The sequence below is a fragment of the Sceloporus occidentalis genome, unplaced genomic scaffold (genome assembly GCF_023333645.1).
Source record: "Sceloporus occidentalis isolate IW3139 unplaced genomic scaffold, rSceOcc1.0.p SCAF_17, whole genome shotgun sequence".
In the NCBI taxonomy this organism is placed as follows: domain Eukaryota; kingdom Metazoa; phylum Chordata; class Lepidosauria; order Squamata; family Phrynosomatidae; genus Sceloporus; species Sceloporus occidentalis.
This window is the reverse complement of record NW_028316997.1, coordinates 14,447,993-14,520,081: the sequence shown is the minus strand read 5'-3', so window position 1 is coordinate 14,520,081 and position 72,089 is coordinate 14,447,993. Positions and strand designations below refer to the sequence as shown.

General features: G+C 38.4%; 1 protein-coding gene across 1 annotated transcript; it reads left to right on the top strand.

The window, feature by feature from the left end:
• The first annotated feature begins 14,817 nt into the window (after positions 1–14,817).
• Positions 14,818–64,995, top strand: LOC149302871 (kinesin-like protein KIF21A). Its single transcript, XM_089482081.1, has 37 exons — positions 14,818–14,990; positions 25,463–25,685; positions 26,815–26,997; positions 29,416–29,565; positions 30,727–30,861; positions 33,281–33,448; positions 33,701–33,816; positions 34,102–34,297; positions 34,608–34,797; positions 35,448–35,511; positions 37,966–38,169; positions 40,440–40,478; positions 42,444–42,525; positions 42,709–42,820; positions 43,238–43,426; positions 43,670–43,869; positions 44,441–44,548; positions 45,380–45,448; positions 45,592–45,800; positions 47,186–47,327; positions 47,641–47,835; positions 48,666–48,767; positions 49,027–49,192; positions 51,268–51,288; positions 53,056–53,116; positions 53,616–53,670; positions 53,820–54,037; positions 55,571–55,684; positions 56,224–56,352; positions 59,374–59,412; positions 61,536–61,672; positions 62,058–62,238; positions 62,830–62,994; positions 63,294–63,411; positions 63,600–63,770; positions 64,338–64,537; positions 64,902–64,995. Exons 1-37 carry the CDS (start codon positions 14,818–14,820, stop codon positions 64,993–64,995), a joined length of 5,118 nt encoding a protein of 1,705 aa, XP_089338207.1.
• The last annotated feature ends 7,094 nt before the right edge of the window (positions 64,996–72,089 follow it).

Here is a 72,089-nt window from a genome sequence, read left to right as displayed (position 1 = left end):
AGCACTTTTAATGATAGATGACGCCTTCCATCAGGTCAGCTTAGAAACTGATGACATTAGTCCCTCTTCTTAAGGGGGGGATCTGTGATAAAACCCCAACTGCATTTAGCACTGAAAACAAGCTAAGACTTGAGTTATTGTTTTTATTTATGTTCCTGCTTTAAGTTAGGGGGTTATTTCCCGGTTCTGATGACCCCTCAAGACATCTTATGCAAAATGTCCCGTTTTTCATGATCCCACAGGGCATATGAATAATATTGTCAGTCTAAGCAGTACTACGTAACACATATGCGAGGACGTAGCCTTCACTATTGGAACCTCTTTTGTGATCAGGTCCTGACTGGCCATCTGGCACACCAGAACGTGCTGGGCTGCTGGCTGCGTAGCCAGCGGCAGATCAGGTGCTCCGGTGTATGGCCGGCTCTGTGTGGATGTAAACAACATGCAGCTATGCACATCCAGCAGCGCACTTTCCTCATTTGGTGGTCACTGGCCTTAAAGTGCCAGGACTGCTTGATCATTCCTACTGCGGTGATCCTGTTATAGTATTATCTGCTTTCATATAGGTTGTATATCTGTCACTAAAATATAATGTGTATGAAGTATAGCTGTTACAGCTTGCCTGCCATTGTGAGTCCAAACTGCTTGCACAGCTAGAAAATTCCTTAAAACGACAATGCTGCTACAGTTTTACTCCCGGTGCCTAATGTTTTGTTCTACTTCCTATTCTTCCTTATGGGAATGTGTAGGCTGGCCTGTACGTCTTTGTCTTATTTCTAGATTGTAAGCTTGTTTGAGGAGGGCCCTCCTTACCTGTTGTTTCTGTAAGTCAAATGATGTTACGCACTACTTCTTATGTCCTACTGACCCATGTACAGTTCTGTGGAATATGCTGGTGATATATAAAACAATAAATAATCCTAAACCGTAAGGTTTCATCCAAGGTGAATTTAGGGTTTATTTCTTATTTAAATGTTGGCTTGGTGGTACACAAGGCTATGAGAAAACTATTGCTTTGTAATATTCCGGTCTCTAATTTTCTGCATTATGTATTTTGGGATGTAGCCTTCAAGTATCAGAATAGTTTGCGGTTCAGCCCAGTATATTTCCAAATAAACATCAGCCGTCCATTTAGGTTTTCTGATGTTTTAATGATACCGATGTTTTTTTTTTTCTAGGTGTGATCATTCGTTTATCTTTAGGTAAATGTGTTTTTCAATCAGAATGAATTGGGAATTATTGGGGATTATGGCAGTGCATTTATAGGAATGCTTTCTGTCAAACTGTCATGTGACACAAATTGAAGAACTGAAACTAATTTGGTCCTAGAGGTGTCCTTTCACAATTCGACTGATGCATTCATTTTAATTTGCATGCAGTAAAACTTCAGAAGTCCATGCAAAATTGAATTCAGTATGAATTTTACCCGAGAAGCTTCTTTTAATTGTATTGTAAAGGTACCAGAGAACCTATGGCATAAATTAACTAGACTAAGAAGCCAATTCAGTATTTCACATGTAGCGCGCTGAAATGTGTAATGATCACCATGAACGGTGTATGAACACGTCTCTGAGAAAATGCATTTCCTGATTTCTTTATACGCGAGTCATTTCCACTGACAGATCATATCTTGCTGTTTAAGGGGCCTGAAGATGCAAAGCCAAGATATCTTGGTAATATGAAAGGAAAATATATTTGTGAGCATCAACGTTAGGTATGGCTGTTTAGATGTTGTGCATGGAACACAACCGAAGATGGGCAAATTGGGAGCCAAACAGAAAGTTTTAGGAGCCAGAGATGAGACAAATCCATAAAGGTCACTGTAAAATAACTTAAAAGGTTGGCTGTCAGTGGTAGAATGAAATGAGACATGGTATAAATAGCTGAGGATAGCTGAGGATTCTCTGGAGTTTATACCTTTTTTGTGTGTGTGCAGATTTTTTTTGTTTTAACCAATTACATGACCTGCCTCATTAAATCGCTGAACATCATAGACCTGTGATGTTCGTACAGCACTGATGATCTTGGCAGGTGCACTACAATAGCATTGAAGGTACCTGTTGACCACTTCTGATACGATGGTAATCATTACTTCTGTGCGCGTACTATTGGTCCTAGACAAGACATGCGCTTCAATTATTCAAATGCTCTCTGAAAGAAAGCATGGTGTTCTTGCAGCCACTCATGGAAAATTGCAGTCACTGCACAGGTCTTTGAAAAATTTATGAGCATCTTCATAAGGCTATGACAAGGGTTTTTTCCTGATCGCACCTGTCTGCTTTATCTATGTATGTTTTTGGTTTACTTGAGATAGGATTTTTAATTCTGTGTATACAATTGTTAGCTAAATGTCTAGCAAATATAAAATTATGTGTTTTTTCTCTTCCCTAGCATTAGCAATTTACTTTGCTGAATCTGTGCACCCACCACCATCCAACTGGGGTCACACATATCTTGGATAAAATATAAATTTATTAATGTTTTTATAGCTTTTCTTTCTTAAAAACTTACTAGATAAGCTTTCACTAAAGCTAAAAACTTGTTAACATTTGACCTATATAAATAAATAATCATAATTGTAGCTTCGGCTACCCGGACGTTGCAGGAAACACCCCAATTTAAAAGGGAAATGGGCCGGTCAAGACCTCGCTCACACGCCCGGAGGATGGAGAAGAGGTGCTGTACCTGGAGTTCTCCGGGTCAAGCCCGGAGAGTTCCCAGGTATGGATATAATGCTATAGCAAACATTCTCAGCACATGTATAGCTTATACACACTCCTTCTTGTAGTTATCTCTGTAGGTTTCGTTTTTGCCTTCAACTATGGGACTGTATATGCAAATCTCATACTCCAGTGGTAATGTCATATACTTAAAGAAATAACTGCCATTCCTTTTGTGCTGTAGTGTATATTAGAAACATTATGCCGTGAACAAATCTTTGACATACCAGACTTTTTCATTATAAATGTGACAACAAAGTATAGCTCCTACAGTAATCCTGGACCCTGAGGTTTTTATTTCCATTAATTTTCAGGGTGTTGGCTATACTTTGTTTATATGCTTGTCCAGATTATTTAACAACCCCGTTAAGTAAATTTTATAGCAAATTTTAAATTTTAGCAGTTTTACTATGTCCAAATTGCTGATCTTGGTTTCAGAGGATAATTAACTTAAAATGTACTCTTGTTTCAACCCGAAATGATTTGTGCCTTCCAACTCTTATTTAGAAGAAATCATACCGTACAGAAGGTGGTACTATTATAATAACGATGCAATGCAGTACATCATATGGGTATTCTAGATAGGACAGGAGTGTGCTTCTAGGGCCACATCTGTCCTGTGGACTACCGGTTAGACCAGGGGTTCTCAAACTGCGGCCCTCCAGCTGCTGCAGGACTACATCTCCCATAATGCTCCTTCAGCTAAGGGGCTGGCTGAGGAGTATGGGAGATGTAGTCCTGCAGCAGCTGGAGGGCCGCAGTTTGAGAACCCCTGGGTTAGACAGCAGTAGTCATTATAATAAAATGTTTGTCTTCGGCACCCAGATGGGAATAAATAAATCAGCGCTTTTCACGCTGACTTTGCATACAGTACGTGGGTTTTAGGAACGCCCCATGTCCTCCTCCTTTTTTCTTTTTTTGCACAGTGTATTATTTTTTTGGGGCTTTCTGTGTGATGTTTGTGAAGGGGCCAGTCTATCTCAATAGAGGTTTTCTGCAATGGTGCGGCTTTAACCATTGTGCTTTTAAATGAGCCTAACTAATGGACTTCAGGGGGCTGTACTATTTTGTTTGTCATCTGATGTTCTGTTCCCTTTGTAATTTGAATACAACTTTTGCTAGTTGCTTAAAGTGGTCCTTCATGTTGGAGACCAGTGTCACCATCCAACTGTCACTTTTGTCATTTGTAAAACATGCTTTTACAGTCTAAAGCAGGTAGTTGAAAATAACCAAACGTGAAGTATAAAAAGTGATATTTATATATCTTGCAATTTGTGGCTTGTGCTGTTTTTAACCATGCTCTGTGGAACCACATCATATAACACACCCACTCTCTGAGCTATACATGTCTCTGTGTCAGATGTACTCTTTGGTTTTGTTGTGATGCTTGGCAACATATTAAAATGAAACCTAGAACTGGATTAGAACTCATTGATTGATTTTATTTTTATTTATTTTTTATCAATATGCATTCACTTGCCTGCTTTTAACACCCTTGCACCATACAACATGCTGTAGCAGGTTATGTTCATTCTCCATGCAAAGAGATCATAGAGCCTTGAAAAAATAAACCAAGGCGTGCGCTAGTATTTCATGCCACTCAATTGCTGTGAAACTCTTCGGTTCATGTAGTCATGTGTCTGCATGTTTGTGTAGTAGGAGGGTCGTCTGTGTTGTGTGAACTTGTCAAACACCTGTTTTACTTAAAATTTTCGAGACTATGTACCCAGACATCTGTAAACTATGTTTTGCCCTTCAATGCACTGGACTATAGCAGTGATTCTCAACATTTTCTGGTTCACTAACACTAAAATCAGATATCAACCTGTCAATCAGGTGCTGCCCGAAGGAAAGCAAGGGAGAGTTGATCTATTGGGGTTTTTTTTAGATATGGGGGGGGTATTTTTTCCCCCAAAACGGGGTCCTATTTTATAGTGAGGCATGCTCAACCTCATTGATCAAACACGCTGGCTTGAAGCAGGAAAGTTGCTTTGAAAAAACCCTCAACAAGCTAGTCCTGGGGCTGACTGGAGGTCTGTATCCCCTAAAAGGGTGGAAGAGATATTGTGGCCCGTAAGACCTTAAACTTAATATTATGTCATCTGCTGCCAATCGCTGCTAAGATTGCTGCTGAATGCCTGGTCTTTGCACAACTGCCCATTTTTTTTTAACCCTAAAGTGTTAATTTTTATTTATTTTTATGTGTGGGGAGGGGGAAATGTTCGATGAACATGTTAGTGCAGATCCATAGAGTTAAGGTAAAAATTCCTAAAAAAACTAATAAAAAAATAAATATATAAATGTATTTATTTTTTTAAAGTGGCTGTACACGATCCAATTTTAACCCTCTCGTGTCCAGAAAACATGACATACCCCTTTGAGGTGGTCTATCACATGCATGTAGACCTGTTTGGCTGAACACATCTCCAGTATATACGATGGCTGGAGCGTCATTTTGACATGGTGGACAACTCTGTGTGTTTTGGATACCACCAACTCGTGTTCTCTCAATGACTGTCCTCTGCAGCAAAGAATAGAGTGGACAGCAGGCAGAAGTGTGCATCGCCATGTTTGAAGACCCAAAGAGATTATCCTGCAGGAATAGCTTGAATCGTCCTGTGCAATGGATTTTTTTTTCCTCACAGATTGAATTATACAGGGCCACTTAAAAACGACATTTAAAAAGATATGCCGGGATAGCCGTTCACAATGCATAAGTGTGCCTTGATCAACGAGTTGAAACTCTCCTACAAACATAAATGCAAACTCCTGTTTTAGTAAACTGTTATATATATATATATATATATATATATATATATATGTGTGAAAATGGTTTTAAAAATATTTTTGGGGAGTGCTCTGTACTTTAGGTAAGTCATTTTTGTGCAAACCTGTTATAGCAAATTATCGCCTCTCATGGTTGTATACCCATTTAGAACGTGGTTTGTATCGGCCACATTTCTCAGTGGTTTCACAGGCTATTTTTCTTTGTGTCTCAGGTTGTAGCAAGTTTCCTCTCTTGCCCAAGCATTGAGATTACAAGCCTGTTTACTGTTTTAAGCATTTCCTCACCGGGGCAACTGTAACACTGCTGAGTTTTACAATATTTTTGTTCAAACACATATTTTGTTTCCTTTGATTACTTTCTGGTTTTGCATCATCTTGATTCCAAGAATTTAACCAATCATCCTATTAAGTTAATTTCTGCTAAATACAAATTTCCTATATGAAAGAACATTCTGTAATACTCATGGATATGCATGTAAAATCTCCAAATTGGTATCCAATATATTAAAAAAAACAAAAAAAAAACATTCCTTCATCTAACCTACTGAAGAACATATTTCGGATAAAGGTTGTCTTTCATCACCATGTAATTTTGTAACAGCTAACTAAATAGAAACATTGAAGTGTGTGTTTATAGTAAAAAAAAATAAAAATATATATATTACACACACACACACCATATTTAACTGTATAATATAATGCTAAATAATTCCCCCCTTTTTAAGTTTTTCTTATGGAGTGCTCAGGTATATTTAGCATTCTGTTATCTATATGGACGAAATTATCGGGACACCAACAGGGACTTATGACATTGCATTCTAAATACATAGACATTAATATGTAGTTGGTTCCCCCTTTACAGCTATAACAGCTTCCACTCTTCTGGCAAGGCATTCCACAAAATTTTGGAGTGTTTCTGTGGCAATTTTTGCCTATTCTTCTAGTAGAGCGTTTGTGACGTCAGACACTGATGTTGGATCAGAAAGGCTTTTGATGGGGTTGAGGTCAGGACTCTGTGCAGGCCAGTCAAGTTCTTCCACGCTAAACTCATCCTACCATGTCTTTATTGTTTTGTGGACTGGGTATAGTCATGCTGAAATAGAAAGGGGCCTTTTAAAACAATACCAAGTAGTCTATTCCCTTGAGGCCCAAAACATCAGTACAAAGGCATACCCATACACACACGTGGAATACCCGCTCAAACGCTTGCTCTTAGACATACTTGCCCTAACACACACACACACACAATCTCTCCTCTTTTCCTTTATCTTGTTTCTATCTCCCTCTCCTTTTCTGTCTTCTTGATTTCGATGGTAGGAGTGAGAGGTCTCTTCATACAGACATATGTTTTATTGGCCCCTTACTGTGCTTGTTGATTTAGTGTGTCAATTGCTGGAACACAGTGCAAGGGAGCACTGAAGCAGAGGTCTGTTAGGTCCTTCGTTTTGGGCAGATTAGAGGGAGATCAATGATCTCTTCAACCCCTGAATAAGGAAGCCTTAGGAGTTTGCAGGATTAAGAGTTTGCAGGTGAGTTGTGGTTTCAGCTCCCTGACTTCACTATTCATTATGAGGGTCCCACCCTGCTGTAGGGATTGCTTGGCAGGTCCTGTACAAAGCATGGTTAATTCAGTGAGATATCTTCAAAGCCTCCTGCTATGTTGCATTGTGTATTATAAAGGGAAAGCCCAGCTCTTCTTGCAGCATGTTGGCCCTTAATCATGAACGGTGAATTGAGGGAATTGAAATCACAACTCTCCCCTTGGTAAATAAACCCCAATGTCTTATTATTATCATCCATCAACTCTGAATGCATACTTCAATTGAATAACAATGTTATTACATAAGCTGAGACTATAGCGCTTAGTAACATAGATATTTGAGATATATATAGCAAACATTGTTGTGCTGGTCCCTTAGGAGTGGTAAAGTTGGGGAGAAAAGACTGACACATTGATAACTGGTAAGGTAAGATTTAAGGTAGTAGGAGAAGGGAGAGTGAAAATCCTGCTACGTTAAATCGGGGTCATTAATGGGCAAAACCTGTTATGACATTTCTCAATAATGGCACATTATGCACAGCTTTAATTTGTATGGCCCGCCTTGCTGTGACAATATCTGCAACCAAAGAAAGTTTGTTCTTTGGCAAAAAGTCACCGGACAGTATACCTCTGATCCAATGCACCTTTTCCATACCTTCTTATGATGTACATTATATGCCTGGAGCTTCGCTTTGCTGTCAAATATGATAACTGACATAGGTGTCTTACAGCTCTGACCTAACAGAACAATTCTCTGCGTGCATAAAAATGAAATACATTGCCAAACAAGATTAGGCATGACCAAAAAATGTGCCACATTTGTAAAATTTAAAACTAGAAGTAGAAATTTTCATATGAAAAAATATTGCAAATATTATTATGCCTTAAAATAGATGTAGGACCTTTGTACAATTGTATTTATTCTTTAATCCTACTCTAAATGCTTTATAAATAAAAATCACTTGGCTAAAGTAGAAACTGCAGTTGTAGAGCTGGAGCTGCCTGCCACGTCCATAGATTGTACAGTTCTCACGATCGATTGGCTGCTTGAAGCACCCCATCAGTGGAAGGAAAGCACTCCAATTGAAATAAATTTGATCCATATCAGCACATGCACACAAGGTTCTTAATAGAGCCTGCTCGCAATGTTGTCGAGTCGGTGCTGGAGCTCACTGGCAAGTTTATCATGTGCTAGGACAGGGGTCCTCAAACTTTTTAAACAGGGGGCCAGTTCACGGTCCCTCAGACTGTTGGAGTTGACATTTGTTGTGTTTTACATTTATAGGTTGCATGTGTTTATTATATTGCTGTCATTCAGTTTTTTGTTATTTTTTTTTTTTATGCAATCTATACCAGTCTCTTTTGAATATGAAGTGCTTTGTCATGCTATTGGCTTTTTTAGCATATGTGTATAAAGGCAATTTATAGTAAAGCAAAATAATTGGCTTTTTAAAAAAATTTATCTCAGGATATTTCCCTAGGTCAGCGTCTGCACCATTCTCTCTTTCCAAAGGCCATACCAAGTCCCATTAGATGCAGATTTACCTCCTGAAATTTACTTTTCTCATATTTGAGCCTAAAATACCTCTAGCTGTACAAGCTTCCCTGGTGATTTACACTGCTTTAGAGTATTAAAAGCTGTGACTTTCTACAGAGGACTGCATGTACCGGATTGGCCACGTTATATCAGCACTTGCTTTGCAGGAATCTGCTGTACCATATAATTAAAATTGTTTTCTGGAACACTGGAAATGGTTGGTTAAGCGTTGACAATCCTGATATTAATCCAAAATGGTTTCATTGTTGCAATAATACATCATGTACCTCCCCAGCTGTTTGTGAATTGTGACTTCCATCTCCAGCACGTCTGTGTATTGACAGTGGCTGCATTTACCTACTAGTTTCATAAGGTAGAAGAATGTGTTCCAGGATTTATGGACACGTGGCTTATGTGGTGTTGAAAGCTTTTCAGTCATGATTCGTTTCCTGAGCCATGCCCATACATATGCTATGCTGTGTGTTAAATGCCCAATCTGTCCATAGGTATATTATATATATTTTTTAAAAGTAATATTTTGCTTCAGGTTATTGCCAAAGAAGCTGTATATGGTTGTTTAAAAGTTTGTTTGTATGTGATTAATACTTTAGAGGAAAGAGCAAGACTGCACATCTAATAAGGATTAAAGTGATATGTATTGCAATAAATGGCACATCAAAGCTGAGCAGCTTCTTAATTATACAAATAGAGAAATCACTGCTTTTTTGTACATTTTTTTTATAGCTGAGGTTTCTGCCATTAAAACCTCTTCCTATTAAGCAATAATAGATATATAAAATGACATAAACAAAAACATGAATATGTAAGTGCATATAAAACATCAAGAAATGTATCTAAAATGTAATGTTCTGTGTTTTTTTTTTTAATGCGAGGGATTTTCGAAAAGCTTCCGCGCTTTGTTTTTTTAAATAATCATTCCTCGTATTTTAAACATAACTTCACTGTGCTCTTTTTAATTAAGTATGAACACTTATGTGTCTTTCCTCTTGTACTTATTTTCTAAGCTTCTTAGTTCCTCAGCTTTTTCACCGTCTCTTATTTTCGTTCAAAAAGCTTTTTGTAGTTCCTCTGCAATATCATAGTATACATTTTGCCACGTATGTTTTTGTTGCTATGAAACATTGGCTTTTAATGACTCCTTGCACGCAGGGCTTTATTCACAAAAGTGGGAGTTTGCAGGATATCTGAATGAGTTATTTTTCTCACGTAGTCTTCTCTGTATTTCTGGTATTGATGTTCTGCAGCTATGAGGCGAGCTTATTTGGGCTGTTGTGAAAGATCGAGCTAGACAGCCCTAGCTGGAAAAAGTACATTTTTGGTTTAATGAAAACGCACTTCTTAAGGAGTAGCTTTAATCATATTTTTGTACTGACAGGTGCAATTTAAAGATGAGTGTACATATGATTTTTGTCACTTTGTTGGGTGAGTTTACCTATACATAGCCCTAGCTGCTTTGTTGGCTAATATATATAGATAAAAGTTTATTCCAATGTGAATAATCTGTCTCTTTCTGCAATCAACAATTGGAAATTATTCTAGCCTTGGTGCACGAATAATTATAATTTTAATAAAGACAGGAGGCGAGTATTTTGCATATCTTCCTTTACTCTCACAGTAGCAGCAAAGAAAGAGTTAACAACTTAAATGGAGACAACCAATAGAAAAACATTACATAGGAGGTATATAAACCCCTAAGCCATCCTCCTCTTCCTCTTTCGACGCTGTGAACCGGACTGAAGAAAAGTCCTCCAAACATCTGGTAACACATAAACCGTCAGGAACACCGAACTGAACCGGAAACCGGAACCAGAAGCCTCCGGGAACAGGTGGCATCACACCGAATGTAGCCAACAGAGCTCAAACACGGGTAGCCGAATCTTTAACACACCTTGGCGACTTCACGCTGAAATAAAGAGAAAAAACATAACAGGACCAGATACCTCCAAAAACACGGTAGAATGTCACAAATACCGCATAGAAAGGACGCATCCGCAGAAAAGCGACAAATGAGCATACAAACATTAGAAAATCCTCACAAAAGAAACCCAATCAACTTACCCAAAAAATTATAATTATTCGTGCACCAAGGCTAGAATAATTTCCAATTTTAAGGCAAGACAGAAGGCTTCCTATTTTGCATTTTTAACGCCAGAAATTAATGCCACTACCGCGGAAGACACCAGGTGAAAGTAGAACTCCCTGAAAGTGGAGGCCCGGGACCAATCCGCCGCCTTGAGAATATCATCCAAGGCTGCCCCAGACCGAAGGGCGCACTAAGCAGCAGCCCCCCGAACTGAATGTGCCCCGAAACTAGTATCCACTCCCGCCAGAGAGAGGAGCCAGCGAACCCAACGGGCTAACGTAGGAGAAGAGACGGCCTTAAACGGCTTAACATTAAGAAATGAGAAGCTGAGGGCGGACTTACCATCGCAGATCGAGACAAGTACGACCGAACACATCTGGCCACACAGATTTTTGGGTCGTCAAAGAAATAAGGATAGGAGATAGACGAGGAAAAGGTCTTAGTCCTCCTGTGGATCTGGAACACCAGACCTTCCGGGGAGAAAGAAACGGCGTGTGCATCGAGAGCCTTAACGTCTGAAACCCTACGAAAGGAAAGAAGACACAATAGGAAGTTAAGTTTCGCCGACAATTGACGCAGGGAAAGGGACTCATTATCCGGCCAGGACCGTAGAAAATCCAGCACCATAGCCACATCCCACAGAGAACTATAGCGAGGCGCCGGAGGACGAGAGAAACGAATGCCGCGGAGAAGGCGGCAGACCAGAGGCGCTTTACCAACTGGCTTGCCCGAGACCCCCGTGTGACTGCAAGAAATGGCAGAACGGAAAACATTAATTGTACGGTAAGACTTTCCCGAAGAAAACAAATCCGCCAGGAAATTAAGCACGAATTCTAGAGGGGCTGAATAGGGATCCACTTGCCGTCCCAAACACCAATCAGCCCACACTCGCCAAGCTGCCCGGTACGAATTTCGGGTACCTGGAGCCCAAGATTCGCGCAGCAGGTTTTGAGTCGCCTCCGATAGGCCTGAGCCTGATCGGGGTCCCCCGAGATCGACCACGCTACCAGGAGAAGCCGTTCCTCCTGGATGAGAGGGTGAAGCTGACCCTCTGGACCCAACAGCAGGGAAGGAAAAGACGGAAGAGCCAGAGGGTCCTGGACAGACAACTGCAGCAGGGCTGGGAACCACGGCTGCGCATGCCAGAAGGGAGTCACCAGAACCAGAGAGCCCCCGCCGCGACATAAGTGATGGATGACCCTCGAAATGAGGGGGAAACGCGTACGCACCCGAGGTCAGCCACGTCTGCATGAAGGCGTCCGTCGCCAGAGCCTCCGGGTCTGGAAGCCAGCTGTAGAAGTCTTCCGTCTGGCGATTCATCCTGGATGCAAAAAAATCCAGGTGAAAAGGGCCTCTCCGACGTTGGAGATCCTGAAAAACCTGCCCGTGAAGCCTCCAGTCGCTTGCATCCCGCCAGTGTCTGAAAAACCAGTCCGCTAGGAGATTCTCGACGCCCCGGGAGGTATTCCGCCTGCAGGGTGATATTGCGAGCCAGGCAAAATTCGAAGATGTCCTTCGTCACGTCCGTGAGGCGTTTGGATCGAGTGCCCCCCAAGCGGTTGATATAGCGGACTGCAGAAAAGTTGTCCATCCGCAGAAGGAGGCAGCAATCTGAACGGTCTTTGGCCAGGCTCCTGATCGCGAAAGAACCCGCAATCAGCTCCAGACAGTTGATATGGAGCGAGCGTTCCTCCAGAGACCAGCGACCCCCGGTCGCCTCTGAGTCGGAGGCCGCGCCCCAACCTAGGAGACTGGCATCGGATTCGAGGACGAAGTCCGGCTGGGAGCCGAAGATCGCCCGCCCGTTCCAAGCCTCCATGTGGCGCAGCCACCATTGGAGCTCCTGGCGCACCTCCTGCGTCAACTGGATCACCTGGTCGTAAGAAGGAGTCCTCCTCAAGTGGTGAGCCTTGAGGCGCTGAAGAGCCCGATAGTGGAGGGGAGCGGGAAAGATCGCCTGAATGGAAGACGAGAGGAGACCTACCACCCGAGCTAGGAGACGGAGGGAGCAAAATTCCAGACGAAGGAGAGCCCGAATTTCCTTCCGAATGGAGACTATCTTGGTCCTTGGAAGGCGAAGCATGGCCGCCTGAGAATCGATCTCGAAGCCCCGAAAAAGGATGTGTTGGCTCAGGACGAGTTCGGATTTTAGGGAATTGACAAGAAACCCGAGATCGTGAAGAGTTCGAACCACGAAATTCGTCTGAGCGATCAGAGTCTCTCGGCAACCTGAAAACAACAGGATGTCGTCCAGGTATATTATACACCTGACGCCCCTGGAGCGGAAGAAAGCCATGACCGGCTTGAGGAACTTCGTAAAGCACCAAGGGGCTGAACTTAGGCCGAATGGAAGGGCCCTGAACTGCCAGACCTGTCTGCCCTAGCGAAATTGAAGAAACCGCCTGTGATCCGGGTGTATCGGGACGGAGAGATAGGCGTCTGTAAGGTCCAACCTGGTGAACCAATCCCCTTCCAACATAAGGTCTCTGAGGAGATGGATGCCTTCCATCTTGAAGTGGCGATAGACTACGAAGGCATTGAGGGACTGGAGATTGCTTACGGGACGAAAGTCTCCGGTGCGTTTGCGCACCAGGAAAATAGAGCTGAGGAAACCAATGGGACTGGGAGCCCGCTGAATGGGCCTGAAAGGGTCTGAAGAAATCTACACCCAGTTGTGGAAAAAATGGGATATGCGACCCCCAACCCGAAGAGGGAAAGAAGGATAGGAAACAGGTGGACTTACCAAAACTGGAACGTCCTCTGGGGAATCCCTGAGCTCCTCTGCCTCTGTATCCTCCACGTGGGTTGACGGACCTCTGGTGGTAAGGCGGTCTATACGAAGACTGTGTCTGAGGGAAGTTTCTGGGACCTTGGGATGATGTACGGCTGGCGGCCCGGCCCCGCGGTCGTCCAGCCCTCCCAGCTCCTTCACAAATGCGTCCCCAAAAAGCAAACCGTTAGCGGCCGCTCCTAAATCTTTGGTGCCCAGTTCGGCCAGGCGGGGATCCATGCGGAGCAAAGCCACCTTGCGTCGCTCCGTAGCAATGGAAACGTTTGCGTTTCCCAGAAGGCAAACTACACGCAGGGCCCAGTCACGGACAGTTTTAGGGTCCAGAGGGGTGTTTTGCAAGAACGCCTTGTCTGCCAGGGATAGTATCTGGGTGACTGGCCCTACTAGATCCAGGAGTTTATCCTGTGTAGATTTAAGGCCTTGCTCTAACCCTCTACGTGGATCTTTCTTATGCACCGATAAAAGAGCGACCACATTGGGGTCAAACTCTGGAGTAAGAGCCACTTTGTCAGGGATGCACGGCCTGGGACATTCGGCCCTAAGTTTGTTACGGACCTCCTTGGGAAGAGGTTTTCTAAGCCATTTGTGGAGATATAGGGCGATATGCTCAGGGGGAGCCCACTTGGTGGCCCTAGGGTGGCGCATGGTGGTGGGGTCAAACATAGAAGACCCAGTAGGGTCGAGGACCGGTAGGTCAGTAGACGTGGAAGCTGAGTGGGATTGTTGGGGATCGGCAAGGTGGGGCTCATCCACCAAATACTCACGGACGAACCCGGAGTCAAAGTCTCTGAACGAGGCCAGATTAGCAGATATGTCAGATCCGTTAGAGGAATCTGCCCGCCATTCATCCACTATGGAAAGTGGGTCATTCGTAGGGGTGCCGGTTTTTGGGCGTTTTGCGGGTGCCTTGCCCTTGCCAGCAGAGATACTGCTGCCCTTCCAGGGGCGCTTAGTGCCGGAAGCCTCTCCTTCTGATTTATCAGATTCTGATTCCGATGGAATATTAGTAGGGCCGGCAGGGACAGCGGATTGCCCTTGGGTTGGCATGTTAGCTGACATTTTAGAAAAGAAGGACTCCACTGAAGTAGAGAACTTTGCTTCCAATCAGACATATTGACTGTAGAAAGAGGGCAGTGTAAAGGGCAGGCATATGGCAGTAATAAGGCACTCTTCTATACATATATATTTGTATATCAGCCTGGGATGTGTATAGCCGATTAAGTCCCCAAATATGAGAAAGAAAATACCAAGCAGGGGCTCAGCCTGCTAATCATATAGTAACCGGGTTGAAATAAATCCTAAAACCGGGAAAAAAAACAAGAAATATAAGCTCACCCGATGCGGAGGGCAAGCCACACTGAAAGTCCGGTCGTGGTGACACTACACCGCGTTGATAGCCGGAGAAACAACAAATGCACACAAAAAAATGGCGACCGGACCCGCAGGAAACGTCGCGAGACCCGGCCGCTATACACGAAACGGCTGAAAAGCCAAGCCGCACTATATGAGCAGTAACATGGCCGCCGCACGCGTGTGCCGGGAGAAGCAAGATGGCGGCAAAATCTCGTAACGCGAGATCTCGCCGCTACACCAACCTGGCGGCAAAACCGCACCGAGAAACAGTGCGAGCCCGCGAATTCGCGGGCGAGCAGAGGAAAAAATCAGAAGAAGGGAACCGGAGCAGACACCGGGGATAGAAAACAAACCGGAAAGGTAAGAAGCTAGAGAACAGAAAGGGGAAAAAAGGCGGGAAGGCCGGAAAAACGGTAGGAAAGGTACCGAAGGATAGGATATCAGACAGGGAAAAAGAGGGGGGGAGAACCGGGGCGACCCGGAGAGCCGAGAGGGAGGAAGAAAAAACCTCCCCAAAACAGATCGGGGAGTCCGGGGAACCTAAAGGGACCAGCCAACGGAACACCGCAAAATATACAATATATCCGCAATAAACATAAACACGGTGAAATAATAATAATATATATATATCTATAAATGAAATATAGCAATAATTAAATGATAATTGAGTATTTATTTTTTTTTATGATAATGAAAGGAAGAGGACTGACCTGCAGCTACGGTGAGCAGCAAAGAAAGAGGAAGAGGAGGATGGCTTAGGGGTTTATATACCTCCTATGCAATGTTTTTCTATTGGTTGTCTCCATTTAAGTTGTTAACTCTTTCTTTGCTGCTACTGTGAGAGTAAAGGAAGATATGCAAAATAGGAAGCCTCCTGTCTTGCCTTAAAATTGGAGTTGTGGCCTCATGGACTTGCCCAAACAGCTGTCTGATGAGAAACTGGAACAGGCTACTGTGTGTGTGGTCAATATGTAAAGCTTGGACGAAACAAGTGAGAATCCTAGAGATACGATAGAAGCAGTTAAATGCATAAAACGAAATACATTTCAAGTACAGGAGATCTATTTCAAAGAAGGAGACATTTTTGAACAAGAGGTCAGAGGCTTAGTTGTCATGTAAGGAAGTTTTATTTTACCAAGATGATTTTAGATGAGTGGTAGATCCTCCCATCAGAAGTGATTGATGCCGATTCAGTAATGGAGTTTAAAATGAATGACACACAGCTATCCTGAATCTAAGATGTAACCAAGGACTGATTAAAGTATGAGCCTACATTGAGATAGATGGGCCAAATGCTTCTTAACTGAGTCAAATTTTCTGGCTAGATGGCTAGAACTCAAATTTGTCAAGCACACAACATTTCTATCTGGGTTCAGGATATGTTTTTCTTATGTGAGTATTGTTGCTATTATTGTGGGGTGGAAGTTTCTAGGACTAACAGCAGCTCAGCTACTAAGTGACAGACCATGCACACTCGGTGGCTGCTGAAATACATATTGTGTCTGAAAACCTGATAAATGGATCTGGGTTCGCCAGGTACTTAATGTAAACTTTGATGGAGGAGGGATATATTGGTCTGGGACTGGTTTTCAGGTTTTGGGATAGGCCCCCTAGTTCCAGCGAAGGGTAATGTTAACGCTACAGCATATAATGACATTTTAGACGTATGCTTCCATGCTTGCACAAAGCAAGGTCCAAAAGACATGGTTTGATGAGTTTGGTCTGGAGGAGCACCAGTGCCTGACCTCACGAATGCAGTTTTGTTTGAATGGACACAAATTCCCACATGCACCTTCCAAAATCTTCTTTCCAGAAGGGTGGAGGCTGTTATAGCCTCAAATGGGGGGGGGGGTCTAACCTCATTTTGCTTTTTACAGTTGTGGGTTGATATATTTTATATGCAGTAATACCTGAAGAATGTGCGTGATTAATCATCCCCCACCTCCCTAAAGCTGTTATCAAAATTGTTGCCTTGCTTGAGGTTTTACCCATAATTACAGAGCACTGAATGACAAACCAGATAATCTTGTTCTGTGAAACAGACACTTAAACATTTTAGGAAATAGTTTGTATAACAATCATTTGAAGTTTTCTTGTAATTCCTGTCAGTTTTATTGAAGTAAATAATGCTTGTAGTTGGGGTGTAAATAGGCAGTAGATGCATATTGACAGGTAGTACTTAGAACATGGGCTCGCGTGACGCGACATTATCAGTGCTCTGGATCAGAAGACACAGAGAACAAAACGTAATGACTTTACCCAAGGTTACTGTGCTCTGTGCTTTATACAGAACTATTGGCGTGGAAATCTCCTGCTATGAGGACAAATGCTACACCATGACTACTACGAAACTGATCGCTGTAAGAGCATGTGGCCCAAGCAGTAGGGGCAGTCATGCTTTATGGTGGTAGAATTTGAGATAAAAGCCTACTTTCTGAGTGCCATGTAATCCTTATGCTTTGCCATCTTGGTTGTCTGTAAACATCCGTGCTTTAAAATCTTGCTGCACTGATAGACATATTCTTTACATCATTGTATAAGAATACAGTTTGCAACACAGTCCTCAAGGAACACTTCAGCATTTAGGGATAATATCCCATTGAGTTCCACCAGGGATAGCCATAAAGCCCTGACCATCTGCAGAATCTAGCCATGCGTTTTCAAGGGTTCAAAATGGTAATTTAAATGGAACACTCGGCTATCCTATGCATTAAAGTGGATGTGATGGCTGGAGTGTCCCTTAAAAACCTGAAATACATTTTTATTAAAAGTAGAAATAATATCCGTACACTGTACAACATTTGTGTATGGTTTTATAACAGTGTAAAGCACATACTACTTTTAATGTATCCTGTTCCAACATCATCTGACACTTTTGGTTCTATAACTAAATCGTTGCCATTCCTAAATGATTAAACATTATTTTTTATTTTTCCACACAACTTGTAACTTTTTTAGGCTTAATCTTAATATTTTCTGAGTGCAATTTGTAGCATTTAGGTGTTCTGTGGCACGTGTTTGTATGTGGTGCCTTTAAGCTGTAAGTTGTGAAAAATGCATATTTCTGCTTGAACTTGGGGCGTGTTCTTACAACTAGTGATCAATCAAGTATATATTTTCAACTGTCTAGAAAAAACACATGGACGAATGCTGAGCAGATGAGACCTTTTTTGTCTCATCTGTATAAAGGATATTACCGTATTTGCTCGATTATAAGACGACCCTGATTATAAGACGACCCCCCAAAATCTGAATATTAACTTAGGAAAAAAAGAAAAAGCCTGAATATAAGACGACCCTAAAGGAAAAAAGTTTTACCAGTAAATGTTAATTCATGTAAACTATTTTTTTAAATAAAAGCTATGATTGAGAAAAATATTTTTTTGTTTTTATTTCCTTGTATTTTCCAACCTGTCCCCCCGTTACGCACATCTGCCCCCAGGCTTGCCACACCAATATGGCACTGTGGCCCATGATATGCCTTTTAACCCTCTATATGCCACTGTGCCTCCAGAAATGCCTTATACCCCTATATCCCATTCTGGCATTTAGGGGGTTAAAATGCATATTATGGGGCAGAGTGGCATATAGGGAGGTAGAAGGCATTCCAGGAGGCAGAGTGGCATTAAGGGAGTTAAAAGGCATTGTATAGAGCACTCTGCCTCCAGAAATGCCTTATACCCCTATATGTCATTCTGGCATATAGGGGGTTAAAAGGCATATTATGGGGCAGAGTGGCATATAGGGAGGTATAAGGCATTTCAGGAGGCAGAGTGCTCTATTAAATGCCCCCTTAACGCCACTCTGCCTCCTGAAATGCCTTATACCTCCCTATATACCACTCTGCCCCATAATATGCCTTTTAACCCCCTAAGTGCCAGAGTGGCATATAGGGGTATAAGGTTTTCCAGAAATGCCCTATGCCCCCATTTAACACACACACACACACACACACACACACACACACACACACACACACTTATCGGTGCTTCCAATTTCCTGCTGTATTGCCAGGGCAGCGGGTTGATGTCTCCTTCCGCTGCAGCCGGAAGGAGGTGGAGTTGGCAGCGGGGGTTTGTCTGCGTCCGTCGCGCATACCTTCCCCGGCTGTCAGAGATCAGAGTTCCCCGCACCGGTGCGGGGAACTCTGATCTCTGACAGTCGGGGAAGGTATCCGCGACGGACGCAGACAACCCCCGCTGCTAGCTACACCTCCTTCCGCCTGCAGCGGCCGTTGTCTACGCGGATTGCGTAGACGTCAACCCGCTGCCCCCGGCAATACAGCAGGAAGCACCGGTAAGTGTGTGTGTGTGGGGGGGAGACGGGAGGATCCAGGTCCCCTGCAGCGGTGCGGGGGATCTGGATCTTAGTCTCATAATCAGACCTCTATTTGAGGTCTCATTAGAAGACGACCCCGATTAGAAGACGAGGGGTATTTTTCAGAGCATTTGCTCAGAAAAAAACCTCGTCTTATAATTGAGCAAATACGGTATTTTGAAATAATGATATATAGAATCATGTATTTACCTATATATGGAGGCAAATATTCCACTGCACATCACAAAGCAATATTATATATATATATATATATATATATATATATATATATATATATATATATATATATATATATATATATATATATATATATGCGATAAAACATTTGTGAAGGATATCCCAGATAAAATAAAATGCCCCTATGCAGATTCACACAAACAAATGATGACATATGACTGTGTATTCATAAATGTGTTGTAATCTCTAGAAAGCAGGTACACTTTCTCTGTTTTCAATTATATAATTTTATGGAGAGCCTCCTTTATACAGCTCTGTTAGCACTATGTAAGTAAACGATAATAGAGGCATTGTAATAATCTGTAAATGAGTTCATTTTGATTTGACATTAAGAAATGTTCCTGAAGAGTTTAGCAGTATAATACTCTGCTGTTTATGAATGGTCCCCGTAGTAAGTACATCACAGCTAGTTTGGACACAGTGTGGGTGATCCCATTCCTTCATATGGTTATGTATTTAGAAGTTTAACTGGATCAGTTTTCACATGTGAAGTAACCATTAAGTGGTTAGCCTTAAATATACCCTTGGAAATCTTCACCCTCTTCAGTCTGCAGATACTTTATCCAAACTGTAGATACTTTATACATACTGTAGATATTTATACATCAAACTGATCACGGTTTAATTACTGAGCTAATTGGTTGAATCACGTGTAGAAGGTATAAAAAATGTTATTCAAAAGAGGGGGATTAAGAATTGCTAAACTCTGTACTTGTAGTCAATTTAAAAGTACTACTAGGGCTGTGTGTTTCAATGATATATTGGACTGGTAATTATTGAGTCCATATCTCATATGTTTCATTTTTTTTGCATGTATTTGCCATAAGCGTTTTGCCTAGGCAAATAAAACAAGCCGCTCCCTGAGCTTTTGTTTGTGCTACGACCTCCACAATCCTAAAATAGTATTTGAATGTGATCAGATTAGTCGAGGACCATAAGACCTGCAACACTGAACTGTGTTTCTGACTTCTCCTGCCTTAACACAGATCTACTGTTATGCTTTCTAGTTCTGCTTTGATGTAGATGGAAGAAAATGCTGGCTGAGAGAGAGGCGACGCATACATGTACCTTGCCAGACGTCAAAAATTAGAGGCAAAATATTTTTCAAATGTGTTTTTTTTGCAAAACAAACCATGGTTTCTTGTAAATATTATGAATTATTGGCATTTGCACAAGCATAATCTGTTATCACGTACTTTGAATTTACTGGGATTTCAAAATTTTCTTCTTTAGTGGACAATACACATATGATATCATTTAAAGTCAAATCTTGTTCTATTTAAAAGTGAAGAAAAAAAATCAGTGGATGCGTAAACATGAAAGACCTAGTCGTATTTGATGGAACGTTTTAGTCATGCGTTCTATAAACAGCCAAGTAGAAATTGAATCTGCTCATAAAAGTTCCTTTCACAGCATTGACAATGTAAGCTAATGTAGCCTCATCTTAGTGCCAGGTGACAGACAGCTGTTTGATTTAATTTTTTAGCCAACAACATCTTCGTGGCTGGAAAATATCAGAGACGTCCCAGTTAGGGAGGTGGGTATTAGTAATCTTGAGGGGAAAAGATTACTTGTGTAGCTACTGGTTTTGTGTGTCTGTCCGCACATACAGGTCTAACATTCTACTTATCCGCGCCTGACAATTCATATTTAAGAATTTATTATTGACTTAACTTTTATATATAGGGCATCCCTGGCAAGGATGTGCTAAAAAAAAGTTGACTCTTAATGAATATGACATTTGAGTGGTCCCTTTTTATTTTTTTATTTTATTTTCCTCCTTTCAAGGGGTTTAGGGAATTCTGCACATTTGCTCTTCTCCTAGGCTTGCTGGGGATGTGTTTTGAATACAGGCTGATCTCCAGCTGCTTGTGCCCACGTGGCATGCACATCCCAAGAGTTTTTGGATGTATATCCTTTTTAAATTGTACCCTAATAGAGGGGGTTGGTACTGTAGCTCTGGTGCAAAGTACTTTAATATGTAGCTGTTACGGACTACAGTTCACTCAAAGCAAGACTGGTTATGAAGTCTACTCCTATCAACTTCATCACCAGTCTGGCTAAGGGTGAATTGTAGTACGTAACAACTCATCTTCCCATTTAGTTTTTTCTTAAATTAAAAATGATTTATAATTAATGTGTATTTTTGTTTTGCACTTTGTGAAGTTTCTTACTTAAATGGACACTACAGACATTGTGTGCACTTTAATGCGTATGTGATGCCCCATTAAACTTTTTCTAGGGTTCCCTCTTGAAATGCACTGGGTGTGTGGGGTGGTTATTTAGAATCCCTCATATGCTTTTGCCCGGCGTCCAGGAGATGAGTTGGGCCAAACAAATCTGCATGCACATGATATGCTTACATTCAGTGCTGACTCGGCAGATATAAATAATTCTTTAGTAAACTCTCCCTTTTTATGTAAGTAAATCACTTTCTTAAGAGTCAAAAATCAGTAAAACCAACTTTTTTCAGAGCATGTAGTATTTTTATTTGTTTTATAGAGCACTATCCTATTCCATAGCAATGTACAATGGGGGAATGCTTATGTGCGGATTTATAGATGAATCTTTATGAAATTCTGTTCTTGCCATTTAATCGGCCCCCCTGTAAATGTCCCAGATCAGTGTTCTTTTTCTTTTCTTCCAGTGACACCATGTAGAAGGTTCATGAGGTCAGAGAAGAGATTACAGTGAACAGCTCAGTCTCTGTTGGGGAACAGAACTTCTTGTGTCCTCTCAGTTCCCTTTATACAAATACAGAACCGACTTCTCCATCTAAAATTAGCCACCATGTGGCTGTGTCCAATAATCACAATTTACATATGTGTTTTTATTGTAAAACAAACCTCCTCATTCCTTCAAAGTCATGCATGAAAAATTGAGCTTCATGCAAGCCTTGTTTTTTTTATGCTAAATATTGGTGTGAAATTTAAGGTGGCCCCGTAAAACCCTGTGTAAAATCTCACACGGTTTAAGCTAAAGAGCTGAAAATCGCTTTATATAAGCCTTGCTGAATAGCGAGAGAATAAAAGCTTCAATTCATAGTGATATTTTTTTAGACTCCGTAGAGAAGGTTCCCTGCTGCTGCTGTGTTTTGCATACGGTTCCAGATACCCCCTGGTATTCACGACTTGCAATAGCTGTCATGTCTAGGGGTAATAATATGGCCACAGGCCAAGGGAACTACGTGTAACGCAATGCAAAACAAAGTTCCCATTCATGTGGCATGAAAAACAATAATAGAAGGTAACAAATGTCTTTGTAGTATATTTGTTTTTAGTTTTGCTTCTAAATTGTTGTCCTATCTCTCCATTAAGTATGTATAAGAGCACACGGGGTTCTGCGGTGGACTATAATCTTATTTAATTGATAAATGCGATTTGTCATCTTCTCTTTTTCCCGTGTGAACTTACAGTGCGTCATTCTACAGTCCAGTGGAAAATTCAATTTTTGTTAGGTGTGTGCCGTCATCAGGCTGAGAAATATGTGACTTCTGTCTCTCTATATATTATATGTGGGCTAAAAGGGGTCCTGGGGTGCAGTTTGAAAGTAGTCATATCACCATGACAACCCTTGAAATGACCAAATCGCCAAATGATGTTCCATGGGTTAATATGGTGATAACACTGTTTTTTAAAGATCAGAATTGCTTTTTGTTCATAGTCCCTCATGTTCAGAGCAAGTATGCAGTACTTTTTACATCCCCAAGGTTTGTCACAATGTGGAATCTTATGAGCAGCTTTCGGTGAAGGTGTGCCTCTGATCGGTGAATACGGACAGATGTGCCAAGAAACTGAAATGTAAAATACAGAATAAAGAAATAAATTCACTGTGCAAAACAACTGCCTCGCAAACAGCATCTTCGTTTAATGCATCCTTTATTAGTTTAAACTCCAGTGACTCATTCTTACTGGCTTCCTGTTATCCGAATCATTCAGCCAGCAGATGCATCAGTTTACGACATTGTGATAATGGACTTATGTTGGCAGCGAAGAGCAAGGCTTCTGTTTTTGAGGTTTTAGGTTCCACCCGATATGAACTGGTGTTTTTCCCAAATCAGGTTGTTGGTGCGTAATATTAAATAATGTATATGTTTTAAATAATTTAAACATCTGTCTCTGCAGTTTTATGAATCACTGTACAAGTCAGAGCAATTGGCAGACATTAATTAAAGGGACACGCCAGCTTTCTTGCCAGGTATTGGATGCTTCACGCAGCCAAAACCAACATAAGATATTTACACACTACTTTTAATACGCATTGCTCATTAGTGGAGTCTGGAGTGTAACTTTGTTCTACTTTAGGGCCATAACCTCTATTAAGGCAGAGTAGGCAAGTTCAAGAGATTTACAGGAGGCAAAAGGCGATAGCGCTAAATAGTGACGCTGGCCATTTTTGTCTGACTCCAAAGAGCTTTTATTTACTTCATTTTGGTTAAATTTGGTCAGCATGACATTTACTCATAGCCCTCATGTGAGATCTAAATCAAGGTGTGACAGGAGCCTCTTAGTAATAATTGATGTCCCACGTCCAGACTTCTGTAATCATACACTAGTCTTTTAGAAAGCCTACAATTTTGTAGCAAATAGCTGGAGCCTGGTTAGTAATTTGTCATGTTTGAGACCTGGAGACGGTGTGAAGTAAGATTTACTACACACTTCCTCATTAATGTTGAGGATAATTACATATTTGTGATATGATGGAGGTTTTCTTGTCTTTCGTGTATTGTAAGTCTTCTCACGTGTTAGTGATTTGGATTACAGATACATTGCATGTGTATTTTTATCCCTTTGTGACTAGTAATTCCGTTAAAATGTTTATCAAATATTGAAAGTTCGGAACAGTTACTTTATCACCTTGGTAGATAACTTGTGGTGACTTTGTTGCATAATCATATTGAAGAGAATGCCCTTTCAGTGATTGATTTTATCTTGCTTAATTTGTGCAAGCTCAGCCAGATTTAGAACAAGACAAATATATTATTTTTATATATATAATATAATTTAAAAAAAAAAATCTTAAACTGATTTTTGTTGGTTTTAAGATGCAAATAGAACTCATTTTGCCAAAATGTAAAGTTTTATCCCTCTAGTATCTTTGTATTGATAGCTTAAGGTGGACAGAAAATAAAATTCAACAGAATTGCCTATTACTATACTTAATCCTTCCCCACAACCAGACTACATGTGATTTTTCTGACCGTGCCATACACCCCATGCTTATAACATGAGTATTGTTGCAGTCAAAGGGTAATTCAATTATCTGTGGAGAATATGCTTAAAAGGTAGAACTGTTGCATGCAAGGGAACAATATTATGGTTCATCATGTTTCTCGTTCAGATCGAGAGGAAGCAGAGAAACTTTTTTTGCATGTATATTTGTCACTAAGGCAGGAAGGACTTGGCCAGTATGATGGTTTCAGACAAAAAATACGGTAGAATTTCTGACCTTAAGTGGGCAGTTGAGAAATACCAGTGTCTGTTCTTTAGATATATTTTTTCAGCGTATGCTTAAAAAAGAGGAACTGAAGATGGCTGCAGTATAAGCAGCCAATATCTCCATAGTAGATGAGATCTGGAGATGTCAGTGGGTTCCAGAATTCAGGCAAATGTAGAATGCATTGAATATGCAACTAAGTACAAATCTAGATTGTTATATTTATCTAATTACCTTTGCCCTCTAAATGATAAAGTATGGGTGTCAGGTGTGTTTAGAGTGCAAGTGTGTATGTTTCTGTGTTTGTGCTAGTGCGTATATTGGTTACCACGAGGGGACAAGGCTTTGGGGTGCACTTTACCTACACCCCTCTCATCCCTCCGTTAAGGGAGAGTATAAAGAAAGGACTATAATTCCCACTTGGTTCACGGTTTTTGTATGTAGATCCTCAAAAGCAGACCGTCTAAATGTATCATCTTACTTATTGTTTACATATTTGAGTACATATAAAACATAACAACTTTTATCACTGTCCTATGGACAATTCTATATATGTGCCTAGAGTGAGTGGACATATTTTCTTACTAATGTTTATAATTTTCACTTTTGTCTTATGCAGAATTCGACCACAGTTGGCCAAAGAAAAAATTGAAGGCTGTCATATTTGCACGTCTGTTACACCTGGAGAGCCTCAAGTACTGCTTGGGAAAGATAAAGCATTTACCTTCGACTATGTCTTTGACCTTGATTCAAGGCAGGATGAAATCTACACTCAGTGCACAGAAAAACTTATTGAAGGCTGCTTTGAAGGATACAATGCAACAATTTTTGCATATGGCCAAGTAAGTTGTTTTGTGGATCCATACCATTTTTAGATTAGCATGCATTTTATCCTGTGGCTATCTTTGACCTTGATTGAAGGCAGTGGGCGATCTTCTGTAAATACTGTGAAAGACATAATGATAGTGGCTTTGAGGGACTGATTTACTATGCAAGCATTTAGAAGAATTGACACTGTGTACCTGCTCTTATCTTCACCCTCCCAGTTTTCTCAGTCCACCATAACTACTTGTAATGTGAGTGTTTTCCTCTTATACTGAAGCAACCTGTGTAGGGTTGGAGTGAGCAGAATACAGAGTAATTGAGGACAAAATGAACTGGTATGTTGGATGAAAACTAAAGTAGCCTAACCGTATATCTCCTTAGGGCCTGGTAAAAGTTTTGTTGATACAGATTTAAAATATGAATGTGGTCTATTTCCTTTTCAGTAGTAATTGGAGCTGCCTCATCCAAAAGATCTGTCAAATTATACTCTTGGCTATGGTTTATATAGCCACCAAATGGTCCAGTGATAATAGCGGTACATTGAACATTGACCAAATGGGTAAAATAGATAAGAATGAGCCCAGAAAAAATCCAATTTTAGTGTTCCATGTCCTTGCCACTTTACACTCCCCAGTGGTTGTGTGCAGAACTGCACATTTTTTTTTCTCTTTATAAAGAGAACCCAAAGTTGACTTTTGTATTATCTCTGGCAACAAAGAAATTATCTGTCTAGTTCCTCTCTGTGTGAACGGTATTTTTATTCTGAACTAATTAGTGTGGAGTGTGTTGGTTTTTTTTGCTTTTTTTTTTCTCCTTTCTTTCAAGAGATCGTTATATTTCGGTTCTGCTTTTTAACTATTTGAAGTCCAGAGCGAACGTAATGCTCACTTTTGCAGAACTTAAACCTATGATGTTTTTACATTTTCTGTTTTATTACTGTCAACCCAGTGAGGTTTACATTCTGTTTGCTGTGTTATCGGTTAAACTTTGCAATTTTTGATCAAAAAGTGCAATATTCAAAATATAAAACTCCAAGATCTTATACAAAATTTTGGCAGTTCAGCTATTTCCAGGAAGCATGCAGTTCGCTTTTAATCAATATCTGCATCACTGTGTCTTTTTTTTATTTTTCTTTTCTTTTCATAGACGGGTTCTGGAAAAACCTACACCATGGGAACAGGATTTGACGTGAACCTATGTGAAGCAGAACAAGGCATCATCACCCGCGCTGTTAAGCATCTTTTCAAACTGATTGAGGAAAAAAAACAAGCTGCTCTGGAAGAAGGGCTTCCACCACCAGATTTTAAAGTTAATTCTCAATTTTTGGAGGTTTGTTTCATTTATTTAGCTCATTCAAAATGATTAATACTTGCTTGAGCAATTGAGTCCTCACTCATTTAACACATCACAGTATTCTTTCTCATCAGCATATAAAAGTGTTAATGTGTAGAGTAAATTTTATAAAACGGCAGCGAAATGTTGACAAAAGTTTTCCAAGTTCTAGGTGTCCTAGGTTTTAATGCATTCTTGCTGGTACGCAGTATACCTTTTTATACTGTGATTTTTCAGAAGACATCTCACAAGACTGCTATATAGAAAGTAGCATAATATTTGTGATTTCTATAAATTGTGAGATGACTCTTATTGCCTTTTAATATATTATTCTACGAACAATGACATTGATCATGACAAAAAAATCTACTTCAGGTTTTTGCTTTTTACACTCAAGACAGACCGACTTACCTTAAAAAGAACAGCTTCCACCCTAAACATACAAAAAACTCTATCATATACAGCCAGGCCATAAGATACAACCGCATCTGTTCTGATACAGCAGATCGCGACAAACAGCTCCAGAAACTAAGGGGAGACTTTATGAACCAGGGCTACAATGCCAGGATAATTGACAACCAGATACAGAAGGCCACCAACATTCCCAGAAAAAAATTACTAAAGTACAAAGAACATCATACTGGAACCCGTGTGCCCCTGGTTGTCACTTACCACCCCCAGGTAGAAGCTCTACGCAAAATATCTAAAGAACTTCAAGCAACACTACACACGGATGACAGACTCAGGGAAATTTTTCCACAGCCTCCCCTACTCTCCTTCAGACAGCCCCCCAATCTTAAACAACTATTAACCAGGAGTGCCCTGAACAAGTCCACAAAAAATGGCACTTCCCCCTGCCCACAAGGAAGGTGTAAAACATGCGCACACATCCACACTGTGGACATGGTGCCTATACCAAATTCTAATACACTCCATAAGATCAATGGTGCCTTCTCCTGCAAATCTTCTAATGTGGTTTACCTTATTATGTGTGCAAAGTGTCCAACAGCTCTCTACGTGGGTGAAACAGGCCAGCCATTGCATAAAAGGTTTAATTCACACAGATTTAACATCAACAACAAGAGAGCAGAGACACCAGTGGGAGAACATTTTTGCCAAAATGGACATAGCATCAGTGACATCAGACTGGCTGTATTAATGGGACTGTTCAAAACTCAGAGGGAGAGAAAAATATGGGAGGTTAAATTAATACTTAAATTTAACTCTTTAAATACTGGCCTCAACCGGGATAGGGAATTTGTATCCCATTATCACTTTGTAGATAACAAACCAGACATGCACACAACCTGACCCCATTAGAGTTGTGAATACCTCCTGACACCTCCTTTTATGACTCCAATCCACCTCTGATTTTAACACTATTGACTGATCAAAGAACCTTGTCCTGGACATTTTTATGTTATCTGCTTCCCAATTGTAACCATACTGTTTGACTGATACTTAAAGAGAGGTTTTTCACATTATTGTATAACATGCCTGATGAAGGGACCTGAGAGGTCTTGAAAGCTTGCAATCTATATTTACTCAGTTAGCCAATAAAGGTATCATTCAAACTCCACTTGTCTCCTGTAATTCTACGGCTAACACGGTACCAACTCTCATCTTTTACACTCAAGATAGCTTAGATAATGTTGATAAAATACATCTGAATGCACTAGATGTTTCATATAATTTAGTATTTTTTACTTTTATAGGTTTATTTTAAGAGTTAAACAAAAATACTACCTATGCTGATTTCTAGTAAGTCCAGGCCTGAGTTACCATTCATTTCTCCATGCATACCTCCCTCCCCAAAAGATAATTTGAAATGCAATGGAATGACATTTAACAACTCCAAACATACATTCAAGGCGGTCATATAGCATTAATTACATTGCAGGCATATTGATATGTATCCATATACTTTAGCTTCCTATTGCATCCGTAAAGTATGTTTTAGTCAACTTTTGCACCTACATAACAATAAGGGAACATGTCAACCTGTATAAAAAAAAAAATGTCTGTCTATGTACACTGTACAAAAAACTTTCCTGTTGAAGAACTACTGTAAAGGGAACAGCCTAATTCTTTTTATAAGGAGCCGTAGGTAAATAAATGGCACTGCACAGTGATCGTATGAATCACTGATAACGAAAACGAACGGCAAAATCTCTGAAATTTCGTTAAGATTCGTTAATTCTTTTGCCGCTATTACAGCCTGTTTTGGCACGCTTTAAGGTAAAGTGGGAAGGGATTATGGAGTACATATCAATGACTGATAGGTAGAGGTAGCCAAACAAACATGGGTTTTTTTTCATTGATGGTTATGGCTGTTAATGGGTGTTAATTTGTAGCCTAAAAACAAAATTAAAATTGTCTGAATAATTTCTAAAACATTTGTACATTTATTTTTAGCTTTACAATGAAGAAGTACTTGATTTGTTTGATTCAACCCGTGATATTGATGCTAGGAACAAAAAGTCAAACATCAAAATACACGAGGATTCGAATGGAGGAATTTACACAGTTGGAGTCACAACACGTAGTGTGAGCTCAGAAGCCGAGGTAAGTGCACACATTTTTCCTGTGTTGTCACACTTCTTCCAAGGTAAACTTATGGATGGTTTTTTTTCTTGACTAACATAGTAGAGAGTTTTAGAATATGTTGGTGTTTTATAAATAAGTAAATACTATATGCCGTTTTATAGAAAGTAATTTATGTTCAAAATAGTAAAACAATGCAATCAGTATGGCAGCCAACATAATGTTCTTGTAATAGCTCAAGTTTGACCTTCCTGGATTTTTGAAGTGCATGATATTAGGTATTTATGATTCACGTATTTAGAACATTAGAAGAGTTGATGTGTTTTACATGTACCCCCCCCCCCGGTGCTTTTACTCTTTAAATCGGTAACACTTGTGCATCAACCTTGGGCACCTGTTACACACATATCTGTTCCGCTAAAGATTTTAAAATATACGTATTAGCTTCATTTTTAAACGCAGAATGTTAAGGGATTTTGATACATCAGTTACCCATAAAAATCTAGCTTAAGTAAGCTGTAGCTTTATAAAGTTGTGCATTTGTTTTGACTTCACAATTCAACTAATTTAAATATTGTATTTAAAAACTAAGCATTACTTTAGGAGCCTTCATGAACAAGATATCTTAGCAGGTTTTCACTTGTTATAACTCTCCAGTGAAATCTATGTAATGATTCCTCTGTGAATTAGGCCAAATCCTGATTTACTAAATGTGTTTCATGTTTATGGAAGGCTACTGTAAAGGTCTCATGAACCCTTAAGGAATGTAGTTAAGCTGGCTTTTGACTAAGTAGTTTGCCAAGTTCACACTAAAGTTTATTATGAATTGTGTATCATAAACATGAAAAGGTTTGACAAAAAATGTCTTGTTTCTATTTGATATTTGTGAGAATAATGCATAAAAGTGCTGCTGTAACATACAAGCACGTGTATAACAGCCTTCTAGATGTATAAAAATCTCTGGAAGAAGAGGACTGATACAGTATTTAAGCAACTTTCCAAATTAAAGTCTGCACCCCTTCTTCCTGTTTTGGCTTTATCTATGCGCAAAAGTCAATGTGATGATAGTCTTAGACATATGTGAAAAGTTTATGGAGGAATAGTAAGAAATGTGCTACTAATGAGCATTGCATGTCAGTAATTTACAGATTTAATTTGTTTCTCGCATGTTCTTTTTTTCAGATGATCCAGTGCTTAAAGCTTGGTGCCTTATCCAGAACTACTGCCAGCACCCAAATGAATGTTCAGAGTTCTCGTTCACACGCCATTTTCACCATCCACTTATGTCAAAGTCGTGTTTGTTCCAAACTTAATAACGTATGTTTTTATTTTTAAATTTTCTTTTTAAACCTAGTTTAATAATACTGACTAATGGCAACCAGGCCCAGACTGCCCGTTGGGCCGGGCGGCCCAAGGCCGGATTGACGTAGGGGCTGATGGAGCTGCAGCTCCAGGCCCCTACCTTAATATATGCCCAGTCAGGACCGGACTGACTGGGCCTATAAGGGGCACCTGCCCCTTAAGCCCGCAGCAACTGCGACCGGGTCCGCCACTCTAGGGAGCCGGGCAGCCCCAACCAGTTCCGGGCCTTAGGGGTGCGCGGCCGCACAGGGCTTAAATTAAAACATCCGTTTTTTTTTTTTGTTTGTTTTTTTTACTTTATTTAACATCCTTCATGTTAAATAAAGTTTGTTTAACTTCATTTAACATGGAGGATGTTAAATAAAGTAAAAAACAAACAAACAACAAAAAACCCCATGTTTTAATTTTAAGCCCTGTTCAGCCGCGCACCCCTAAGGCCGGCCCTGGTGGGGGCTGTCTGGCCTCCTACAGTGGCGGACCCGGTCGCAGTTGCTGCTTACTCCGGCAACAAGGTAAGTAGGGTAAGGGAGGGGGGTGCAGTGAGAAGGGGCAGAAGGGGGGTAGATAGTGAGAGGGGGTACATAGTGATAAGGGGGAACATAGTTAGAAGGGGCAGATAAGAAGGGGATGGGGAGAGGGGGTAGTGTGAATGCGTACAAGAATGAATGAATAAATGTGTGGATGAATTGCTTGAATGATTTGTGAGACTGCATTAATGAATGTGTTATTGATTTGTGTGAATGAGTGAGTAAGTGTTTGTGTCTATCATGAATGTTTAAGTGATTTGGGGAAATGCAAAGATGGTACATGAAGGGTGGGCTTTAACAATAAATAAATAAATAAAAATGGGCTGCTCAGTCTTAAATGCCCGGGCCTATATTTTTGTCCCAGTCTGGGCCTGATGGCAACCATAGGTGTTTTAATTAAAGTAGTGCTCACCGTGGCTAGATAAATAACCAGGGTCCTCGTACTGCTGAGATTCCCACGAAACAAAAAATACTTGCATAATAAGCCAGCTTACTGTCACTTTTCCTATATATTTTCCAGTTGAGTACACTAAATTAACTCATGTAATGGTATTTAAAACACACAATTGGTGTTAAATATAAAAACAGTGTGTGCACCATGACAGCAGCTATGTTAATGATGCTTAGAGGATGTTAGCAGTAAGTCATAATATCATTTTACCACGTTTTCTGGCTGGTACACAGGAGATCAGGCTGTCAGCAGGAGTCAGAGTTTCTGGCTGTGTGCTGACAGATTAAATGTAACCTGCTGACACAGCCAGAAACAAGTTCAAAGTTTATAGAGCCGAACCTGCTGATCACTACGTAGTCAGCTGCATTCAGGGTCAAAGTAAAAAATTAAATAAAAAAATGAAAGTCTTTAATGAAAGTAATTAATGACATTAAAAATAAACAGACCCCGGAACTGTCTGGTTACAAAAAGTACAACAATAATAACAAAAAGTAAAAGGTGTAGTAATAGAGGCACACAAATATCATACCTACTACCATTAGAAATATAAACTAAAAACAGCCTTCCTTGTCCCTGAAAAAAAGAATAGTGGTGGAGTATGTAAGAAGGTCTGTTGCTCACTTATAAAAACAAAAAAAACATTTGAGGTATTATTCAACTTGGAAGTAGTTGATGGGCATAAATCAGTGCAACTTGTGGAAGAAATCCAATGTTAAAAATGATATCAAACGAGGCCCTACCTTTACTTGGAAGATTAATGTATAGATTGTGAGGGTGCTTTAAACATAAGAGTGGCAATTGTGATTGCGCATAGTAAAAATAGCAAAAAAGCATCTGTAAGTAGGGTGAGAATACCCCTGGTCATGTAGAGGTTGTGTTTCTGACCATCTTTGTTGGCAACTGATAAATTGAGTCCATCATTATATTGATAGGGCAGATGAGAAGGATAGATAACACCGGTATGTGCGTCTGCAGGAAAACCTCCCCGCGGTGCTACCCTGTTGTTGGGACCCATGTGCTTGATAGGGCTAATAGTTTGCTCCCTTCCTTGGATGGGAAACAGTGTACACCAGGGCAGTAAGTTAATTCATATGTAAGGTCAGCCACATTGTGCCTTAGCTTTTAATCTAAATATCTCCTAAATAATTATACTTACAACAAACAAGGGCATAATATGAAGTTAGATTATTGAGCATCACTAAAAGCTGTAACAGTGGCTTTTCTACATAATCATGAAATATGTAATGTCTGACACTGCACTGTTACTGGTTTTTATGGCTAACCGATGTGAGATTGACATTAGTATGAACCACAGCTTTTACTACAGCCTGTACAGAGCAGCATATAAACACTTGCTACCATTGAATCCTTACAAAGCCTGCCATGTTTATTTCAGGAGAATGACTTGGATAATAGGATCACATCTGAATCTAATCAAATGAATGAGTTTGAAACCCTTACTGCCAAGTTTCATTTTGTTGACTTGGCTGGGTCAGAACGGTTGAAGCGAACTGGAGCTACTGGAGATCGAGCCAGGGAAGGCATTTCCATTAACTGTGGACTGGTAAGATTAACTTTTTTTACAGCAAACCATATCTAGCTTCCTATTATTGTAATTTTAAAATATCGTAAATAGTTTAAGACTGATACTTTTTGTTTGTTTTTTTGTTTGAGGCTCAGGTTTTATTTCTTTACATTCAACATGCAATACACATGCATAGTGAATAGATATACATTACGATGAAATAGAAAATGAAAATTTCAGAGCTCCATTGCACATGTTGAAATGCTTCATGTTATATATTTATTTTTTTAGCTGGCCCTTGGAAATGTAATTAGTGCTTTAGGAGATAAAAGCAAGAAGGCCACTCATGTGCCTTATAGGGACTCTAAGTTAACACGACTGCTTCAGGACTCTCTGGGAGGTAACAGGTATGAACATTATCTTTCTTCACTTAAATTTTTTATGTAAGTTTGGTATTGGTTTGTCAGTGGAAAATGTCTGGAAAGCTTAGCTAAGTTATTGAACAGATATGACTGTGTTGATGACATTTACCTTTTGCCACGTGTTCTTTTAAAACCTTTAATGATGGAATTGGATTTTGCAGCTTTTGCCATTAAACTTAGACTGGCACTATACTGAAGTTAATCTTTAAGGAAATCTGTATTTTATTAATAATGTAAATTTTATTAATTTGTGTTTTTTTTTAACCTTAGCCAAACGATTATGATTGCTTGTATAAGCCCTTCAGACAGAGATTTCATGGAAACACTGAACACGCTTAAGTATGCCAATCGAGCACGTAACATCAAAAACAAAGTTATGGTTAACCAAGATCGAACTAGTCAGCAGATAAATGCATTGAGGAATGAAATAGCCCGTCTGCAGATGGAGCTGACAGAGTACAAGACAGTAAGTAAAAGAAGTGTATGTTCAGTGGCTATCACATAGTAGAATAGGCAAGAAGCAAAATTATGCTGCTTCTCTTCCTTACCACTTCAGCGCTAATTAACAAATTGTAATGATCTCACTTGATATCCATGCTTAAGTCAGGCACAAACCTGTTAACATTCTTTTTTTGCATCTATGAAATTTCCATATTGGTATTTTGTTTCAAGGTTTTAGTTTTTATAATTACGCAAAATTACTAGGGAACTGGTTCGCCATGTAAATAAACATGTATAAAAATGTATTATTTTTTTTATAAATCTGCAAATTGTAGGGTAAAAGAATTATTGATGAAGAAGGTGTTGAGAGCATCAATGATATGGTCCACGAGAATGCAATGCTGCAAACTGAAAACAGCAATCTGCGGGTGAGAATTAAGGCCATGCAGGAAACCATTGATGCTTTAAGAATGAGGCTCACCCAGCTTATGAGTGATCAAGCCAACCAGGTCCTTGCTAGAGCAGGTAAGATTCTTTCAGGTTTATTACGTTTTCGGGTGTTCTACAACTAGGCACGCGGTATTTTAATGGTAATGTGTTTGGTCTAGATCTTCCTGGTTTTTCATTTAGCTTATGATACAATAAGCTAAATAAATACTATCATACTATCATAATAAAACTGTAAATGTATAAAGAGTTGTTTCATTTTGTTCATTTATTATTTTTCATTTCCTTTCTCGTTTCTTTATTCATTTTTCGAAGATGGGGGAAAAAAAAACCCAAGCATAACTGTATGGTCTTATCTTTACAATGAGTTACAATGCAATTTGAATTTAATGAACATTCTTTGTATACATGTATGCGATTCTTTGGCCATGTTAACCCAGCATACTCTGTAATTAGAATGCGACACCACCCTTACTGTTATCTGGTATAATTTCTTTATCTTCATTTTGGTACATCCAATCCATGTGGAACTCGAATGCTTAACTGATGTATATGCTTTGCTTGAATAAACAGTTTTGGGGGGAAAAAAGTAAACATGAATTGTGCAAAGATTGCATATAGATAGTTTTAATATGGATTTTATAACTGTTATATAATAATGTAGGTGCCAACAATACTTTCATAATTCCTAAAGAAACAAAAATGTAAAGTCTTGATTTTTCCAACAGGAGACGGAAATGAAGAAATAAGCAACATGATTCACAATTATATCAAAGAGATTGAGGACCTACGGTATAGTATTTTTAAGAGATGTAGTTTTGTGTTTTTTCTTTTAATTAATGAAACATCCAGTCAACATTGTTAAAAACTGTCTATCCCCTACTGGACAAAAAGATGCATGTAATACTCTGAGCTCCTACTCAAAATGTTGTCCTCAGAAGCTGAGGGGATGCTTTGTCATTCCCCTAAAAGAGAATCACGTTTGTTTATCACGTGTACACAAGTCAAATACAATTTATTTAAAAAACAAACAAAAAAAAAAAACAACAAGTCTCTTTACAGCATTGTCATGGAATGTGAGAGGGAGGTCGCTAAGTTATCTTTTTTCTAATAGCACATTTTTTCTGATTATGCCTCTAAGGCACCCGCCGGGTGTTTTTGCCTCAGGACATCCATGTGTTCCGAAAGATGCTTTCGGAACACAAGGATGCCTCTGTGAAGTCCCTGCGGCACGCGTTTACTTTAAAAACGCGGGGACCGCCGGGAGCAGGCGCACGCAGCGACGTCACTGACGTCCCATGCGTGCACCCATGGCAACCGAGCGCCGCAATATGCCGGCATATTGCGGCGCTCAGCAGTGAAACAGCCGGCACCAGCAAGCGGCTTTTAAACACTGATGCGGAGGAGAGAGAGGGGCGCCTAGCAACCGCTCGGTGCCCCTCGTTCTCCCCCGCATCAAAAAAAAGAAGACAGCCTTTAAAAGCCGCTCGCTGGTGCCCGCTGCTTCACTGCTGGGCGCCGAAATATGACGTCATATTACGGCGCTCAGCAGTGAAGCAGCGGGCACCAGCGAGCGGTGCAGGAAGAAAGAAGCATCGTGCTCCCGTCGCTGGACTTCAAGGTGAGGGGGGGAGAGGGTATATAATGGCTAGGGGGGAGAGGATATATAATGGGTAAGGGGGGAGAGGATATATAGTGGGTAAGGGGGGAGAGGATATATAGTGGGTAGGGGGGAGAGGGTATATAGTGGGTGGGGGGATATATAGTGGGTAGGGGGGGGAGGGTATATTTGTTGATTTAACTTTACTTGTTCTTCATTTTAAATATTGTATTTATTCCCGTTTTGTTTCTTCACTTCAAAATAAGATACCGTATTGGCTCGAATATAGGCCGCACTTTTTCCCCCCACTTTAACTCTTTAAAGTGGGGGTGCGGCCTATATTCGGGGTCTAGCGGGGCAGCGGGGTTAGGATACAGATCCCCCGCAGCGGTGAAGGGGACCTGCATCCTACTCCCCGGTACGCTTAGACAGCCTCCCCTGCCAGCACTTTCCACGGGGGGGAGTGCCGGCACGGGAGGTTGTCTAAGCGCATCGTGCAGATGGTCACCGGCTGTGGAGGTTGTTTACCCGCATCGCCGCAGCCGGTGACCGTCCGCACGATGCGTTTTACCTCTGCCCCCAAGATTTACCAGAGGAGACTCCAGGGTGTCTTGCGGGGCCGGCGGGGGACATCTACGCAATACGCGTATACAACTTCCGGTGCTGGCACATCAGCTGAGTGCCGGCACCGGAAGTTGTGTATGCGTATTGCGTAGATGTCCCCCGCCGGCCCCGCAAGACACCCGGGAGTCTCCTCTGGTAAGTCGGGGGGGGGGGCAGAGTGGCACCATATCTCGGGGAGGGGGGGGAGGACAGTGGCAGCATATCTCGAGGGGGGAGGACGACAGTGGCAGCATATCTTGGGGGGGAGGATAGTGGCAGCATATCTCGGGGGGGGAGAGACAGAGTGGCAGCATATCTCGGGGGGGGGGAGGAGGAGGAGGACGACAGTGGCAGCATATCTCGGGGGGGGGAGGAGGAGGAGGACAGTGGCAGCATATCTCGGGGGGGAGGAGGACAGTGGCAGCATATCTCGGGGGGGAGGAGGACAGTGGCAGCACATCTCGGGGGGCTTTTAAAAAAGCACCAAACTTTTAGGGTGCGGCCTATATACGGGGGCGGCCTATATCCGAGCCAATACGGTATATGCAGTGTGCATAGGTATTTGTTCATAGTTTATTTTATTTTTTTCTATAGTCCGGCTTCTCTTAAGTCACCTGTAGGTTAAAATAGCCCCAATATGAGTCATTTGGTAATTAAATTGTTTGGCAAGGACCCACAGTTTTACCCTTTCAGACAGTCTCTGCCCTCTTGTGTATCAAAGAAACATTTATACTTGAAAGCCATGCTGTTTGCCAAACAGGTCTGTGTATTTTAGAATGTCCAGTAGATACACGTTTGCCCAAGTTTTATGTAAGCTAGAAAGGTAAGAATGGGAGTTAACGACTACTGCAGGACCTGTTGCAAGGTCATTTAATTAGCATATAGTGACATGTTTCCCGTTGCCTTCGTTATTGAAAATAGATATGTGCAAATTGCAGAAACTCAGAGTTAATGTAACTGGGCAGAGGATGGCACCATCTAGTGGTGCTAGCCATACAAACATACTAAAAAGCTTAATTTCTCCCCTTCAAACCTCTTACTAGAGCAAAGTTATTAGAAAGCGAAGCAGTGAATGAAAACCTTCGGAGAAACTTGTCAAGAGCTTCGACAAGATCTTCCTACTTTTCTGCTCATTCTCCTTTCCCTGCATCTTTACTTCCTGCGGAAAAAGAGACCACTGAAATCATAGACATGGCAAAAAAAGACTTGGAAAAATTGAAAAAGATTGAGAAAAAGAAGAAGAAAAGGTAAGCGTTTTTACCCATTCTCATATCACATGTCATTTGTCATCAGTTTTAACTTGCCTGGTTTGTCAGTCTGCCGCTTGAATGTTATGTCGTTTTTTTGGCATTTTTCTTCACACTTTTTTTTTTTTTAATGTTTTTAATATCTCCATCTGTAACTCCCTCAGAAGGGGAAAAGTGGGTAAAGACACAAGTCTCCCCCCCGCCCCTGTGCACAGCATATAAGTTAGTGGACACTCGGACCATGAACAAGGCTGTTCATGTGAGGTTTCTCCTATTTTTAAACATGTTCTATCCAGTTTAAGAAAAATATCCTTAGGACCTTGATTTTATGGTCCGTAAACTATTTTTGTGTTGATTATGTTGTATATTTTGGATCACTGGCCTGCTGGAAGATCAAACCACGGCCAATTTCAAGCTTTCTGTCTGAGGCAGCCAGAATTTAATATCTGTTGATATTTGGGAGTCTATGATGCCATGAATCCTAACAAAATGTCCAGGTCCTTTTGCAGAAAACAGGCGCAAAACATTAAAGAGCCACCGCCATATTTAACCATGGGCATGAGGCACTTTTCCATATGCCTACCTCTGTGTGCACAGATACATCTCTGGGGTTTATTGCCAAGAAGCTCTTTTTTAACGTTCCAGTAGTGTCTGGCACACGGAAGGCGATTGAGTTTGTTTTGAGATGATAGTAGAAGCTTTTGAAAGCTTGAAACCCTACAAAACAACTTGTATTGTACAATTATCCAGCTGTGATCCTTGGAGATTTTTTGGCCACTTTGAACCATCCTCTTCACGGTGTGTTGAGATAATATTGACACGTCCTGTTCCAGGTTAATTCATAACTCCTGCAGTTCACTAGAACTTCTAAGTTATTGCCTTGTGGAAATCGGCATTTTCGATGCTTTTGCTATTTTCTTATAGCCACTTCCCATTTTGTAAAGCTCAAGATCTCTTTGCCACACATGACAGCTATATTCCTTGGTCTTACCCATTGTGATGAATGGTTAAGAAAATTTGCCCTATGTGTTACCTTATATTTATAACCCTGTGAGACAGAAAGTCATAGTTGAACAATTTCTTGTTCGTAGTCACCCATGTATACTAAAAATGTCAATGGGAAAATACTTAACATATTTTACTCATATGAATTCATAGGGGTGCCTATAATTCTGGTACACATATTTAGCAATTTTACTTTTTTTGGGATAAACCTATGTTTTGTTTGCAATTGCTTGATATCCATGAGAGCAGGATATTTTGTGTATTGTTTGAAGAAAAAGATCAAAGCCGCCTTTGCTCATATTTACCAAGCGTGCCAGTATTAGTGGAGGCCACTGCATACAGAGCCATTAAATAGAACTTTTAAATAGAATTTTTAAAATAGAACTTCTAAAGCCTTATAACCTAGAATTCATTTCATACAATCGTTTCGGATGTATTTTGTGATTGTTTTAATGTCTGTAACCTTTCCTTATGTGTTGTGTTACACGTATTAGACAATCTCAGAATCTCTTTAACAAAATGCTGGTTCACTGTAAAGTAAATACACAATGTATATTAGCTCACACATATTCAGGCATCCGTAGCCCTTGTCAAATGACCCATTAATGGTGGAACCACATAAAAACTAAATCATTTAGGTGAAGTCCACTTCAAATCTTCATAAATGCTCTCAACCTGTAGTTTTCACTTGGTTATAGTTAAAAACATATATCGGGGCTACCCAGCTTTTCAATGTGGAGGGTAGGACGTCTTTCGTGAACCCTTTCCAGTTACTGGAAAATAATTGCTGTGATAGAACCAACTGGCTTTTCAGACGGACCTGGAACCATACATACAGAGGGCTGCATCAGTGTTGAATTGGTGACTTAAGTCCTCTGACATCAGGTTAAACGTATGCAAATACACAAAGGACTCTTTTACACCCTACACCTGTATACATTCACAGTGCCATACATTGCCATAGTCTTTATCTATGTTATGATTGTTATGAATTACTTATAACATTAGTGTTTTTTTCTTTTTGTAGCTGCATGTATGCTAACATGTAGCCCACCCTAATTTGAACCAGCATAGCCCTAATATTTGGTTACACGAGTAGCATTAAATAAAATGCATTTTTCATTGCTTACATAGTTGTATATGTGAATAGATTTGTATGTTTAAGGTGCAAGTTCATGCATGATTTTTACCTTATGACTTTCATTGTTTGTCTGGTCTGTTCTTCATTGGCTTGGGCTGCCTATTCTGTACTTCTGCTTTTGAAGGCTACTGCAGCTCCAGGAAAGCAATCAAGAAGAAAGAAGGTTGGGACACTTCTCGAGTTCTTTTCATTTTTTTCAATGGCCATTTTATTTACAATAAAATTAGTTTTCAATGTTTTAAATTCCGCATTATAAGATTCCAGCATTTTTATGCATTAACTTTTTAATCCTGGTGTATAACTAATTTAGCTGTTTATTTTCCCTGTAATAGAGGGAGCTATTTACACTATTAATTAACCTAATAGTTCTGTGTTGTAAATGATTGTTTTAACCATTATTTGCAGATGTGGAAAAAGGCATGAGTTTCCTTATGCCTAATCTTTAAAATTGTTCAGGGCTTGGGTGGTAAAAAAAAAATATATATATAATTGATGTTTCTTGCATACGTAACAAAAAATATATAAGTAAAAACAATTAGCAATGTTTTGGATGGACATTAAGAAAAAAAAATGCTGGATTCACTAAACCAGTCTTGAATTGTTTGCATTACATAGGCAAGTCAACAGCAGCGACTGTCTAATTTGGGTTGACAATGCAGAACTCTTGTCCTAGTACCCTGAAATCGCCATGGTCTTTCCAAAGCAAACATTTATATGAAATGGACCGTGAAATAGGTTCAAAGTAGCTGTTCTCTTGCTTCAACTGTTTTTCACTTTAACTCCTTTTCTCTGCTTTACTATGTGTGCTTCTTTTATTAATGTTTTTTCTAGTCATGCCTTTTGAAGTCACACATTTTGTTTGCTGTCTGATAGCAATGATTTTGATCTAAACAACTTTTATACCTCTATTATAGCTACTCTATTTGGACAAAAGTATTGGGACAGCTGACCATTACACCAACAGGGACATTGCATTCTAAATACATAGACATTAATATGAAGTTGCAGCTATAATGGCTTCTACTCTTCTGGGAAGGCTTTCCACAAGATTTCGAGTGTTTCTGGGGGATTTTTTGCCCATTCATCCAGTAGAGCATTTGAGGTGTCCCAATACTTTTGTCCATATAGTGTACATGAGATTCACCCCAATATGGCTACATTTAACAATACATTAATTTACTTGTCATTTAATACGATACCACATTTATTAGCAAAATCGTATTTAGTCATGTGTTGTATTTTTTTTTATTTTTTTTACAACCAGATAAACATTGCTTGCTTTATTTTTGCACACCTTAACTTCAGGGATATGTTAGACATGCATAGACTACGTCACTATGGAATGCAAGGGGCTATACCTACTTTAATAATTAGCTTGATGTGTTTTTCTCCTATGTTGTAAATGACAAATCTTTATGCAGTCCGAAGGGTCTATTGATCATTTACAAACTATGGTCGGAGTCTTGCTGAAAAATGTCAGCTAGAGATCTCTCGGTTACTCTGATTTCTGTGAAATAAATTGTTGAGTAACTCTGGGACAAGTGAGTTTGTGCAGATGTATGGCAAATATGTGGAGCTTTTTGATTGATTGATTGTGAATGTTGGTTCTAGTCAGTGGTCTGTATTTTGTGAAGGGAAGGCACAAACCATAAGCAGGATCTGCCTACATGCCATGGTTCTCTGTGCTATAAGCCAATGTTTCCAACTGTAATATTTATGTATCTTACTTTTCTCATTTGCATATTATTCCTCATATAAGTTATGTTTTTCCTTCCCTTAAGTGGAAGGTTAACTAATTATATATATGCTACTTTTGCCACCATTGGCAAAATATCTCTAAAGCAATTACGCTGAAGATAAACAAATAGCACAAGCTAGAGGCAGTTTTGAGAAGACTGTGTAACCTCCTGTCATGTAATATGCATACCCAGATTGTCATGCACTGCAATGCCCTGGAGTCCAAAGAAAATAAAAAAATTAGGGGGTGGAATGCATCTTTACAAGATAATTTTAATTAAATCCAAGAAGGTGGCAGCTATCATTGTAAACAAAATCTCAAATGTTTGATCCGACTTAAAAAGATGTTAAATCGTTGAAAAATGTAAATCTAATTGACTTTTGTTTTCAGTGTTGTCAGGGATGAGAACACGGAGAATGAGAAGTCAGAAGAAAAGGGGATTACTGAAGGAGAAATCCATGAATTGGAAGTTGTGAGTGTTTTTTGTTTTTTCTGTGTTTTTTGTTTTTTTCTTTTCTTGTACACCTTCTTGTTCATGTTGTGTATGTTACAGCCATAATTGAATACTTTATATAATGCGGATTATTACCTACTAGCTGAGATACATTAATGTTCTCTTTTTTATTATTATTATTATTTTTTTTATTTTTTTTAGGAAGAAATCCATGAAGGGAGCGATCATGAAGAAGAAGAGGAGGAAGACGAGGAGGAGGATGAAGATGCTGGCGATAGTTCAGATGAATCAGATTCTGAATTGGAAGAGAAAGGTTGTTAAAGAAACATTCCTAGAAAATTGTTTAATCAATGAACAGTGTATTTGTAACAATGTTAATAATTAAATCCAGATCGAGCAAAAGTTAGATTACTAGCTGAACTGGTTTATGAACATGAGAGATGTACTTTGGGAGCTAGAGACCACTCCTGGACCATTTGAATGGTTTTGTCAAAAAAATAAACTATAATGGGAGAATCGTCAGAAATGTATCGCCTTTAGCGATGATACTTAACGTTCACAATGTTGGCTATCTGACCACACACACTTGAATGCCGAGGGGTGGCATTATTTTGAATTGTTATTGTTATAAAAGGTTTGGGAGCTGTGCATATGATTAAGGAATTCAGCCCTGGTCCTCCATGGGTCTTTTTGTTTCAGATAATGATAAACTCCTTGTTTATTTTAACAGAGAATTACCAGGCTGATCTGGCTAACATTACCTGTGAAATTGCTATAAAGCAGAAACTGATTGATGAATTAGAAAACAGCCAGCGAAGATTGCATACTCTAAAGCAGCAGTATGAAGAGAAACTGATGACCTTGCAGCATAAAATACAGGACACTCAATTAGAGAGAGATCGTGTCCTGCAGAACATGGGTAACTTTATGATTATTACATTGTGTGTTGATATTTGTACAACTGGAACATTCCACATCATGTATTGCAAGTGGACTTTGCCTGGTGAATGAGTTAAAATTGTGTTTGGTAGTCTAGTTGTGTGTCTTTTACATTCCCAATTGGTAGATTTTGGGATTGTCTCTTTGATAGATGGATTATTTTATGCTGTTTATTTAGATTATTCGTGTAATTATGCTTATAGCAATTGTAAAATTGTTTCAGGATCAATGGAAACATGCACTGAAGAAAAAACAAAAAAGATCAAGACAGAGTATGAAAAAAAGCTTCAGATAATGCATAAAGAACTTCAAAAACTGCAGGCCGCTCAAAAGGAACATGCCCGGCTCTTGAAAAACCAGTCACAGTATGAAAAGCAGATGAAGAAGTTGCAACAGGAGGTGGTGGAAATGAAGAAAACAAAGGTATTCCAAATATTGGGTGGTCAGAGAATACGCTAGTAAGAGCTGATAATACAAGAAGTACATAAACAATGAAGTGTGCCTTTTGACAGAAATTTAACTGTGCTGCACCTTATGAAAATTCTTTTTAATTCTTGTAGTACATCAGTATACGTTGTTCCATGATGATGTCACAAAAATAAGAGTTAATTTAGGTTTTTAGGTGATGGCAAGCTACATGTTTATTTTTTAATACATCTATATAGCTACTGGTGTGCCTGGATGGTGTTTTGTTTTCTGCTGTCCTTGTACTCATTAGCAGGACTTCTATTGAGCAGGGCTTATTCACTATACTAGGAGTTTGCAGTAGAGTTACGTTTTCAACTCTCTAACTAGAATCATAAAGGTCTTCAACAGGGTGCTTCTCTGGTAGTGTGTAATACATAGTTGGAACAGATATGTTTGTACAGTGAAACCAAAACCTTAAAGTGCTTGGTAATTTGTTCTGTTTAAAGTAGCATACATTTTAGTATGCATCTGTGACATTTATTATGAAAATGTTTTATGATTTTATTATGAAAATGTCACTATCCAGGTACGGCTTATGAAACAAATGAAAGAAGAGCAAGAGAAGGCCAGATTAACAGAATCACGCAGAACCCGTGAAATTTCACAACTGAAAAAGGACCAGCGGAAACGAGAGGTGAGTGAATTTACATTCAATGGAGGTAAAATGTTACTGCTTGGCATTTGTCTCCCAAGTGCAAATGAATGAACAGTGGTTTTAAGAGTATAAGACCTTATTTTGGGGGGAGAGAATTGTTCTGCAAATGCTTGTATTCTATGCTTAATCTTAAATTTATTTGGCACAGTTAACCACAAAAGCGCAGCTTTTCCATTATGATCGATTATTTGATTCTAATGTATCCACTGGACCCAGATGACCAGTTCATCCCCATTCCTGTTTAAGACAAACCTATGTGCCCACAGCATAGTAAGCTTTAAATTATTTTGCTGTTAGTGTCAGCTTTAGCTCGTTGTTTGAGACAATATACAGTGTTTTGTGTAATACTTTTTAAAAACGGTCTATTTTTTTCCATTTTGTGTACACACTTCAAGTTTGTTTTTGATTATAAGTATCCAAACTTAGTATTTTATAGTGATTTACATTTGTCAACAAAAAATTGTCAGTTTGTTAATGGTTGAATAGGAGTGAGTTTTCTTAATTTATATGAATGCCACCTCGGAGTACTATAAAGAGTTAATTGTTTCTCATAGGCACCTGTCACATAGCAGTAAATAAGGAGTGGGGAAAAAGTTTAAATGCAAGAAACTTTTATGAGCAGACATGATCCCCCCGCAGCCCTAAAACACATGCTTTCAGATTATATACTATTATTGGGCAAGTGTAAAACAATACGTTTTCAAAATATTTTATTATATGTGTCAATTTAATATTAATGTAATATGTAAAACTTGTGTTAAAAGTATCAGAATCATTTTTTTTTTTTTATTTACCTTTTTTTATATACAGTATCAGCTAAAACAGCTTGAAGCCCAGAAAAGACAACAAGAAGTTGTGTTGCGTCGCAAGACAGAAGAGGTACTTAAGTGTTCCTGGAATCCCACATTAATACTTTGATGAAATATTTGCTTTCAATATAGATGTTGTATTGAATGGTTCTGTCTAGTTTGATGCAATATCTTATTGATGAACTTTTTTTTCTTTTCTCTCTCTCTTTCTAGGTCAATTCTCTTAGACGGAAAGTAAAACCAATGTCTGATAAAGTTGGTGGAAGGGTGAATCGAAAAATAAGTTTACCTGAACCCATTTCTGAGCATGTATCAAATTATGCAGATGAGCGTGATTCTACGAGAGGAGTAGGAAATCAAAGACTGAGAATTCCTGTTGCCAAAGTGCAGCCTGCGACCACCGCCGCATTAAATGGAACTAGGTAAACCATATTGTATCTTCATTTAATGGAGCAGTCAAGCTTTTCACATGTAAAAAGTGAACCATACAATGGGTTGCTTCACTTCCCGTTTTATGGGACTTTATTATTTTATGTTCCTTCCCTCCTGATGCCACACTACTTGTGACTAATTCAGCATGAGAGCAACTAAAACAAAAGAGGCTATATCAATGGCTGGATTAATGACTTTACCTAGTACCTCTGCATGTAAAATAATATAATATAGCATTATGTGTCCTCCGAATACTCTCCAAGCTTTTTTTCTTGATGATGTTTAAATTTTCAGATGTTAAAAAAAACAAACTTTAAAAAATATATCTATCAAAAGTTCTTTGAACTGTCTGAATAAACATGTCACCCAAATAGTGTATATTCTGAATGAAGTAAAGTATTCATGAATATACCAGAGCGGATCTTTATTTTTAATGCTCAAAAGTGCTAATGTCATCTACTGGCACATCATTACATATGTTAGTGAAGACAATTTGCTGAATACAAAATGCTGGTCTTCAATTGATGCCTATGTTTTTAGTTGCACCTTCTCCTATGATACAAGTTAATTACATGCGTGTGGGTGTGTATATCCATAGCTCTTCCTATTTATGTTATAAATGTACCACAAACACGTTGTCGTGAGTGAAATCAGAGAGCAGGATAGGAAGGGAGGTTGTTTGTGTGAATATATCACAGTAGTTGGGTAGGAGCTAGAAGATTCCACTGCTAGGGGTTCATAGGGGCATTTATTTTCTTACGACAATTTGCTACCGCCTAAAACTAGATTTGCAGTTACATATAAAGAGCAATATTTCTATAAATTGGCAGAGCAGTCAGCAGAAAAGTTCATTGGTTTCCTTAGCGACTGCGCCATGTCCCACAATTTTGTACTTCGTTTGCCCATGTACATAATGCATATTCACAGGTAGGCTGGCAGTCAACTTGTATACGAGAGAAACATATTTTTTCTGGTGCCTAGAAAATTATTTTGAACAATGGGCACCGAAGCTGGTAGTTCTTTTTTTATTAGCTGGATATTTATTAGGAAGATTTAACACAGAAACAAAACTAAGCTATTAATATTGCTGCTGCAAAATGAAATATACTTGAATTACCTGAACTAACTGAAATAATGGTTCTAATAAAGGCAGTTAATGAACACTGTTTCCAGTTCCCTGCTGAGAACATCCAGTGTGGGTGGATTGATTGCACTTCATCCCAGTGTTTTTTTTAATTATAATAAGTTTGTCTCAATTAAGGTGATTTTGGGAGTATAATTTTCTGTGTTATGTGTGTGGTTTTAGTTTTGAATTTATAGTCCTCTATATGTAACAAAGCTTTCTAAATAAATGTGCCTGATACAATGTTCTCAGGAAAAAACATCAAAGAACAAGCATTTACACTTCAAAGGCAGCAAGACAGAAGTGGCAGTCACTGGAGCGCAGGATCACAGACATTGTGATGCAGAGGATGACTATTTCTAATATGGAAGCCGACATGAACAGACTACTGACGGTAACACTTTCATTTTTATTTTCCTATTGTTGGAATGATAGCATAAAAATTTTGCTTGTATACTATAAAGTCACATGCACTTGTATATTACACGCATGCTTAACGGGACAGCCCAGATGGCTTAGAAGCTTCTAATTGACTTTAACATGTGTTAAATATGCATAAAAAATACATTGAGGACTAGACTGATCCAATAAAGAGGTATATTGTCAAGGCAGTCCCCCTTTAAGAAATGATTTCCTGTTCTTTGCTTCAACAAAAATGATAGGATGGTTCACAACCAAAAGAATAAACATGCCCTCTTCCCCAACAGCAACGGGAGGTACTTACAAAAAGAAAAGAAAAGGTGATGAAGAAGAGAGACCGAATTTTGAAGGAAAATGGAGAGGCCGACAAAAATGTTTATAACCTCAATGAAGAAATTGAGTGCCTTAGTGCCAATGTTGACTACATAAATGACAGCATATCTGACTGTCAAGCCAGCATCATGCAGATGGAAGAGGCAAAGGTACACATGGACTGGGATCGTATCACTATTAGGACTAGCTCGTCTTAATTGAGAATTACCAATATCTTACATGTTAAATGTGATGCATTAAAATATGCAGAAGGTAGAGAGGAGCCACAACAAACCACTTTGGATTCTGTTTGGTTTTGTTTTTTTTGTTTTTTTTAAATAAATACAAAAAAATATATAATTTTTCTTTCCCATTTAAATTGACTATCATGGGGATAACATGCTAGCAGCAAAACTATGTAAAGGAGAACTAACACCATTTTTTAAAATTGTGTTTTCAGTCTGACTTATTATACTACCTTCTGGTAAACATAATAATGTCTTAATCACTCTGACAGACACTCTGAGCATTGTCATAAACAGTGAGTTTTGTGTCAGAGAAAGCAGAGAAAGTCACCTGAATTATCATGACTGAAAAGCAGCCTCCGGTTCCGCAGATAAAGGAAGGTTGTCTGAACAAAATGACATAAAAACCAAGTTTTCTTCAGCGCTTAACTACATTACCGTGTACAGCACTTCAGTGTGCAAAGACCTTTGTTTTACTGTGGTACTTCCCTTTTGACCTGAGGATATTTTCTTCAGTCTGTATAAATCCTTATAGAACAACACCGCGGTGGAAGAGCCAGTAAGAAAAAATGATCAAACGGTGTTCAACCCAGGCTTGAGTGGCTCACACAGAGTAATGTCACATTAGTGGGGATTACATTCATAAATTTTTTTTTATCTAGGTGTTTAATGTGTTTGCTGCGATTTTATAGATCTAAGAATTATCTAATGCCCTCACAAGTATGTGTATATGACTTATATGTGCGTTCCTATAGGAAGAGGGTGATACGTTGGATGTAACTGCGATTATTAGTTCCTGCACTCTTACAGAAGCACGATACTTACTGGATCATTTTCTTTCAATGGCGGTCAGCAAGGTAAGCCTAATATTATTTAGTAGTTAATTATTTGCTTTACGATTGAGCTTTTCATACCGTTTAACCAACCAGTGTAACTCGTTGTATAGTGGATGTCATGGAGACTGCTTAGATCACTTTCAGGTGTATATTTCAGTAGTGCTTATTATAATCTTTGGTTATTTGGTACCTGTACAATAATTAACAAGTACGTTAAATATTTGGGTAAAATGCTTTTGTATATAGCTTTTAATAATGGCTTTCTTCCTCTTTTTTGAAGGGTCTATTAGCAGCACAGAGAGAGGCTCAGATTAAAGTTCTTGAAGGACGTCTCAAACAAACGGAATTCACCAGTGCTACTCAAAATCAGCTTTTGTTTCATATGTTAAAGGAAAAGGCGGAACTGAATCCTGAACTTGATGCTCTTCTAGGCCATGCCTTACAAGGTTCTTTCTGTTTATATACATTTGTCTTGATTGCATGTTTGCTTTTGCGCACGTTCCGCCGGAGAAAGATAGTCATAAGGTGTGAATAAATGCTGTAGAAAATGTAAATTAATTTAATAGTCAAAATCAAATACATTAATTCCCTAGACTTTTCCAACAGTGCAATGTTGTTTACAATGCGCATTTTTGGTTGGACAGAAATCCGTTAAATTCAAAGATGTCTAATTAAGCACATTGTGATGTCATGTGCAACATTTATTCTATGTATCAATTAGATTTGTTTTTCTCTTGTGAAATACAAATTCACCTCCGAGGGGTGTTGATGGCTCAACATAATGTGTTGCTTCTTTCCATTTAATGTGTATCATTATACATTTAATGGTAAATAACTAGTCTTTCTCTATCTGGAGGTGATACATGTTTTATCCTTTGTTAGTTCAATTTGACACTAACTTTCCTAAACACTGACTTCTCTAAACAGGAGTTTACTGGTTTAGACCAGGGACCATCAAAACTTCCATAAACAAAGATGGATCCTATCCATATCCATCTATATTTCTGTAAATTATCTAGATACGTATGTCGATGTACTTAATCTAGACTAGTTGAGCTTTGAAATGCAAAATTTAGAAAAGCTTCTAAAAATCCTGGTCACAAAGGATTAAATCTTTTTGTTTCTTTGCATACAGTTTCAACAAGTTTTTTTCTCTCATCTTTCATTATTGGCAAACTTTTTGGTTTAGTTTAATTTGGAATTAATATTAACTGGGATTAGTAAACAATGGTTAGGTTTCTTCTAGAAGAATACATTATTGATGTGGGCAGGTTAACATGGTAATTACAGCATCTATTCTATGTTTACTGTAAAGATCACATGAAATTGATTTTCTGCTTATTGAGGTAATGTGAATCTTCCTTTATGTATTCCACTCTTTTTTGGTTTGTGCTATGTTTTGGCCATTTAACCCTATCCTACAGGAGAGAGTTATGGATCTGTAACCAGTTTCAACAAATTCTACCTTAAAGCAGTTGTGCAAAAAAACACCGAAGTGATTTTTGTTATACCAAGAATTATGTTGCAGACAATGCAATAAAACCACTGTAGTTCATTTATGCGAATCCCCCCCCACTCAGTTCCTGCTCATTATCTGTATTGTGGATACAAAGTGTTGTGAGAATAGGGTTACAGAAACCAAAATGTCACAGCTTTTTCTTCCTGTGGATAAAACCTAAGCTTCATATACAACAGGCACACCGTGACAAAATTAAATTACTGAAACTTAGGATGTTCCATTTTTTTTTTTTTTTACATACCTGCACATTTTTTAATCGATGGAACAGTATGGGTCTCTTTAACCCTTATTTAGTAGGAAAAGGAATTTATCGAACATGGGTGTTAGCAAAGTGTTATTTGAATTAGCCTCGTAAATATGCATGCTTTATTTAACTGGTATATCTTAGTCACCTGAATTTATTTCCACACATAAACTACCGATAACACCATACCAATTACAGCTGCCTTGGAAAGCTTCCTGTCAAATGTAAACAATCAGTTGATTGACTTCCCTGTTGTTGCCACATGGAACAATACTTTACAATAGTGCGATTACATGGTATTGCGTTCAGCTTTCCTATTATAATGGTACAAAAAAGAACACTCTTAACGATTGCATAATAACACCATGCAGAACACTTTGGGCCTGGAAAACACTCAACATGTAAGGCACATTTTAGAGTAAACCCATGGATGTTTAAAAGGACAAGGTGATAGAAGCAGTGCAAGGTATAAAAGATTATTAGTCTATCCACTTGTAGTCCTTGTGGCAATGACTAGCATTAATTGTTGGAGAACTTCTGGTTGGCGATCCCATTGTTATATGTAGTCTGGATCCCAAAATGATTCTTCCTCTCCTGTAAAGTGGTTTATGCGCTTTGTCTCTATATAAAGCATTTGTTTCTTTCATGTGATCTTTATGTCAAAACAGTTGGTAGAAATGCTTTTTGTCTTCTTGGCAAATTGATCTGTTTTGATTGTAGTGTTGGTTTTTGTTTCCTTGTTGCTTGATCTTACACAGACCTAGATAGCATTCCACTGGGTGAGTATATCTAGCTTATTATGTGTTGTGCAAATGCATGACTTACTAATTCTCCATTAGCACTAACCAGAAGACCACGCAAACCTTCTGAGAATGTGCACACGTTGCATGTCTTAGTTTGAGAACATCTGTGTAACCCATGTTTCTAAACCTGTATACTTTGACAAGTATGTAATATTAACAGCTGAATGCTGACAATATTGCTTCATATGCAGCCTTTGGCATATGTTATTAACATTACAATTTAGACTATCCATGGCATTACAGTGCACTTAACAACATTACATGTCAAGTCATCCCATCTCATCTTAACTTTTAATTTTTGGATGTGGAAGACAAACCACAATACACTTATTTTCAGGTAAGCCAACATATTAAGTATATATTATATATATAAAAAATAAACTATTGGAGAGATCAATATTAGCTACGGTTATTAAGTAACATTAAGTACTGAATAATTTGCAGCTTCATAATGTGGAATAATTCAGAGGATCATAGGTTTTCCCAAACAGATCCTACATTTGTAATTGACGTTTAGGGTTATATTTTCCCCTATGTCTGTGGAGGATGTTTAAAATATGGGAAATGGGGCTCCATAGAATCATGTTGGGGCATCCATCTTGTTAAACTGTTTTTATTTAAGCAGATCTACTATTTAGTATTTGAAATATGCTTAACCAGTATAAAGAACTAAAATTGGATTTGGATAGTGGGTGAAAGTTGTCAGTAGCAGTTTCGAAATAATGGATAATACATTTTAAAAAAGTGACCAACAGTAAAACCAATGGCATGCTTCTAAAGTTTGCTTCTATTTTACCTTTTCTCAGATGATTACTCTGTGTATATAATCAGATACGGTTACAGTGGTAGAGTATTGTGAAGATTGATCTTGGAAATATTCTAAATTTGACTGTCTAAAATAAGAGACGCTCCTTTTGCTCCTCTTCCTGCTTTTAATGATTTGTTGCCAGGTAACATACTAAGACTTCTGATAGGTCTGTCACGTTGATTTACTATACTGACAGCCAATCGGGATAGTGTGGAATCTTGTAATAAGAAAAGCTAAACCCAGTAATGCACTGTGAGTAACGGGCATGTAGATGGTGGCATTCATAGAGCTGAATGCTGGAGTACATTGAGGAAATACCAGTCACTACTACAATATACTGCATATAATATTTGGTATACATTAGGCTTACATACAGAAGACCAAAAAAAACGCAAGGTGTTTGTTTAAGGTCCTGTTGCTCCCTGAGATAGGAAACAACATAATTTGTACTTTTCCAAGATTTCTAAGCTGTTGGTATTTACTTTTCTAATGCACTGCTTATAATGTATGTTGTCCTTTGTTTTTGGTTAATTCCAAGGCTTCTGTTGTTATAAAGAACATGATCTGAGTATTAACCAAATCCTTGGGTCTAAGCAAGTTTTCCATTAGCTTGATAAATGCTCGGGCATAGAATTTCTCTTGCGATGAGCCCTTTTGTTAAGCTTGCTCTTAAGTTAATGGTGACATTGAAATAAAGGACATGTAGAAGACTTGCAGATGTGTTGATCTTCAGTTGGTACACCAGCTTGTGCTAAGAGTTGTTTAGACTGGGGGGCTTACAAGTGTAGGCAGTGTGGGTTGCTTTGTCCACACTGAATGCGAACAGATGTCGGAGTGTCCCGAGTAGGAAGTAAATTTGCAGTACATATAGTTTTATTTCTGTTTCATTTGATCAACCTGATGTTAATGTTCACTTCTTTTTGTTTCTTATACAGAGAATACAGAAAATAGCAGCGATGAAGAAGGGTCGTTGCAGAGTCCCGGAACAGAAGGCAGGTGTGTGATTTGTCATCTGGGAATGTATGTTGCTTCAATTAATTTATTGCTGCATTTCAGTAGTTCTTCCATATTTATGTACAAGTGTCACACGTATATCCAGAACAGTTTACCCTGGTAACACATGTGCTCTTCCAAGGTAATGTGGTTTACTGGGCGCATTTGGTTTCCTGGAATACACTGCTCTTTTGACAATGGCAATTAGTGCAGTTTTTTTGCATGCCAACATAATCAATACCAACCTCATCATTTCACTAATACAGCAAAAAAATTAACTCACTGGGTTTCCACTGGATGCTCAACCTAGCTGATGCTTAGATGTCCTTGGTGATCAAAAGATAAAGCTATAAATGTAAATTAATCTTTACTCTTCGTGATCGAGATTCCATAGGAAGTACAATAATTTTGTTAATGTCATCGTGAAAATGTGTTACCAGGATTGTATTTCAATATATGTACTGGCATAATATTGAATGTTTTCCCTTATTTTTCTTTTCAGTTCCTTGTCTTCAGATCTCATGAAACTGTGCGGTGAGGTGAAACCCAAGAGTAAGGTGAGTGTGGAAGAAGTATTCTATGATGTATATACTTAAGCATGCTATTACCCCTATATATAGTCATTAATTGCCAAATGTGAAACACCTTTTTAGTCTCTCTTTGCCACTTCGGGCATGTGCTTTAATGTTTTATATACTGTAAACAGGCTCGAAGGAGAACTACTACTCAACTGGAGCTGCTTTATGCAGATAACGTCGAGTCACCCGCGGATCCAGGCACAGGAGACCCTGGTGTGTCCACTTACCTCCCGCCAGTGGAAGAAGTTCCAGAGACTGTACCGAACTTGGAAGCAAGTGGAAATAATGTTAGGGAGAAAGATCTACAACAACCACCTTCTGGTTTACCTTCTAAAATAGGCAGCATGTAAGTCTTTCCTGACACATTAACATCCACTGCTTTCCTTGTGAATTCCATTTTAATGACATGCATGAATTTCACAAACCTCCCTTTTGGTTATGCTCTGGCTACCAAAAATGGCTCGCTTTACATTATTTACATGCTTAGCTTTTTATCAATATGTATCCTGGCCCCCAATATCTGGAATTGATACCGCAAAAAGCCAGTCTTAAGGAAACATTCTGCGTATTAAATCAATATATGTGTATTGAAATTCATTCCTTTACGCTCTTGCCTGTGCTTGTATGTGAATATTTTATGGAATGGGACATTAGCATGTAATAACGTTTTTTACGGCAAAGTGCTGAGCTTCAAAGAAACTATTATAAAGGCCTATGGCTATTAACATGTTATAAGCCAAGCAGCCTATTAAATATTGCTTGAGCTGTATCTTTTTGCTGCACCGCATTTCTGATTGTTTAATACCATATTGTAAATGATGGCCTAGAGCTTTAAGCAAAGATTCTTTTATTCTCACCCATCTGTACTGTGCCCTGGAGGAAGACTCTTTTAATAACCTGAAATTCTTAATGCCCAACAGTTCATGCATGCTTTTAATGACTCCGATTGGTTGTTGCATAGGCATTTATTCAGTGACCGAAAAAAATAATGATCATTAGGTAGTGAAAAGGGGTTTCAAAGCAAGCAGAAGTTTAAAGGCAGCAAATGACTTTAGTTACTAATGTCATTGGAGAATGGATAGATTTAAAACCCATCACACATCAATCCTCTGTTTGTTGGAACATCAAACTACAGTTAATATAGCCAGGTAATATACACTTTTATCTTAATTTGCCTTTTATTTGTTTTTCAAGCATGCTCATTGGCTAGTGTTTTAGGCCTGTCTAAGCCCGTGCTAGGCATGTTATTAGTACTTCCCTTGAGCTGCAAACAATTGACTAATAATGCTCACTGTTGAGTAGAAGAGACTGTTTAGCTGTCTTCAGGGATGTTGCCTACAGGTTTACCTGTTATAGCTGAAACTTTTGTTACTAGACTTTCTTGGGCACTGCACTTCTGTTGAAGTTTCCCTTTTAAACATAAAAAATAAAAATTGCTTTATTTTTTAAAATCCCCGTTGTACATGTATCAGTACCTTTAAAAGTATCATATGAAATGTCCTTTATGGAAATCTGATACAACTGTTCAAACTACAACTCATTAAGACATGCCTCAAGTTTCATTTCTGCCCATTGTTCTGCTGGGTTTACTTAACACGCGTGTCTCATCTCACTAAATCCCCAAATACACACTGTTGTTATTGTTTTCATGCTGTTACGTCATAACATTTTTTTTTTTTTGTTCAATAAATTATGAAAAAGCTCTATTAAAATAGCCAAAAATATCCAAGAAACATTCTGTATTGTTAGCAACCAAAATTTCCAACTGATAGCATTTGGTTTCAGTGTGGATGATTCTAACTGTGATAAGGTTGTTGTTTTTTTCTTTTCTGGGCTGTGAATTTCTATCTCTCTCCTAATAATGACAATATCTTGTCAGGGCAAAGCAAATCCCTTTGGCTGAAAAACGTGTACCTGAACCTTCACCGTTATCAAGAAGGAAAACTTATGAAAAAGGTGGAGATAAAACAATAAAAACCAAAGAACAGAAGTGGTAAGGGCACCAGTGCCAGCCTGCTACAATGTCACTTATGTTTTGTTCTTTTTGATCTACTGCTTCCGACACAGTGCAGTAAGAATGACACTCTTCTGTTTTCTTGCCTCAAAGATCAACAGTAATTTATGTATATTATTTCCTCTACAAAATATTCCATACACAAACTGACACGTTTTTTCTGCCGTTTCTATCCTTGTGTATAATCTTTGCTGCTTTTTTCCCTTAAAATTTTAGATTAGTATACCCTATAAACCTATGTTGCATGTGTATGCATCATGTTGCAATATGTTCACTAAAGGGAGAGTTATCAGGAGAGTTGTGACATCAGCGGGGCTTCCTGCCTGCACTCCGCAAGGGGGGTTCCTGGCAGCCGGAACCAGAAAGTTCCCAGTTATTTATTATAGCGTCTTAGAATTTTCTTCTGGAGAAATTTCCTAGTGTTGGCTCCTCATAGTTGATGAAGGAGTGATATAGTTGAAACCATAACTCTTGTTAATACCATTATTGTGGTATTGTGTTTTTTTTTCTTCTTATAGCTCAGATTCTGGAACTTCGGAGGCTAGTCTGTCACCTCCTTCTTCCCCAACAAGTCGGTCCCGTAACGAAATGAATGTTTTTAGCCGTCTCACAGTTTCTCAGGGAAACACAGCCTTTCAGCAGGATAAGTAAGTCACTGGAGCCTGACTCCTGTTTAAGACATTTTTGTTTTTTTGGAGGTGGCTATTGGGCCACTAACAGAAACACAAACAGATCTGATGAAAATGTGAGCAATTTTTGTATTTATTTTTTTTTTTATCTAAAAGTAATATACATTTTAAGCATGAAAAAACAAGCACAAAGTACCTAGAATGATATACTATTGAAGAATTGTTAAAAAAAAAAAAAAAAAAAAGTGCTATTTACACAGTTACTAACACTACAACATTTACTTTTTCTAATCAAATTACTTTCTGATTATTAATGAGTTTTTGTATAATGTGCTGTAGTATAATGAATGGTCTGAGTAAATTGTAGTCGGTAAGATAAATATGGAGCAGTTATAAAATGCTGGGGTTAAGATTTAGGCCCCAATCTCTACCAGTGCGGTGTTGACTGTTATTCCTAATGTTCAAATAAAGTATTATACTTATTAGGTCACAACTTAAATATTTGCTCCTAAACAAAGTAAGGGTTCTAGCCACAGATCTGCAGAAAAAACACAATTACTATGTTGTTTCTTAGGACCACCTAGTCAGAGCCAGTCTCAAAATAAATGTGGCTGCCTAGCCCACCGAATCACTGGTGCTGCCTTGTTTCTAATGATGTGCTTATGGGTGGGAGTGTTCTAGGATGATTTAAAAAAAAAAAAAAACAGAGCTGGCACTGCGTAGAACCCATTAATAATAGATGTTAACATTATCGGCAAATATTAAATAACACACAGAACATAGCCTTCCTGCCTAAAAATTACAAAGCCTAAAATCCTGAGAACCTGACATTATCTTCAACTGTAATGAATTTGGTAATTCAGTTTACCGGATTTACCTTAGAATAAAAAAAGCCAGGTGAAAAATACCTCTTTTTTTGTTGATAATTGATCAGTCATATGTATGCTTTTTTTCCACGTTTCTCACAGTTGTATGTTGCTAAACAAATAAGTAATTTCTAAAGATGTCTTGCCAAACATTTGCCCAAAGTGCCCCCCCCCAACAAAAATGCAATGGCCTTTCTAAGAAAACCCCTGCTTTTGTTGATTTTCTTGGTTTGTCAGCTGTAGCAAATGGCCTGGTGTCTCTAACATTGCAAACTGTTTTTCAGCCATCTCAAATTACAAAAATTGACATGCCAAATTGTTGCCTATTGTTGGATCGATTTTCTTGTGTATCAAGTCACATTTTTATTTTCTGTAGTGTATTGTCATTTTTTATGAAAACTGAGGTTGTTGTTTTAATAAGCATGATTCTCACTGGTGTGTTTGATTCATTTCAATATACTCGTAACCAGTTAACTATTTATATGGAATAGATTTTCTGTCTGTCTTAAGCACTTTTTTTTTATATTCCTGGTGTAGCCATTTTCCTGCTTAATCCAGAGGCACACAAGATTTTGACCAACCCCTTTTAAAAGCAGAAGCAATTATGGAGAGACTGTGACTTTATTATAGGGGTTATAAGTGCTATTTTCTTGTTATAAGAAATATTTATATTTGTGAACCTGAGGCCCAGAATATTGTTTTTAATCAAGAAATGTGGATTGGTGCTCTCAATCATAATACCTGTGGATTGGTACACTAACTGCATAGAAGGGGTTGTCTGAGTCAGGCCTTGGACACTACAGTTTTAAAATGGTCTTAAGTAACTGGAAATCAATCGGCTCTTAAACTGTACATATCTTCTAGTCCCTCGTTACTTTTCCTTATCAGATCTGTCACCTTCCCTGAATCCTACATTTTACAGTTCCGTAGACTAAATAAACATTTATATCTGTGTTTACAGATTAAAAAGACTGTACTTTCTGTTCTTATGAGCTGCACAAAGTGAGTGTAAGGAATGAAGGAGAACTTCAGGACAGCGAATTAATCCGATATTGTAGGCCCTGCCACTCCAAGATAAACAATTACTCCAAAACTATAACAAACAAAAACACAAGCTATAGGCAGTTTTAATTAATAAGTATATGATAAAAGCTGTTATGACAACAATTCCACTTTATTATAATAAATAATAATAAAAACATGCACATGACATAGGTCAGGAAGTGATTTTCTTGCAAATGCTCATTTAAAAATGTGATAATGTACATTATACCGATAATGATTCTGAGCTAAAATGGGGAAAAAATTATCCCACTTGCCCCCTTGGTAATTGGTCCACAAATTAACATTTGCACCCGAATTACATGTTATAAATGTGACCCTGTATATTTTTAGCATACATCCTTCCTTCCTTTTTTTTATATATATATTTGTTTAGAAAGGGTTTTACCACTTTACATTGAGATTTCTCTTGTTTTCAAGTATGTCCTGGGGGCCAAGTCTAGTCAGTATTACATCACATTTATGAAACGAATGTGTTTGTAAAACGTTATACGACATCCTGTTTTCCTTAACTTCCAGTTTATACATAACTCAGGAAGGGGATGTAAGAAGTAGTGAGAAAAAAAACGTCTAGGGTACTTAATGATGACAAATGCCAGCACTTGGTAATTTTACCATACGAATTATGGTTGTGGTTAATTATGGTTAAGGTTTCTAGCCATCTTGTACGTCATAGTTTAGATGGCACAAACATTGCTGTATTGTTGTACTTGAGCATAATCCTACTAAATTCGTTTTTTCAGACCTACCCGTTTGCGTATATTTCTTTGTTACTTTTTGGGAAAGAGAAATGTAAGTGGAGTGGGTAGTTCACTTAGCATTTTACTTATGAAATCCAGAGACCAACTACATTTTACCAGATATACATACATATGTGGAAGTGTGCTGTTTAATTACAAATACATATACACATGTTTTTTTGCCATCCTATCAGTAGTGCTCAGTGATAGAGAAGTTGGATGAAATGCTGAATGTTTCTTAAGAGAACACAATGTAGTTGTATTGTGTGTACCTTGAGACCTCTGTTTCTGTGTTACTCATCCAGGGAGGAGACATCACCTATCTGATATCTGTATTTTTTCCTCTCGCACTCTACTATTGGTCTTTATAGGTCTGATGAAAGTGATTCCTCTCTGTCCGAGGTACACAGGTACAAATTTCCTTCTCTGTACATTTTTAATTAATCGCCATTAAAGCTTTCTTTTCCTGCATGCTCCTCCTTTTTTAACAAACACTTTTGCGCCTTACATTTATTCCTCAAAAATAAGTAGAGTATTAAAGCTTGTTTTTGCAAAACCCAGTCCCTTTATTATTGAAGCTTTTGCTCTTGGTTTTGCATGCTTGTTATGGCAATATAAATTTGTGTTTATTTCATATTATGTTGCGATGACCATGCCATAATCCCAGCATGAATATTTGATGTAATTGTATTGTTTTAAGCTTTTATAAAGGACCTTTGTCACTTGACCACTGTCAGATTGTATGTTCTCTCCATGTAATCTGTCTAATTTACAGCTAGTGTCAGACTGGAAAAATAATGCTGACCTTCAGTGAGTAAGGTGTAAAAAATATCCACTCCACTCTCTGACAGTGATTGCAACCATTCTGTGCCATTGGTACCTAAAAATGGCATTAATCCATAGAGCATGAGAAGGCTGTATTTATTTTGAGTTAACAGTCTTAAATCACACCATATATCACTCTTCAGCTATTTGTTGGAGGCTTGGGGCCTTCATCTGAGCTTCATTCTTCTCTACTGGTTGTGATGATGTAAAAGGCTGTTGCATGTTATCTGCTTTTATCATTTGTGTTTTTGTTATGGTAAAAGATACAAACAGTTATTATTGGACATGTGCAAATGGGCCAAAAACAATTCAGACACATTTTTTGTTTCATATTTGATCCTTTCGTTTTCAGAAAGCGAATTTTGTTTCCTTCCCTCTTTGGTTTGGACGAAATCCAGAAGGCTTTTTACATTCGGAAATAAAATTTGTTGACTCACCCTTGTTTATTGTCTTATGTTCTTTCACGCTCTCATTTATGTTCTCTCTCTCTCTGTCATTCACTTTCACTATGCCCCTAGCTTCTCCGCCGACTGATTTATATGTCCCTGTTTCCTTTGCCTCTTCTTGTTCTTCAGTTTTCTTTCTTTTGTCTTTTTCTCTCAATGTCCCTGAGTCTTCTGTCTTCGTCCACTTCACTGTGAACCAGGCCTTCCTGAGCGCTTCTGCAAAAAGGCAAGAGCCTCCAGGCCAACCCCCCCCCCCCCCGCCCCAATTGGAGGAATGGAAGAGAGTTTGTCCCCATATCTTGCCCTTTGTGGATGTACACTAGGAGGCCAGAATAACTAAGACAAATTTGCAGCTTTCTTTCTTCGCAAATCCATCTTCATTATTCTGGCCTCTCAGGGTACTTCCACAAAGAGGCAGCACCACGGGAACAGCTTCTCGCCCGTTGCGCCAGTCTGAGGCTCTGCCCTTTTACGGAAGGACCTGATTAATTTAGAGGTGGACAAAGAAAGAATACACAGGGAAAAGTAGACAAAAAAGCAGATGAACAAGAAGGGACGAGAAGAAGAGGGGGCAAGGAGACAGAACACGGTTGGTGGATTAGGTAGGGAGACATTGTGAGAGAGCGTGAATGAGAGCAAGGGGGTATAGAGTAAGCACAAGTGGGAAAACAAACTAAATGCAAATGAAAATTCTGAGCTCTATGCTTCCTATTCCTTGGGGATCCCTTCTCGTTTTTGGACATTTGTACGTATTGAAGAAATTGGCAAATGTGTTTGTACGCGTCAGAACGCACAAGTCTAATTATCTATTGACTAATAAATAACATATATCTGGTTTATATCTTTGGTGATATTTTAATTCGCTACATTTTAACCAAACTAACGGGTGGCTTTTAACCAAAGAGGCCGTTTTCGTTGCATTCATGGTAATTTTTTCCCTTGGTTTTCCATGTGGATTTAAGTAAATGTATGCTTAAGAAGCATGATTTTTACCTACACATGATTACAGCTGTATGCTTAATTTAGAGAGAAATGAAAGACAGTGTTTTTGTTTGATTGCTAGGAAAGTGCGGACAGCATTGAGGCATATTCATTAAAATCTTTTTCGGTAATACTGACGATGATATAAAGTCATCTTAATTACCAATTCAATTGAATGTGCAAAAAGTTTACAAAATTTAAACACAGGTAAGTCACAAAATGGAATATTACTTGTAATGAGCAGTGCTAAAGTAAATGTTTCCTTTTTTTTTTATCTCTAGGGGCATAATTAACCCATTTCCTACTCCCAGAGGCAGCAAGTCATCACTTTTGCAGTGCACTCACATAGCCGAAGGGCACAACAAGGCTGTGCTTTGCCTAGATGCTACTGATGATCTGCTTTTTACTGGATCTAAAGGTCAACAACATTATTCTCTCTTGTATAAATATGTTGACATCTAATATTTTATAGCATTATAATCTGGACTGCAAATCTTTAGTCATGGCATTTGAGCATGTGCTTGTTGGTTAAAAATGTAAGAGGCCAAACAAATCTTACTCCTTTCCCAAATGGTAGGTGTGATAACTAAGTAGAAGAGATTTTCTTCATATGTGGTTGGAAACACACTGGTGGTAGTTTCTTGGTGGCTGTTTTTCATTTAGAATGAATAAAATACAGTTTGACAACACACATTGTTGAATTTTCCAACTTTGCTATTCCAACATATAAACAAAGCTTTCTGTATCCAATATATTTGTTTGACTTTTAAAAAAAAATATATATATATTTTCATTTTTTATAGACCGTACTTGTAAAGTATGGAATCTTGTCACCGGGCAAGAAATTATGTCTCTTGGAGGTCATCCGAATAATGTTGTGTCTGTGAAGTATTGCAACTACACCAGTCTGGTGTTCACTGTTTCAACATCTTATATTAAGGTGTGGGACATCAGAGACTCTGCTAAATGTGTCCGGACGCTTACGTAAGTAGTACTTTTAAAATGAAATATACTTACCACATTGATGTTCTGTACAAACAATATTCTAGCTGTGAATTTTCATTTGTTTAAAAAGGCATAGTATTTACCGTAGATGGAAAGCATCAAATCACTACACATTCCATCATCTTTATTAAAGGGTTTTTTCTTTTTTTTTTTTTTTTAATAAAATGCACTAGTGACTTTATTTTTGAGACTTACAGACACAATTAAAATGCTGCTGATTTTTTCTGTTTTAACATAAGATTCACTTGTGCAGTTGCCTACTGGGTCAGTTAGATTTCATGAAGAAAGGGCGACCCAGTGTTATCCTTAGCACTGGGCCGACCAGTGGTGACAGTGTGTGTTTTTTTAATTATTTTTTTGAGGGGGGTGCCAGCTTTTTTTTCCTAAGGAGATAAGTGACATTATTTAAACTCATTATGTGCTTGAGATATGCATTTTAATGAAGAAACATTTTAAGGCTAACAAAAATTCTCAACCATAAGGGTCTTAATGCCCTGGGGATACTAGCAATCTTTCAAAGTGATGTAATTTTATTATGCTAATGTCATCTTACTATTATGGTCTGTTTAGATCTTCCGGTCAAGTGGTGGCTTGGGATTCATGTGCTGGAAGTCAGAACCGAACAGTAACTATACCTGCTGGAGAGAACCAAATCAATCAAATTGCACTCAACCCCACAGGCACTGTACTTTATGCAGCTGCTGGAAATGCAGTGAGGATGTGGGATCTAAAGAGGTAATGATATTCCAAGGCTTCTCTTATGCAACAACCATAATATCATGGAGTGTATCGGAAGGTATTGGCACCTACTATTATTTCTCTGTGAGCACAGTTCTGGGTAAAAGTGTTGTTTTGGTTTACAAATCCTGCATTAAAAAAACTCCATTAATTTGTATCAAGATATAATAACTCGGTATATGGCTCTCCTTTTCATATATAATGGTAACATAGTAAAGATTTATGAAATTACCGTTTGTTTCATTATATTGTATATGTATTTTATGATATGGTATTAATCTTCATTTATTTTGAAGGTTTCATCCTACTGGAAAGCTTTGTGGACATCTTGGACCTGTTATGTGTCTTACAGTAGATCAGATAGCTAATGGGCAAGATCTGATTATTACTGGTTCTAAGGATCATTATATAAAGGTGTGTGAATTATAAATGTCTTGCCTGTTATAACATTTCTGGAAGTATTTCCTAACCTTCAAAACGTAATTTTACATTTACATGTTAGAAACCCTATGCTTTTCTGTACATATTTACACAAACACGTGTATATATGTGTGTGTGTATATATGTATATATATATATGTAAAAATATATTTTTCCACCAGATGTTTGATATTACTGAAGGCGCTCTTGGTACTGTAAGTCCTACACATTGTTTTGAACCTCCTCATTATGATGGAATTGAATCACTTGTTATCTATGGAGACAACCTTTTCAGTGGATCCAGAGACAATGGAATAAAAAAATGGGACCTATCTAGAAAGGATCTTATTCAGGTAATTGCTTGGACATCCTTGCGTTCATGTGTTTTGTGCATATACCATAGCTCAGCAGCTGAAATATCTGTGACAAAAATAAGTATAAGAACATGTGACATGATTTTTCTTAATTTGTACTGTTTTAGCATTGTATTTGAAACACTGGCAGCTCCTAGGTGTCTCTACGACATACTGGATGTGGAAGACAATTGTGAATAGACAATAATCATGGCTGTGTAAAACATTTATATAGAATTACAATTTTGTAATTGTTTGCTTTCCCAGTTTAATATTTTATAGGTTTCCTTATTTTCTTTCAATACAAGTTGTAAATATCATTTTCAATACTCTGCCTGGGGTAAACCAGGCTTTGTAAACCTACTTTGTGGCAGCCAAATTCCCTAGCTGTATATGTGATTATCTGCTTTTTAGCCTCATTGTTTTAAAATTTTTGTTGCTGCATGTATTTCTGCTTCTTCCTTATCGCAATATACAGTCCGTAGTTTGCATTTGAAAACTATATTAATTTTAGAAATATATATGTTTTTACAGTTTACTTTGAGTTTCTTTCCCCCCCCCCATTAGCAAGTTCCAAATGCCCATAAGGATTGGGTATGTGCTCTTGGAGTTGTGCCGAACTTCCCTGTTATTCTAAGTGGTTGTCGAGGAGGCATTTTAAAGCTCTGGAATGTAGACACCCTTTTACCCATAGGAGATCTCAAAGGACACGATAGCCCTATAAATGCAATCTGCACGAACTCAACTCATATCTTCACAGCATCAGAGTAAGAGTCTCTTAATTTCCTATATTACTTTAAATATCGCAATATATACATATTTTGTAGTGCACTTTTTAATAGTTTTGATATTCGTATATTTAGGTCTAATTTGCTAATACTAATATTCAAGCAAATACTACATGAAGACTAGTTATCAATTATGCAGAGTAAATTCTAAATAATATAAATCAGTAATAGGATAATAATAAAAAAAAAATCTGACTGGGTGCACTGTAAGGGAAACTACAAAAAGTATACCTTTGTTAGAAATCATTTGCAATTTGCTTTTCACCTGTAGAACATTCTTTTTGTTTATATTACCGGTTGTCATCCTACCGGGGCAATTTTGACTTTTGTTTCTTTGTTGCAGTGATCAGACAGTGAGGATTTGGAAAGCTAATGGATTACTGGATGGACAGTTATCAGATGGAGGTGACACCAGTGAAGATGTTGCAAGCTGCTGAGCTTTGTGTTCTACATGATACTGTGATACACTGTTTACTGTTTTTGACTCATTTCGGGCATTTAATGATTACTGGCTTTAACTATACTGGATCTAACTGGAAACTGTATCCAATGTAATGTTTGCTGTATTGTTAATAGTGCTTAGCTTATATAACAAGCGTCACCTACACATATAGAAAGCCTGTTGGCATCAAAATGTATGCACTTTGTTATGGATGTGTTGTCTGGGCACAAAAATGGTCACACTAATCTGCAACCATAATACTAGCTGAAATTAAGCAAAGTAATGTGTGTATTTAACAGAGTATAATAGAAACTGTTCACTTTAAGTGATGTTCCACTATCTGATATCACATCTTGATGTAAAGTATTAATATGTGCCTGTAGTTGAAAAATTCAAAAGCCTAATGTTTTGACTTTGGAACGTTATACCCACCTGGCCAAGATACATGTGCCCACTTGTGCTCAGGATTTAATGTGCGGAAAATGGCTAAACCATTATTTCAGGAAGAGCTTTGTTGGATCTGTTTAAGTTCTGTCTCCATACTGTATGCTATAAGTTATTTTTCTTATTTTTTTTTAAAAAAAATCATTTTGATTTTATACTCTCCTTGCAGCTGCTTAATTGTGCTTTTATCTAATTTAATATGCTGCTATATATAGCTAAAAGACTGTTTTTCAAGCAAGAACTTCATCTGTGGTAGAGCTCTGTGTAAATAATTTGATTGTAAAAAGATACTTGGTTCCTCCTGCTTAGATTTTAAAATGCCATAGAGAGTTGGTCTTCTGGGGAAAAAATACTTTAATTTGCTGACTTTTTACACCTTATTTTGTAAATTTGATGCTCTCAAGATTTAATATAGATTAAATTATGTGTGTATTGAGTTTGTAGATCTTTGTGATGATAACCTGTGAATTTGAGTTAAGCTAATGCATGAATAAACACATGCAAATTAAAATGTGTCTCTACATTTTGTGCAATTTGAAAAGTAAAAACCAGAATAAAGAGTGAAAGCCAGAAAAAAAGTTACCTCCAACTTTAAAATAGATTGGTAAGAATATTGCCTCCTAAAGGTTGTCAAATGGCCCTAGTAAAATACTCTCTGGTGGTTCTGATATCTCTGACCACTAGTGAAGTTAGAGTCCCGCCATGCTAAGTTCGGAAGAAAAAAAAAAAAAAAGCGAAGCCCAACTTATTTGCCCTATATTGAAAATCCTGATTTCTTTTTTTTTTGGCCCATTCGTTGTCGTGCAACAAACTTAATTCCCTTGCCATTCAGTTCAGAACTAAGTTTGTTGCTCGGTGCCCACATTCACTTTTACTCTCTCACACGCTCCTTCTTGTTCGCTCTCACACTCTGTAAATGTTTCCCTACCTTCTCTGCCAACAGCTTTTGCAGACCACTTGTGAATCTTTTTTTTTTTTTTTTTTTTTTCCCTTCATCTTCTATCTTTTTGTATTTTAACTCTGGGCAATATGGCAGCGCGTCAGGTTGAGTCCTTTCCTTGATCCTCTAATGGGGGAGAGGATGTCACTGAAAATGCCATCCTTTTGCCCTATCTTGAACTTGGTGCAACATGGCGGCACTTGCAGTGACATCATATCCCTCGATTGGCAGATTGAATATGATTTTAAAATAAACTCCCAGTTGTGCTTAAAAAGCAATAAATCATTTGTGTGGATTCACTAGCTGAGAAAGAGAGGGACATTACAGTTGAACGGATAGTAAAAACACAAGGGTAAAAAAGGCTTGGCCCTCAAGGGGTTAAAGGGGTGTGGAGAAGGTAGAAAATGAAGATGATGATTCTGGCTCCATCTGATTCTGTCTTTGATCTCAGCTATTATCAGGTATGTGTTCACACTAAATATCACCATAAACATTGTGCTGATTGACAAAGAAAAATCACAGGCTGTGCTGTCAAATGTTGAAATATTTTTCTTTGCTAGAAATGCCCTAATTCCAAAAATACATGACTGGCTCAAATACTGAGTAATATTCCCTTCTGCCACTAGGAGGCACTTAAACACAGGAACATTCATTGTATTATCTACATTCCAACACATCCCACTTAAGTTCAGTTTAACCATTTATTGTTGGTTTTTACAGCTCCATTATATTCCACACAGTGCAGTACAATAGGTAAACAGAACATAAGTGATATATAACACAACAATTTGACTTGCAGAAATGAGTCCTGCTCAAACAAGTTTACAATCTACCTTAATTTCACCCATATTTTGATTTTTTTTTTAGTTGTTACATTGGCATTACTCCAGTTTTTCCAAATACTCCACAATAATTTTGTTTCAACCTGGTTTTATTAGGATTTTCTTTTTAGTGATCAACACAAATTAGTTGTTATTTTTCAAAATCATATACAAATAAGAAAATGTGGAATATCTTTTACATTTGCTGTAATCCTTGCATGTAGATGATCATTCTTACCATATTTGGCCCATATTGCCAACAACATGAATTTTATATGCTTAGCACTAAAAAGGGTCAAGCTTGCATCTTAATGCAACTCTTCATGCAATGCATCAACATGTGAGACTTAACTTTCTGAGCTTGTGTTCCGTGGTGGTCAGCTGTTTTCACTTAGATGCCAAACATCACCGTTTTCTATTCTACAATTCCTGTTGCTGTATTTTTTTTAATCTTACATTCTGTGTTCCTTTTAAAAAAAATTAAATAGCTGTTTTAACTGAGAAACTGGGTAATGTTTCCAGAATCATTAATTCATGAGGCTATGAACATCACACGAAAAATATAATATTTCTTAGATGGTCACATAAATTAAACGTACACTTTTACTACTGGTTTCAGCCATTCTGCCTCAGATCTACAGATGATGGTCTGGTTTCCAAGGCTACCATTTTATAGCTCAATACAAACAATACACTGTAAAACATCACCCGATTTAAAACGTTTAACATTTTTAAGATGCTCAATGATGGTTTAATTTTTTGTTAAAGAATTACCCAGTTAATATGCACGTTAGTGGAATTTTTACACAAGATTACTATGTTGTCCTTTTTGCATTTAATTTTTCTTTCAGCAAAAAACAGGGCTATCAGTTTAAAAGTGGGTAGACAAAATGTGTTTTAATTTAGATGTTAATATACAATAGTTTGTTGCATTCATTGCATATATTTATGGAGTGCCAGCAGTTTCCGTTGGACTTAAAATGGGGGAGGGGGGGGTGAAATGCATTTTACTGTATGCAACATTGTGCATGCTTTCTTTGGTTAGTGGAGCTGAAAAGGAGACATCTGCCTCATTCCCCTCCTGGCTGCCTTCACTGAAACTAGTAAGCATTAGTATGTGCGTGTCTTGCACATACGCAGTAGCACTGTAATTGAAGCGGAAGCTAATTACAAGTATGCTACCAAAGTGATCATGTAGGAAACATCTGATTGTCTGCTGGAGTATTACTTTGCTGAGGTTATGTACTCATACCATTTCTGAAAAATCAGGAAAACACAATTCCTTGTTTAAAATCTGTGTGTACTCGGCAGCCATTCTTAACATTTTTCTCTTGCCTAAAAATACACAAATGACTTCAACACCATGGGTTTATTCAATAAAAGAAGAGGAGTTGTTTCAGCTCCCGCGGTTCTCTATTTCTATTATGATGGGCCAACACCTGCAGGTTCCTCCAGCAAGAAGGGCTGAGCTTGCCTTGTATAATGCATAATTTAATGAGCAAGGACACTTAAACTGATTTAATTATGGCTTATACAGGGCCAGAGCTTGGCACTCACCGTGATTGGCTGTTTCTAACGTCAAGGAGCTGAAGCACGTTTTTCTATCAACTTTCTCGAGTAACAAATAACATAACCAGTATTAGGTAGACTTATGCATTTGTTTTCATGCAAACTTTATTTTCAACAAAAATTGCCTGTTTTGTGCTTTCATACAAATCAACAAAATCGAGGGTTATCTCCAACGAACTGCAAAAGTTCTGAGAATTATTCATCATTCGTCCATTCGGTATTTACAAGGGGAAGAGACAAGCATTTATATATATATATATATATATATATATATATATATCAATAGCAGATACAGACTGGGAGTTGGAGTGTGAGACTGAGAGGCTGAGATTAATGCTCATAAATAATACTACAAGTTAATTAATAGTCTATATTAGTGCAGAAAATGTACTGTTGTAGGGTGGATTGGAGAAGCTGTAGTGACTACTGTAGTGTATTACAGGGACTGCAGGAGACAATTTTTCCCCTGTTCCGGAATAGAGTTTAGTTGATTACACAGTTGGACGTTTATGCTACTAGCCAAACCTGTAATTTGTGGACCAATTCATTTTTTTTTTTTTTATCTTTCTCTCATATCTATTTTTTATTGATAAATATTGGTCGCAACATAATATATAATATTGGGGAAATCTGGTCCTGCTCTATGGGGCTGCATGTGCCTACCATCTGCCAGTGCCTGCATGTTAATACTACTACTACTGCTGCTGCTCCTCTTTGACAGTCCTTATTGTGGGGGAACATTTTTGCTGGCCAGGAAACGGAATTTGGTGCCTGAAAATTAATGCGGCAAAAACTTCACCGTGCACATGTTTACTATCAGGTGCCCAAGCACTATACTGATTTAGCTAAATTGGGGGAACTGATTATGCCTTTATTAAATTACATGTTACCGGGTGCTTTCTGATGCTGGTAAGAGAGTCCTGCCTTGGTTTCAATAGCAATTTCTGCCTGGGATACACCTTATGGCTTCAAACAAGCAGGTATTAATTAGACTGTATTATTATGACTCTTGCAGAATGACTGATAACAGGGGCTCTTAACCTCATGAAGAGGAAAACACCCCAAGAAAGGCCAATTCCAAGTCAAAACATCAGACCTTGAAGAAGAAACAAAAATACGCTGGAAGATCCTTCCAGCACCAGAGCCAGACAGGATTACTTGGTGGTTAAGTGAAGAATCGCAGGATATGATACTGTGAATCATTTTAAAAATATCTCTTACCCACAAGCTTCAGTTCCTAGCCCCACAGATTTTCATGTCATATAGGGAGATAAAGCCCCATATGCTGAGGAAGAACCATGTTCATCTTCTGTAGCAGATCCTGCCTGATTTCAGGTTCCCTCTTTGGAATATGGTGAGATCAAGGAGAAATCTTTTTTTTCTTCCTTCTGGAAGAAGTAGAGAAGTCGATTACAGCTACGAGATCCTCGTTTGACATGCAGTAAGATGTATCCGCTAAAAAAGCAGACCCTTTTCAAGGGCATTCATGCAGGATGAAGACCTTTCCTGTACACTTGCGGCTATCATCTCAGAGCAGTCACCTGGAGAAAAGGGCTTAACACTTGTAGCAGAGTGTTTTGTTCTAAACAGTCAGACCTATGGGAGTCCCTAAAGTGGATGTGTCTGTCACAAAACCCGCTAGGAAGTCTACCATCACCTTAGAGGATAGTCTTCATTTTCGGGATCCAATGGATAAAAAAGCAGGATTAGTGAAAAGATCCTTTCAGGCTACAGCTGCAAAGTTTACACCTGCAATTGTCATAGCATCTACATCCAAAGCAGTGAAGATTTCGCAGGTTATGAAAGATTTATCAACCATTCCTGGCACGGAACTAGTAGCTAAGAGGATTGTGGACACGTCTCGCCATAGATCTTATGTCTGAAGCAGCGTTCACGTCAGTTCGATCTAAGGCCCATGCAACTGCCCTGTCTTTGATAAAAAAAAAACAGGCTCTGCAGTGCTCCCTTTCAGGGGAAGGATCTATTCAGCAGCGATCTGGAGAATATATAGTAAAGAGAACCACAGGCGACAACAATTGGCTGCCTCAAAGAAAAGCTCCTCCAAGATGTAAAGCCAACCAATTTCATTTAGTCATATATATAGTAGTGGTATTCTAATTTTTTAGTAACCACTTCTGAGCTTTCTTACTAAAAAATAAAAACCTCACACACACAGAGACTCAGGCAGTCACACACACACACAGACTCAGGCAGTCTCTCACACAGACACAAAGACTCAGGCAGTCACTCATAAATAAGTAACATTTACGGTGAAAAAGGCACTTTGAAGAATTTCAAGCTGTTTAACAAATATATATATAAAAAGCAGTTAATCAATGTGTTCAATATAAGTCTGGAAAAAGTATGCAGTGGTGCCTTTTAGATACCGGTAATTTAGATTTTTAATGTGACACATGCTATTAATAAAACATTTAAAGAGCCACTAAACATTTAAAACAAATATATATATACTTCTTGGAAATAAGGTGAAAACTGCATGTACATCAAGAAACAATTTGATTCAAATTGGTATATGCCGTTATCACCTTTTTTCAAAAAGTATATATATTTTCACAAATCTATGATGCCTCTTTTGATGTTTTATCAATTGCATTTGTCACATAAAAACAAGCATATCTGACAAATATATATAAACCATGCAGGAATCAGATTTTGATATCATACCTTCAGACCCTATATATGTGTGCGTGTGTGTGTGTGTGTGTGTGTGTATATATATATATATATATATATATATATTGTGACAAAAGGTGTGGTAAAGTGATAGATGGCAGGTATATTAGACCAGCCTTGGTCAATAGTAGCCTGCTTTAAAATATGTCCCAGGGAAATATGTTGTTTGTTTACAAACTGCACTACTGGCAGTTTGCAAAACATGGTAAGGGTCCCTGGGGCGGAGCATCTGGAAGAGCAGGGTGGGCCAGTGCTCCAACATAGTGATGGGAAGTTCGGATCATTAAAGTGAATCGGATCATTTCGATTCGTTCACTGAAATGATCCGATTCATGATCCGAATCTTCGGATCACTCAGTGTGACTCACAGGAGTTACTGTTTTCCAGTAACTCTGTGCAGGCACACTAACGATTGGCCCCGCCCCTTTCATTGTGAATCCTCCCCCCTGCCTCCAGTGATGTCAATGAAGGCAGAGAGTCGTTCAAAGATTCGGATTTTACAGGGATCCGAATCTTACAGTGATCCGGATCACTGTAAGATCCGGATCATTGTAAGATCCGGATCTTTGAACGACTCTCTGCCTTCATTGGGATTCAAATCAGTCAGATAATATCACCATA

What these genes read in the sequence shown, in the direction of transcription:
- LOC149302871 (XM_089482081.1), top strand. Translation starts at nt 14,818, where the DNA reads ATGCGGAGGGCAAGCCACACTGAAAGTCCGGTCGTGGTGACACTACAC. An exon ending in TTCTGAATTGGAAGAGAAAG is followed by an intron (nt 42,821 to 43,237) that starts GTTGTTAAAGAA and finishes TTATTTTAACAG; the next exon opens with AGAATTACCAGGCTGATCTG. An exon ending in CCTTCTAAAATAGGCAGCAT is followed by an intron (nt 54,038 to 55,570) that starts GTAAGTCTTTCC and finishes ATATCTTGTCAG; the next exon opens with GGCAAAGCAAATCCCTTTGG.